General features: G+C 42.1%; 2 protein-coding genes across 3 annotated transcripts; both read right to left on the bottom strand.

Annotated features, from left to right (window-relative positions):
* Positions 1–24,098: 24,098 nt before the first annotated feature.
* LOC147429035 (uncharacterized) lies at positions 24,099–29,502 on the bottom strand. Its single transcript, XM_086494906.1, has 3 exons — positions 28,933–29,502; positions 28,805–28,842; positions 24,099–24,500 (listed from the first exon to the last, which is right to left on the bottom strand). Exons 1-3 carry the CDS (start codon positions 29,099–29,101, stop codon positions 24,216–24,218), a joined length of 492 nt encoding a protein of 163 aa, XP_086351032.1. The 5' UTR covers positions 29,102–29,502; the 3' UTR covers positions 24,099–24,215.
* A 2,829-nt stretch (positions 29,503–32,331) lies between these two features.
* Positions 32,332–47,344, bottom strand: LOC147429034 (uncharacterized). Of its 2 annotated transcripts, XR_015185791.1 has the most exons (6): positions 47,158–47,344; positions 46,675–46,826; positions 46,472–46,591; positions 45,627–45,708; positions 34,202–35,520; positions 32,332–32,584 (listed from the first exon to the last, which is right to left on the bottom strand). XR_015185791.1 is itself a non-coding variant. In XM_086494905.1 (5 exons), exons 3-5 carry the CDS (start codon positions 46,495–46,497, stop codon positions 34,912–34,914), a joined length of 717 nt encoding a protein of 238 aa, XP_086351031.1. In that variant the 5' UTR covers positions 46,498–46,591; positions 46,675–46,826; positions 47,158–47,344; the 3' UTR covers positions 32,332–34,911. The 2 variants fall into 2 exon arrangements, 1 of the variants encoding a protein (XP_086351031.1); XM_086494905.1 differs by having other exon boundaries at positions 32,332–35,520.
* Between the last annotated feature and the right edge of the window lie 24,745 nt (positions 47,345–72,089).

Here is a 72,089-nt window from a genome sequence, read left to right as displayed (position 1 = left end):
CCACTCCTAGTGGTATACATATATGAAGACACTACAAATATCTTGTGGCTATTCTTGCCATTGGATTGAATAGAATTGGTTGTAGCACAACAAAAAGGTGATTTAGTCTTTATTCTCCTCCTCTAAAATGATGACAAGAGCCTTGGGTAGCTAAAGCTAAGAGGGTACTAGCTAAGACTAGCAAGTGGGGATGGGAGGTGGCCCAGTAGTTGGGGCTGATTTCATTGCTACCACTAGAGAGATCATTTTGCTAAGGTGGTTCTTGTGTGTGTTTGTAAAGCATCAAGCCTCAATAACAAAAGAGAGGACACGTAAGTAAAGTAAGGGTGGGTGGTGACCATATAGTAAAGCTTAGAGAGTTGTCATAATGGTGGACGAATGGAGGAATGGCCGTGGTGTGGTGGTGAGATCAAATTTACATATAGGGTCGATCAAGGCTAACATGAGGCATAGCTAGGTGCCAATGTGGGCTTGCTGAGTAGCTTTGATAGGAGCACCATTATACAACAACAAGAGGTGCTACCAACATATATGGTGTTATAATGTGTAAGGGGAAACCAAACATGGGTAAACCAAAATATCAAGGCAAATGGAAGTTTGCTAATAAATTAGTGTATTGATTATAAAATTGAATACCATGTGACATAGAGTGAATGAAAAGTAAAGTGCTAATTGAGATTAAGATTAGACTAGGCATGATTAAGGCCATTTCATTGCAAAGTAGGCTCTCAATGGAAAAAATATATATTTGGGTGAAAATTAAGGCTCAAATACTTATAAGAGACTCTTCATTAAAGCTTGGATATAGCTTGGATTGGCTAATGCAATGAGTGGGTAGCCCTGCAATATTTGGATAAGCATGACTCCCAAATAACAAGGATTAGGGTCAATGAAATCAAGACTTATTGAAATGTTTTAACTATAAAGCATGTGAAAGATTATGTATACCCACTTTTAATAGTTTGTGTAGACTTTGATTTCCTTAATGAAACCATGTTATGCAAATAGTATGGAATGCTACCATAGTTGTGCACACTTTTGAGAGCCAAGAACTAGTGCCAACACAAGCCACATAGAAAATAACACATTGCAAAGTATTGATTGTTAATATGTCTCACAAAAAGAGTTCTTTTTTTTGTGTAAAGCCTCTCTGGGTCTAGCATGTGATCCTAATAAAGACTTGAACGTAATTCTAGTATCACTCATGCATTGCAAAAGTTTTCTTGCACATCAATGAAGCACATGTTGAAGAGCTTACTTTTCTTTATTGGTTTTTTTTTTCCATGTGTATCACTCTCGTTTGACTAACACAAAATATTTAAAGATGCAAAGCTCATTTTTGCAAGATTTTTTATCACTTAGTAGATATACGTATAAGGAATGTGATCATGCAAATAAAGCCAAAATTTAATGGCTAAATTATAATAGATATTTCCTAGAAGAACATGAAAAACACCTCAGCGAAGTGAAGTTAATTTTTGGTAGAGTATATTAAATAGTATATTATATTTTTCTTCTGATTTTGAAAAATTATATAGTGCTTGTTCCCATAGGACAAAAATTCATTGAAAAGAAGCACCATAAGCCCATCTTTTACCTATTTCAATTAATTTCATGTTTTTAGTTCACCTATGGCGTAGGTCTGAGGGTTATGAATGTGCAAAGCTGGTATTTGTCACATTCTTTTTTCATCATCCAAGTGCTTTTCCTAGTCTCTAATCCTAGCTAAACATGAAAGCACGTATAGTGGAAAATTCACATTAGTGGCTCTTTGGGGCATGTTAAATGTCACACTCATGCCAATCTAAGGATAAGGGAAATAGGTGTGTCCTAGATGGTATAGATGCTGACTGCACTATGGGTTGAAACACACCATCCAAAGCCATAAGAAATTAGCAAGAAGACCAAGAACTAGAAGACACGGTCCATGGTACTATGCTGAATGGAGTGTTATTCTCTTTATTGTGCAGGGAAATTATCTCGATAGAATTTCTAATTTTCCTCTTAAAAATACTCTTAAGGAAAACCTCACTTTTTGTAGATGAGATAATGTGTCGTGCTCTCCACAATGGGTGCTCCTCAGTGCAATGTGCGTAACATCTCACTTCAACAAAATGGAAACATAGAAAACAAGGAATAATAGAGCAACAGCACATAGACATCAATAGTAGAACCTGAACATATGGGATTGGACTAACTCAAAGAAACCCGTACAGACTCTAGCATGGCAGAACACTCAGCTCCTGCTAGAAACTCATAGGTACAATAGGGTGTTGAGACTCAAATGTGTGGGGATGGTGCAGACGTGTTGTGTATAACTCCAGATGATAGACTCTAGACTACCGGCCACACAAAGTAGATGATATCGACAACCCCAAACAACTACGGATATATACAACCATAAAGAGCCACCAACAGCTCATAAATATCCAATCCAGCTAAGACTATCTCCAAATTGTGTCATGGTGGTCTGGCCCCGTGTCGGCTATAGACCACTAGCCGTATACTTGCCATGTGTCACTGCCCAGGCAAAATTTTGTTCGATGTGAATTTAGCTCAACTGAAACAAATTGTATGTCCAGTGTATGTGACAATGTAGCCCTACTACATGTTGCCTACCACAAAACCACTCATCGTCTCGGTGAGAGAGAACATTGAAAGATCAAACACTAGAACTAGCAGAGACCATTGAAACTAGCAGAGAATACTAGAATGAGGGGGAAGAATTCAATTGACTAGTGCTCTCTGTGGAGAAGAAATGACGAAATGTAGGTATTTTCCATATATGATAAAGAAGTAGGCAACTTGCCACATTGAATAGTCTGACCGAAAGCAAGAAGTGAAGAATGCTCCAAATTTAGCCCATTTTTTGTGAGGTGACCATTCAACTTGAAAGTTGTTGTAAAAGCTTCAATTTTTTACTGAAAACTAGGAGATTTTCAAGTTTGCCTTGGTAAGGATGAGAGGAAGGTGTAAGGGCTGAGGTGGTGGAGTAGGGTGGGTAGGTATGGCGAGGGAAGAGGGGAGAGTGTGGTGGTTAGGGGTGACGTTTGGTGTGGTGGGTAGGGGCGAGAGGGCTTGGTGAGGGACAAGGGAGAGAGAGAGAGAGGGTGGGTAGGGGCGAGGGGTAGGGGTAGTAAGTGGGTAGGGGAGAGGTCGGGGGGGGGGGGGACGAGGTCTAGGGGGTTGAGGGTGGGTAGGGATGAGGGTAGGGTAGGTAGAGGCGAGGGAGAGAGAGGGGGTGGGTAGGGGCAAGTGAGGTGAGGGGTAGGGGACTAGGTATGTGGTGATGAGGTTGACAATGGCATGCTGCCATGTGACCAGCAGAAGCAAAACTTTGTTGGAAAATACTTGAGTATCCAATAGGGGTTGAATGCCCTAAAGGTGCCCATAGCACGCTTGAAGATGTAGAAGATGCTAATGCTACCAATAGCACGCTTGAAGATGTTGAAGATGCTAATGCTACCAATAGCACGCTTGAAGATGTTGAAGATGCTAATGCTACCAATAAAGAAAAACCAGACAAGGATACAAGGGAAGAAGAAGAACGCCACCTTCTCAGTTCCAAAGCACTGTAGGTTGAAGAGGCTAACTAGAATGGGAATAGAGATAAGGACAACATATTCTTCTTGTAACCACCCTTTTGGAAGCTCATCAAAGGTGAGTTCACCATTTACAGAGGAGAGCTTTGGCTTGGTGGGAGAGTCAAACACCATGGAGGCTGAGGTGAAGGCTTTCACAACCTCTGTGACCTCCGTACTGGCGACTAGCTCGGGTGGCACACTTGCTACTAGCTCACAGGACTTACTAGGTTCAGTTACAGTAGAAACATTGGAGGAGAATGTATCTTTAGGTATAGATTGAATAGAGACCCCATAACAAGGCATAGACTTGGTAGCGTCCAACCACTCTAGCATCTCTTCATTTGACCCGTTAGGTGGAGTAGGTTATTCTTGTTCAGGGCTGGTTTCCATTGACAGAGAACTTTGCTGCACTATAGGATCCATGCCTCCTCCTAGGCAAATGGGTTGCATTGGGGAACCAAGAGTAGGTATCCACATGGCATCCTTTCGTCAACCATGAAGCGCTTTAGTGTGGCGCAACCATCATCAATTGATGAGAAAAGGAAATCCGCCCTCAACCTGGGGAAGATAAACCACAACAAAATCAAAATTAAAGGTGAAGTCTTGTACCTGCATAGGCACCTTGTCCACTATGCCCACTAGGTAGACTTTCCTTTGGTCGGACAATGTAACACTGAAGGAAGCAAGGTGGGTAGGTTGTAGACCTAAAGCCAACATAATGATCTAGGGCATGAAGTTGATGCTAGATCCACCATCCACTATCACTCCTGAGAATTGCCACCCCAAGACGGACACGGTGAGACGAGGTCTTCTATAATCAGTGAGGGGAGCAATGGGATGGGATATCATATAGGACTTTGATGGATACATTTGTCTGCCACTAGGACCTGCTCTGGGGTAAAGTGACTGAATAACTTCAAGGGTGTCACTTCTAAAACTTGCATCTAGTCACAGCATGTCATAGAGTGACACTTGTTGGAAGGTGTTCTTCAAGATTGTCTCTGTCACAAGATTTTCTTTTTCTACAAGTGGTTTCTCAAGAACCTTAATTTGTTGTAGGATGGAGGGATAAATTGAATGAGTAAATCAAGTACTAGAAGATATGCTATAAGCATATGTTAGTATGAATCAAATAGATTGAAAAGACCATCTGCCGATTTTGAAATTTGTTTACATAGTACAAAGAATGTTTCCACCATGTTTATCCCATTTATTCTAATGTATGGTTATCAACTTCGTTCTCCAATAGCAGTTTGATTAGCCAATGAGCGCATACATTTGGCTAACGATTTCATTTTGATACGTTGAAGATTGCTAAGAGTAATGTTAACCAAGCTCATCAATGTTATAAAAAGTTTGCAGATGAGAAACACTGCTAGGTCTCCTTCAGAGAGGAAGAATGGCTCTTTCTCAAGGTTCTAGATCATTCAGATAGTATAAAAGCTGGACCCACACCTAAATAATTGTGGTATGTTTCAGATTCTTAAGAAGATTGGTGAATGTTCTTATAAACTCGACCTACCAGCACATTCCAAAGTTCACCTTGTCTTTCACGTTAGCCATCTATGAAAACGGTTAGGCCAAGCAAATGATGTCATTGATTCATACATTTTTGTTAACATGATTGAGCCACCTACTCAACCTCATGAGCTAGAAAGGATTTTGGACTACCATAAGTACGAACACATAATCATGTTCTTCAACAAGTTTACATTAGGTGAAAAGACAGATTCAAGAAAACATTAGTGTGATGAAGAAGCAATTTTCTACTTTTGTTTTTTTTACGTTTTTGAGGATGGAAACTCTTCACCAAGAGGGGAGTAATGCCATGACAAGGGTAGGATCAGGGATGTTGGGCGAAAGGGGGGTCCTTAGGTCTGAGAAATTCAGGGAGAAGTCTAGGTTTAATTTCCTGCCTTTTGACCTCTCTAGATCCATTCGGTACCAATTTGGGATGTGATTTTGTGTGCATCAAAGAGGATGGGGTAAAGGTCTCCCTAAAGAATATGCATGGATCTAAGCAAAGTTATGTCAATCTCTCCTCTATCTCCACATGGCGTTGCAATCTAATGTTCTTTATCTCTCTTGCGAGTAAAGCCTAGGTATTCAATAGCCCAATGATGTTTGTCACCGGTAGGTTCACAGACTCTCTGCTTGCTATAATCTGATCTCAGTGGTGTTGGCAATGTGGGAGGGTTAGACCTCTAAAATTTATGTTGCTCCATTATTGTAGTCGTCCCCCTTATGGCTTAGCTTGTAGGGAAAGAGCTCCATAAAGAATATGCATGGATCTAAGTAGAGTTATGTCAATATCTCCTCTGTCTCCATGTGGTGTTGCACTCCAATGTTTATTATCTCTCTCAAGCAAAGCCTTGGTATTTGATAGCTTGGTGCTCTTCGTCACCTTCACGTTCACACACTCTGCTTGTTATAATCTACCCTCGGTTGTTGTGTTGGCGATGTGGGAGGGTTAGACCTCTAGAAAGAAATTTATGATGAGCCATTGTTGTAGTCGTTCCCTCTATGGCATGAGCTTATAGGGAAATCTCTCTATGTTTTTGTATCTCTAAAGTGTCCTAGTAAATGTCGGTCTGCTAAGTCAAGGAGTTCAAGGAGTTTTGGTAGGCGACATGGATCTCCAAAGAGGATATGGTATCTCTTTGTGATAGTAGCATATGCGTTTGCATTTGCAAACAAAATGATCTTCAAGCTCCATCTCCTCTCAACATAGTCTATATCTCCATAATTTCCTAGGTATCCAAGCTTCTCTATAACCAGGGTTGTCACTGTATGATCGTACAAAAAAGAGAAAGTATGGTACGGTTTTGTACAGAAAAATACATTGTATTTCAAAGTATATCGTACGGTTTAGATAAATGCAGTGTGTTGTTTCTAAAAAAACTCTTTAAAACCATAAAAGACATCTACAAATTACCTCATGACTTAGGAATATACCTTTCTCTAAGGTTAAAGGGCCTAACAATGTATGAAAAACCCAAGGAGTGGGCACAAAGACCAAAGACTCAAGGTACAAGCCACAAAAACAAAACTTAAAGGCTTGACTGCATTTGTATATGTATGGCTGTATGATTGTATATAATACGACTGTACAACATGGACATTTGTACAGCGTACAAAAACTTCCATGCTACCCACATCTATGTCATGGTGGTGTGAGGATGGTTTGAGCTACAACATGTGAGGAATCCCTCCATATATCTAGGTCTCTGTATGAATCCATCCTTTGAGATGCTCAAGTGGATCCAATAGTATAGCATCTTTAATTGTAGTGGCCAACTAGGTGATATCCATGTCTCATGTATATAGGTGCCAAAAAAAACCGACCCCAATACTCTATTCCTTGCTAGGTGAGGCAGATATGTGCAGCATCCCAGGCATAGTGGAAGGGTGATAGATGATCCAAGTCCATCACATGATACGTGGAGCACTTTTTCACCTATGCATACCATGAGTTTCTATCTCATATCTACGCAAGCTGTCTAGATGCCTCTCTATGTGAGGCGGTCGGGGCTATATCAATGAAGCTATATATGAGACTAAATATAGTCTATGGAAGTGCCTCTAGTAACAGAGATGGTGCAAAAAACTCGACCATAATGATGTCACAAAGTATTGAGGGTTTGTTATGTATTATCATCGACATCACAATGATCTAGGCTCTCTCTATCTGAGTTCACCAGAGGATGGCTAGGCCTAGTAGCCACATTGTTGCTACATATAGCAATGCTACAATGGCCAAAGTATCAAATAATTGCACCCCTTCATACACGGATCTTGCAGGTGTCTCTAACATGTATATCCCTCTTGTTGCTACTCTCTCATGACAAAGCGAATTGCCACTCCCAAATAGGGCCCACAGAGAGAGAGAGAGAGAGAGAGAGAGAGAGAGAGAGAGAGAGAGAGAGAGAGAGAGCTTAAATATTCACATTCTTGGGATACATACGAGGCACACTTCATATGGTTCCACCCACTTTACATCATTTTAATCCCCATCCACAATCCACAACATGTTGTCTTTACTGCTATGTGTACCATCACATTATGGACTATGTGGAAGGCTCATTATGCTCACATTCTAGGGTCACCACCTTTCCCAACATCGACCACCTTGACAACTACTTGGAATGAGCTACTACATACTTACTCTTTGTAGCAAGTGGAATGAGCTACTGCATACTTACTCTTTGTAGCAAGTGGGATACCACAACAGGCTCTTGGCAAGACAACGGAGCGACATAGATTTTATTTCCTTCCGACATAGATCAGTATCCTCTATCGATGTTGTGAGGTACCCCCCAGTCATGGGCATCTGGATTTCCCTAGCTCAGTAGCCCAATTGATCAACATACCTCTGGTCTGGGTGATATCTGCTAAGTGGTCTGCCCCTCTGTCTGCCTAGTAGGTGGTCTAAAGAATTCTGTAATCTACCTTTGAGATTGTCTCTCTGCTTATCTTCGCAACAGGCTCTCATTGTGTCTGCATAGCTCGAGTAAAGATAACCCAAGACATCTACGATCTTGATATCTCATGACCCTAGATAGTGGTCCAAAACTCTCTTTGAAGAGACAATGAAATTTCCCCCATATCTCGTAGTACACCGGATAGTGACGTATGTAATGCAGCTCTGTCTCAGGCTCAAAATTGCATAGCTAGCATATCCTAGCCTCTACAGGTATCCCCCTTAATCTACCAGTCTAGACTTCTAGCTGATGTGAAGAGGTGCATAACTTACCAATAGTGCACAATATGCCTCAAGATAAATGTGTATCCATGTAGTCACAAACCCGTCCATCAATTGGAGAAGATGCTCTCTATAGATATCCATCTTTGTGCCCAACTCTCATGTCGGTTGAATCCAGGTCCTCCTAGTGTCAAGCTGAGACAGGTTTTGACGAATGATCCTAGTGATCTTTGTGTGTGTAATAGATAGAGAGGGTGCATGCAAAGAGTAGTGGAAAGAAGGCAATCAATCCATATTGAAACCGTGTAACTGAAACCATGATGTCATATGTCCATACCTACAAGTAGCATGCCCTACAGTGCTAGCTATTAGGAAGACTCAAGAGCTAAATGAGTTGTGTTTGAGGGGAGGAGGTCCCATAAACTGTGCATAATGGAGACTACTTTGATGAGTGCCTCGACCACGAGTGGAGATGCAGTCATCTCTGCTTTGATAACCTCATGTGGTATTGAGGCCTTAGCTCTAATCATCCGAGAGATCATAGAAACCAAAGGCATCTCCACTCATTAGTGCTACCATATTCGTTGTGGTGGTCCACTAAGGGTCCCCATATATGGACTCCATAAAGCATAGCTGATTTCACTAAAGTATCAAAGAGTCATAGCTTTGTTTGAGTTTCTTGGAATTGAACATGAAAAAACATCCTCTCTAATCTGCCCAGGGTAGCATAAGCTCTAGTTAATTCCTCTCAGCAACTCTACTCAATGAAAATAGTGGCTCATTGAAGACTATCCCAAGGTAAGTGTATGCATCTATATACTCCACTAACTCTTGGCAATAAGAAAATGTGGGTTATGATCTCCTAATCCAGTATGGTGTGGTATTAAATACCATAACCTTCATTTTTCCAAGGTTGACAGACAATCCACTATCATGGACAAACGCATGTAAAGCATCTAAGTGATGTTGCAACCCCTCTAGGGAATCAGAAATCAACACAATATCATCATCACATAACAACAGAATCCATGTCCCATGCAATTGAGCTCCTCTATCACCCCCCCTCTCAATGTAATGAGAAAACTCATCCACATACATGTCAAAGAGAATCGAAGATAGCGGGCATCCATGCTTCACCCCAATAGTGGAGTGAACATCATATAACCCCTCCGAGGTGCAAACATGTCCTCTCATTGACCTGTAGAGTGCCATAATCCCTCAAATCATCTTTGTGGGTACCCTCATCTCTTGTAATCTATGCATCAACCTATCTCTAGGCATTGTGTCAAAAATCCACAAAGCTACAATAAATATTCATCCCATGCGATCTACCCTCCTTGCAAAAATCCACAAAGCTACAAAAAATCCTCATCCCATGTGATCTACCCTTCTCAATAATAGCTCTAAGCCTCAAAACGTGATCAAGATTAGAAAACACCCTCCAAAAACTTGCTTGTCCCACTACTCTCATGCCAGCTCTCTTTGACTATCTACTCAATTGCTACTCAAGAATGGATGCATACAACCGTACCAATGTGTGCCCAATCATAATAGTATGATAGTCCCCAAGCTCCATAGGGTCCCCTACCTTGAATAAAGGCAATATACTAGACAAGATCCAAGTGTCACGTAGACTCTCACACATTGCATAGTTGCACATCATTGCTAGAATCTCTACAAGTATATCCCTAGAATGCATAAAATGCTCTACTACTAAGCCCTCATGAACATAAGCTCTCCATTAGGAAGGGAATGGGGTCTAAGGGGGCCTCTTTATTTTCCATGGGATTAAAAAGGAGATTATGGAAGGGGCAAATGGGTGGATGCCATGTGGACTGAAATGGTGGCTATGGCAGGGCCTAAAAGTAAGTGGTCAAACTTGTACTTTTTTATAAAATACAAAGAGAAAATCTCTTATAAATTCAAAAAAATGAACTTTTCTCTAAATAGTTGAGTAAAAACCAATCCTTTCTCTCTCTACTGGCTGCCAGCTTCTCCCCCCTCTCTCCTAAAAGGGGTCCCCTCCAAAAACATGTTGATCGTTCCCTCCCTCTCTCTCTATTGTACCATCTCTCACTTCTCTTCACTTCACCTTGTTTCTCTTTCCTTCCTTTCAGTTTTCCCTCCCAAAAGCTCTGCAGAGCAGAAGTTTGAACCTCCTTTCCCTCCTCAAGCTTACTGCATTCTCCTCAGACTGAAGTTCTCCATTACTCCATGGGCTTCACTAAACACCTCTAGCTAAAGCTGAAGTCTACAGCATATCCTTCTTCTACATCATCCCTCTTTCTTAACCTTGCTCCTTCTTCATTAAGCTCTCTAGAGAGGATCTACTTCCCTCTCAAGCTTTGCAACATTTATTCCACATTAAGACAACAAGCAAGTGGAACAGTATAGAACTAAGTGGCATCCTTCACCTTTGTGTACCATCAAGATTCTTGCTCTTTATACAGCTGAGAACATGGATGTGCAATGTCTAATCATAAGTGTTTGTGTGCAGGTTGTGCCACTATTTCCCATGGCACCATCAGGTACTCGACGACCTAGGAGTGTCATTAACTCCATTTCATGCAGCAATGTATAAGACAATGGATATTAGGTGACGATGGAGTTAAAACGAATGATGTGGGTGACAATGCAGCCCAGCTCAAGAGGTGCACACAAGGTCTCAAGGAGACACATGGCTTCTCGAGCACACCATTGGAAGGGAAGAATCATGGAGTTCAAGCAAACACAAGACGGCAAGAGGCTTGCGAAGGTGCAACATGTGTATGTTGCTTCACAACAACTGAAGCTAGAGACAGCAGTGGCTCCATCGAGGTTTATTGCAAATTGTAATATTTACTCCTTTTGCAAGTTTTTCGGTTATCTATTTAGTATTTCTGCCTTGTGTGTTGCTTTTGATGACTGTAGGATTTTATTGTTTTTGTTCATGTTTACAGATGTTTTTCCATCCGATTTTGTAAAATGGGAGCCAATAGAGTCCTTCACTGGAACTTTTGAGGCCATCCACACTGAGCTTGGCAAATTGCTCTATGTTGGTTGTCAGTCCTCTGAGCTTGCCTCACGTGACATTTTTTTTTATGATCATACTTATGTCACACCTAGGTGAAATGGATATGGTAATCTATCTCTGGTTCACTCGCCAACCTTGGAGAGTTTGAAATGGCCTAAGCCAGACAGTGCCTTGATCGCAGCAACCAAAAGGAGAATCGAGGTGGATGTGCAAGCAACAATGAAGTGCACCTATGGTTCCCATAAAGCCACGGTAACATGGTTTATGTCTCTTCATGTGTTTGTGTTTATATTTCGACTTCATAGTGTTCACAGGACACCAACAATGTAGACTTGCAAAGGGGGAAGTGCGATCAACGGGTTTCTTGCAGCTGGATGGGAAACTAAGGTGGTCAACCACCAGGGAGATAGAATCAAGTGCTCTATAGTTTCTGACAAGGTGGTGTTCAGATACCATATTGCAAAGTAAAGCTTGTCGATGGTCTTTCCCTATAGAAGATGAAAGCTGACGATGGGAGAATGGGAGGCAATAGACTCTGAGGTTGCTGCTAGAGAATCAGTTGACCTGCAAATACATCTCCACGACGATGCAATGCACCACATTACAGTGAACAATGACTGGCATCTTAGTCACCTTCGTGAGTATCTTAATCTCAGATATACCTTGCCCAAACAACATCTCTTTGTAATCAATGAAAATATTGTTCGCTCCAGGAAAGAGAAGAGCGTTCTGTGTGAGAACATTCCGTTTCTGTAATGTATTTTTGTAAAAGCTTGTAATGACATGGATTTTGTCCACATTAATATATACGGTGTTTTGAATCTTGTTTCTGCGCATATTTGTTTATTCTAAGCTTGTTCAAGTTTTCGATTGAAACATGCAATTTATTTGTTGTGGAGCACAAATGTTTTCAATGTTGGTGTCTTTCAATGCTTTGTCGCGTGATTTTGTTTAAAATAAAATTTTTCAGTTATTTTGACATTAATTAAGTGCTTTTAAAAAAGTGACTTTGGGTATATAAGTGACTTTCTAGTTTTTAAACTTCATTTCTCACATTCACAAAACTCTAGCTCTAAGCTCTCTTCGCATCTTCTTCGCGAACGAACCCATGGCAACGTCTACTGATGCACTTCTCACAGAATTAGAAAAGGTAGGACTTGCAGATCGAGCACATGAACTACTCAGTGTGTTCGAGGGGACAATTGACATGCAGGCCACTGCCAACCTTCATGCAGAGGCATTCAGAAGCTTTCTTGACTACATGGTGCAGCACATGGAGGAATATGCCATAATCTTTGAGGGATCCGACATGGCGTGGTTGCCAATGAATTTCTTGAAGCGTCTCTATGCGGCTGACAAAAACTTTCGGGTTTCGCTTGTTGAGGTTTATTAAAGGCCTCATGGAATGGACTTCAAGACAGAGGATGAGGATGATCTCATGGATTTGGGCATGGGGTGCATAGGCACCCAATTTATTTCATGGGAAATGGTTCTAACATTACTTGTGCTTGAGGGCATGGACAATGGAAATCCAAAGGAAAAGGTCAACCAAAGACCTCCTGTGACCATTGTGGAGGAATCAAATGAAGTTATCGAAGAGATAGATGAGCAGGCCGAAGCATCTATGGCACTCGTACTCATGCAAGATCCCAGTGCCACTGAGGAGGAAGATCGAATAATAGAGGGAGATGAGGTGTTGGAAGAGATCCCGGACCTCCAAATTCTCACTTTGCATCCAGTGGTGGTGGATGATCGTCAATTTCTATTCCTTGACGACATTGCCAAAACGTTAGGACTCAGAGAAGATGAGTCACTTGCAGTGCTTGCTATCTATGCGGGCATGAAGGATCCTAGTGGGAAGGAAGAGAAAGTCAATTTTCAAATTGATTTCGAAGACCAAGATCTCCCAGCAAGCCTCTCCTTCCTCCCCAGTGAAAACGAACAACAGTTGGTACAAGCAGTAGCAAGTACACTGGTAGAAATAAAATCATGTGCCTCTTTCTACGAAAGCGTACCAGAGAGCACATTTCATCCACACAAACCACTGATTGCAATTGGTAGGGATGATCAATCTAGCATCGATCTTACAAAGAAAAATCTTGAAGAGAGGGATGAAGAAACTGAGGTAAATAAATCTAAACCTGGTAGAATTTCTAGTATTCCTTACTACAAGTATTAATATCAATTAAAATGCTTTGCAGACGGCTTATCATGTTGATAAGTTCGCAATGCGTACTAGAGGTTCGCGCAACGTCTCCACGGGTAGAGATAGTTCTCTTTGGCATTACCTGAGCCATTTGGGGCCATCGATTCTTAGAGTTGCTCACACTGAGTTCTCCAAGAATGGTTCTGCAGAGCTGCTAAAGTGTAAAGCATTAAGTGGCATACTCGTTGAAGATTCTCTCACCTTAAATGCTCACAAATGTATATTGGTGGACCGAGAGGCAGCATTGTATGCCTACACCCAGGCACGGTCCTCTCCCACTGCACCTTGAGCCTAGGTCAAGGTTTGACAAACCCAGAGGAAATTGTAAAATCCCTTGGTGAAGTCAGCCATTCGCCCATTACCCAAAGATGTAATTCGTAGAAAAACCAATCGACCATGATGTAATATTAGAATCACAATAAAGAATAAATGTTTTTGTCAATGATTTTTGTCACCATTCAGTACTTGTTTTTTTATTCATATTGTTCAATAATTTCCATTTTCGCCCGCCGAGGCACACACGTGCCCAGAACCTCAAACATGCAGCCACCAGACGGCTGGGAGTAGCGTCTCGGAGATAATTTTGCGAAACGGGGCGACAGGGGGGACGTATGGTGTCCAGAAGGGCATGTGACGCATCGGCGGCGGCGGGTGGGGTTGGAGGGTGCCACTGACAGAATTGCTCCCTGTGCGCCGTGGCGCACAAGGGCTTTTTTTGCACCCTCCGACCCCGCCTGACGCCGCCGATGCATCACATGCCCTTCTTGACCCCGTACACCCCCCTGTCGCCTCGTTTCGCAAAATTATCTCCGAGACGCTCCCCTCGGTCGTCGGATGGCTGCATGTTCGAGGTTTTGTGCACGTGTGTGCCTCAGCGGCGGACGAAAATGGATTCATGGTGATTACCTTAAATTTAACATATCCAACAATTCAAATACATATAAAAAAAAATGTACAAATTAAAATTGAACAATTTCTCGGAATGGGAGAAATTTGCCACTTGATATTATAGAAAAAGATTACAAATCTCATGAAGAGAGAGTACATGGAATAAACTACATCTTATGAAGGCATCCTTCATTTCTTAAATTTAGTGCTAAGGCTAAATCCGTATTTTTTAAAGTTACACGCTTTGCATGCGCCATACAGGAGATGCCATCTTGAAAAAGCTGCACCAAAATGTCTTCAACGACATCCTGTAAAGGCCAGTAAAGTTGCGCCTTGTATTCTTGTAATGGAATCACTATATTCATCTATCATCTCTCTCACCACCTGAGAGAAGGCCGCTTTGGGTATAATTGGCTCGCTGCTCTTTTGGTATTTCCTGATCTCACGCAGAGCCACTGTGTCTAGCCTCCATCTCCGCTTTTTCTGTGTTGTTGGTGATGGTGGAGGAGTCGCCTGCCTAGCCCATTGAGGAGAATCATCTTTGTATTTTTTTCCTCCTCTCCTCTTGGGTTTGCTGCTCTTCTGGTGTCACCTTGTCCCTTTTTCTTTTTGCACATTGCTTGGCTCTCTGAGGGATTTTTAAAGACTTTGAGCTCCCAACCTTTGCTTGTTGGGTGGCTTGAGCTCTATCTTGTGCTGCCTTCTTCTCTGCCTCAGCGCGTTCTTGTAAGTTGGCCAAATGAGCTCTCTCGGCCTCAGCTCTGCCTTTCCTCTTGCTCTCTCTGTCTTCTCTGCTCTTCTTGTACTCTAAGGGCTTTCTTTTCAGCTGCCTCTTTCTTTTCCCTCTCCCTTTGTCTTTTCCTCCTCTTGGCCTCTTTTGCTTTAGATACCGGGTCACCTGGTATTACCTTGATTACTCTTTCTTTGATTCGCGGTGGAAACTTTCGCGGCATAGTATGTGGGGTGACATGAGCACCAATGGTTGTGGCAGGAGGCGATGGCGGTGGATTTTGAAGCAGACCTCGATATTCATCTTTTGTTTCTTGCGTTGCTCTGCGAAGAGGTGAAATTGGTGGGCGATCTGGAAGAGAGTTGTGAGTGGCATGGGTTAAATCGTCGAGACCTCCAAATATGCGTCGCATGTTGCTTTGATCATCTGGATTTGATGGTTGGGGAGGCTCTTGGGTGTTTGGAGTAGGTTGGGGCACTGGGTTATCCACTTGTGGTTGAGGATGTGGATTTGAAGCCGTGGATTGTACATGGATTTCTCGTTGCGCATTTTCTGCGGTGTGAGTGGTTGTGGTGGTATTGTTGTACGTAGTGTCAGCCTGCTCATGTGAATCGTCCATGTGGTGCAAGATGTGAGTGCGTGTGCGTTTGTGCTCGATGAATCTTCTAGAATGTGCAAACAAGAATTGAACTTCAAGTTGTGAGTTTTGACTTATAAAGTACTATTTTTTTAAAAAAAAACTTTAAAACTCTATAATACCATTAAAATCCAAAATAACTCCAAAATTGTCGAAATTTGTTACATGAAACCACTGATTGGGGCGTCAACAAATCACGTGGCATTACAATGTAAGCTCAATATGGGAATGGTTAGTGTCAGAAATTTATTGATTTTCCACCCAACGTCTACCATTTCATTGCCTTGTCGCCAACCACCGTCGAAATCGATCTTTTGCACTAGAAGCATGATATGATTGCAATCGCCTCACGCTAACCACTTTCTCTATTCTGCATTTCAAGCTTCTTTGCACTCTAGTCTTCTTCCTTTCTCTTCCCACTAAAACTCTGTAGAACCAATTGAACATTTCGTACAAGGCATTGCTCTTTTTCCTCCCACCTCCATGCCTTGTATTTTTAAAATACACTGCTTTTGCTTGATAGTGTGAGCGCTCCATTCCTTGGCTACTCCAGATGCCCAATGAGTCGAATGTGTCGAGAAAAAATGAGCTATGAGCAAAAAGAATATGCTGCAAAAATATAAACCTTTAGTTCAAACACTGATTTTTTTTTAATCCAAAGACAAAGTGTTCAACCCACCATGTAATGTGTTATGTGTGTCTCCCCCCAGGCATTCACCATTTGCGCTGTGAAACTATTGATTACAAACTTTAAAGAGGATATCTCAACAGAAGTTAGATTTGCTTTTTCAAGCAAATGAATCTATAGACTGCCACACACGAGCACGCTTAATTCCTAGGGCTGCTTCGTTACCTCTGTAGGTGGTAATGTCACACACCTTTTTCCACAATTGAAACTCATTGTGACTTTGAGAGTTAGAATAGTCTAAAATCATATGCTTAGCTTTACTACCATCCATACATATTTTATTAGGACGATCTTGTGTACTTCCAGATGCCTTCCTATCCTTTGATAGCTCTACTGCACCGCCATGAAGTCCAACGCTTGATAGAATAGATTCAAGTTCTCTGATACACTCTTCCCTTCTTTCTACAGGCTCCATATTCCAAGAATAATTAATATGGAGCATCGGCAACTTGTCAAGAATTCGTAGACGGACATGAAGAGTGCACACATGCACATTTATCAGAGGAATCGGTAGAATAGGATCTCAATTTGGATCATCCATGTCTCGATTAGGGGGTACACTCTGGTTACAACTGAGGATACCTTGAAACCATTGTTGGAGTGCTTTACCCATTGTTTGTGTAGTGGTGACACCTTTTGCAGATTGACTGCAGCTTTGTCACCCTTACCCTTACCCTTACCTTTCGCAGAGTTGACTGTAGCTTTGCCACCCTTACCCTTACCCTTATCCTCAGTTCCTAATGAGACTTTACTGTGTCAGCACTAAATGCATGTAAAGAGGGTCATTGCACCTTGCTTGCATCCTAACATACACTTGAGAGTTTTCAAGTCTCCTGCCAAATGCCACTCCACTTGGAACATACCCAGACATGAAACCTGCAATCATTGTCCTTGTTGTTGTTGCCAAATGACGTCAACGATTGGCGTGTGATTAAAATACCATTTGAGAGACTCATGTGTCTCATGTGGGAGATGAAAAGCTATCAGCCACCAAATATTCTTCTCGGATTGAACACCTAAACAGGTGTTTCCCTTCTCGCTGGCATTTAGCTCAACATCAACGCCCACCAAGGCTCTGTTCATAAGCGTAACGCTTATCCTTTTGAGCCGTTGACCTTTGACAATCTAGCACTCATCAAGCTCCATCACAAATATAACTTTGCCATCACACTCTTGCTATGTCAACCCATAAAATCTGACTCCTGGAGCTTTAACAAGTCAACATAGACATTATCGAACTTGTTGTAACAAAAAGATTTGTTCTCTTCTAGTGGCAGGACATCCTCCACATATTGAAATCCACCCAACAATCTTGCAACATCATTATTGGCGCACCTTTTTGCGACGCTAACACTGTAAGACGTTGGCAGCAACCTAAACAAACCTTTTTCTCTGTGACCTAGTGTGACAAGCCTATACAAAGCTTCGTAGGCCTTGAAACTTATTCCTGCGCTATCACACACCTCCATCGTCCCCTGAGGTGAAACAAAGTTCTTCAGCTCACTGAAATACTTCTGGCGCAAAACTTTAGCAATGCCAGTACTGGATGGCTTATCCAATAGCTCCACCAACTCCTTTGGTTTGATGATATGCTACAGCAGAGTATGTCCGATCGTTTTAGCATTGGACTCGATTCCCATCATCGTCCGAGCCAAGTTCCTACATATTGAAATAATATTACAGCAACCTACAAAAAATGTACGAAATTAGAAGCTTGCATTTGTATTCCTACCGAGTTTAACGGATACGTTTCTTTCGAGCTCCACCGCTTGAAGATAGCATAGACATGGCATGTCTCTTGCACTTCCGAATGTGATAGCCCAATGGAATGTGTGTGAGATGATCGATTCGTCGGCGCATATTACGTGAAGTGTGTTGTAGATGAACATAATTGTTTGAACGACGCTCTTGCTCCATTTTTTGATGCTCTACCTTTATAATAAGCTTTGACATCTCGTCATTAAGTTGCTTCGTCTTCTCATTGGCTTCCTCTCTGACTTGCTGAATGTCTTTCACGTACTTCTCTTACAATGAAGAATAGGTAGCACAGAGATGTTTTTTTGCTTCCCTTTCATTAAAAATAGCTGAGTGTAATCTCCAGCAGTAGCCAAACAATTCGTCTCTCCCATCTCCAATAAATCGCAGTAGCTCAGTGACATTACGGAAAGACGGTGATGCATTGGTCATTGGATCACAAGGGTAAATATGGCCATCAACCCATAAGTTGATTGCCTTGCATCCATGGTTCCGTAGTAGCTGGTCTCCAGCAGTGGGATTAGATGTGTCAAGTCGTACAGTTGCAAACTCTTGCACTAAATCAACGTTTAATCAATATCGTTTTGATTTGTTAGTAATGTCTTGCAGTGGTGGGGGATTGAATGACATTGTGTTAGTTAATCAAGCAAATTAGTGAGAATGTGTAATGGTGACTGCTACAAGCAGGTGAAGGTGGCTATGGAGAAAAGAAGTGGAGAGTACTTAAAGTTAAGAGAAAAAGATTATGTGTGGAGGGAAGAAAGAGAGGGAGTGCAACTCAATCTCCTTTGAGTTCGAATTGTTGATCATGATTGTAGAGAGAGAAATGCTGCAACATACAGAGGTAATTGAGTTTTCCATTGCACTCAGTTGGAGCTGGAGTGGGAGAAGCATGAGAGAGAGAGAGAGAGAGAGAGGGCAGATCTGCAACCTTGGAGGATCTACACTTTTTCAGAAAGAGACAGCCAAGAATGTTCCTTAATGATTGGAAGAGGAAGTGACATGAGAGAAAAGGGGGGAAAGAGAGAGAGAGAGAGAGAGAGAGAAAGAGTTGGCTCACGTTTTAGAGAGAGAATGTGAAAAATCTGCTTTTTTGGCATGAGACTAAAAAGTGCCTCCTTTAATGAGTTCTAGGTGAGAGAGAGTGTTTTATATGTTAGAGAGAGAAGAGGGGTGGAAAAAAGACATTTGAAAATTCATTTACCCCCCTCTCTTTTGGGTTACTAAATAAACTATTCAAAATATGGAAATGGATTTTTTAAAAATCTCAGCATAGGCCCTTTTTCCCTCTCTTTTAGGCTTGGTCAAACTTGGCTTAAGATTTAAGCATTCCCTTAAACTGCCAAATAAAGAGGCCCTCCTATACCCCATTCACTTCCTAATGCCAGTCCTCATCCTTCCATTGGCTTTCCTTACCATCTTTACAATAAAGAAAGCACAGTATGTGGGCATGGCTCTAGGAGGTCTGGAAGCGGTGGATGTCCAAGAATCGTGTAGAATCTCCATGCCTCCCCTATATCCTGGCTCAAGAATATCTGTTTAGATCATGATCTAACTAAGCCAAGATAAACCACTTCTTCCATCACACTAGGGACCTGAATTCAATCAATGACTATCGATAAGTGATGACTCCAAAGAGTACCTCTCTATGGAGCCATGCTCTCATTTCTCTTTACTGTTGATTTCTTGTGCGGACATTAAAGTCCCCCAAGAGAATGATGTCACCATCCTTGGAAAACTCCCATATGTCCTTGTCTAATACAGAGAAAGGGGATTACATGCGGCATACAATGATGTGCTGGGGGCAAAGTAACAGAGAGCAATGTACAAGAAATTGTATATCTCAGCCCTCAATCTTATCCACATGTACCTGGTTTGATCATCTCTCCAAAAAACATGCACATGCGGTTGTGACTCCTCTATGAATAGGACTCCTACTTGTCATGATCCTCTACCCCTAGATGCCTCCCACATATAACCACTCACATGTGGCATAAGTTGTGCTCGACACTTGTCTACCACCTATATCCACTCACATGTGGCATAAACTGTCCTGGTGTCTTGTGTGTCTCTAAGTAAAAGATGATTTCTCACCTCGCAAATTTGTCATCAAATGCACACCAATATCACCACCCTTCCATGTCAATAAAAAGCAACCCTTTTTTCCCCTTTTCATTTTAATATCCGGCATTACCTCGTGCATGTGAGCAATTTGCGAGAGCGTGAGGTCATCTCCAAGAAAGATCCCCCTTTTCTTAAGAGTTGGTCTCTTCTTCAAAAAGTCCTTCGCTTCCATGGAGGGAAAATCAAGGAAACGTGCCCTTCCTTTAAGGTTTCCCCTTTTCTTTCTCTTTTCTTATTACCCACTCTCCAAGCCATCGTATGTGTCAACTCATTAACCCCTATCATAGTCATGAGTTCTTTTACCTCTTCATCAACACTATCTTGGTCTTTCAGCCCACAAATCGTCACATGTAAGGCACGAACACACCTTCTTTGCTCCTCTTATAGTGTCAAGTTACTGATGGTGGGTGTGGGGGTTGTTTCCTTATGGGGATCTTGATCCATTTCTCAACCTCATCCGCCTTCTGTTGGGTCTTTGTAATAACATCCACCCAAAAAGTCCTCATTTCTTTGTGTTGCTCCTTCCCTTCTTTGATGACCTACACTTGTTGTTTAATCATGTTGAGTTCTTTCCCTCTTTGTGTGTGTTTCGTGGTCGCATCTTTGCAAGCTCCTTCTTGAGTAACGCGATCTCCTCATCTTGGGCCATCACCTCGATCCTCATGTGTGTTTATAGTGCTTTCTTGGACCAACATGCATTCTTTGAGTGTCTTTATTGTGCCTAGAAGGTTGAGATTAATCTTGTTAATGATCTCGTGCATTTCTTCTTTGCATTTTTGAATGGCATCCTCCAGAGGGTCATCCTTGTTATTTTGGAGAGAGGGAGAAATTTCTTGAGAGAGAGAGATTCACACTATGTATGCATTATGCATACATGCTTATTCCGCATTTGTCAACAATCTCTACCGTTCTGGACCACATTACGCATATAGGTGTTCTCACATCATGCATACATGTTTATTAACTCCTATCTACAATCTTTGCAATTCTGAAAATTTATGCATCATTTTTGAAGTTTTACACTTTAGTGCAATTCTTGTTTCTATTTCTTGTAAAATTTCCTTTTCTTGAATTCCCCAAAATTATTGCAGACAAGGAGGGGCTAAGGGACGCTACACAAAAGGGGGCAGAGAGAGAGAGAGAGAGAGAGAGAGAGAGAGAGAGAGAGCTATCCAAGAGTTAATAACAAGGGAAAAGAGAAGTTTTGACTATTTTATCCTTAAACTTCCTATATCTAAAGCACGTTGCAAGGGGGAGTGCCACATGGCGCAATTAGAGGGATTGGAGGTGAGAGTGGAGGGCAAGGCAAAGAAAGAGAGGGTCTCATCAATTTGAATTCATAAGTGCCAAATCTATGATGGAAAAGAGGGACAGTTCTCTCTTCCCGTTCCCTCTTCTCTCTCTCTCTCTCTCTCTCTCTCTCTCTCTCTCTCTCTCTCTCTCTGTGTGTGTGTGTGTGTGTGTGTGTGTGTGTGTGTGTGTGTGTAGCTTTCTCCTCCTTACCCATGCATGACTTGCAGCTCTATCTGTCTTTGCACTTGACCATTTATGGGAGCTACCGTCCATCTTCTGTACATCACCCAACCAGTCTTGGTTGTGTCAAAAACCCTAACCTCAGTTGACTTGGTTGGATTTGTTGTAAGCTAGGCATTAGTAAAAGGACAAATTGGTGAAGTGCCCACACATCGAAGTACACTTGGCTAGGTTGGTAGAAGTAGCCGAGGTGAGGAGCACAATGGGCGTCCTTGGAGCAAATGCAGAGCCCTCCCAACGCACAGCCAAGAGCATTGTAAAGGGGGGCCAACTAAAACTAACCAAGAGCCCAAGGGCGAAGTCTTTTCAATCGGTGGAGAAAAGGGAGTGGGGTCCAATTGATGTTTCGTTGAGAAAAAGCAGTGCAACTGCAAATACTTGCCACCATGCATTTGGAGCCACCAAGGCCTAAAATTGATAACCATAATAGAAATTTCAATTGATATGTGAATTTTAAAGCCCTCTTAATCTACATAATTTTCCATGTATAACGTAATTTCAGGGTGTAAACATGAAAATTGATAAGCAATTTCAAGCTTCTAGCATTTGAGGGGGGGGTTTTGAAGCACTTGTTTTGATAGGTAAAGTAAAAATGATCTTAAGAGCCCAAGAGAGAAGTCCTTTTAGTCATTGGAGAAGAGGGAGTGGGGATCCAATTGCTATTTCACTAAGAGAACGCACTACAACTGCAGATACTTGCCACCATGCATTTGCAACCATGAGGGCTTAAAATTGATAGCCATAGTAGAAGTTTCATTTGACATGCAATTATCAAAACCCTCTTTTATATGTTGTGTAAAGTGACCAATCTACATAATTTTCCGTGTATAGCATAAATTTCTAGGTGTAAACATGAAAAAAAATGGGCAATTTCGAACTTCTAGCATTTTAGGGGGTTTTTTTGAAGCTCTTGTTTTGATAGGTAAAGTAAATATGATCACAAGAGCCCAAGAGCTAAGTCCTTTCAGTTGTTGGAGAAGAGGGAGTGGGGGTCCAATTGCTATTTCACTAAGAGAAAGTGGTGCAACTACAAATACTTGCCACTAGACATTTGCAACCACTAGGGCCTAATAAGGTTGATAGCCGTAGTAGAAATTTCAATTAACGCAATTTACAAAGCCCTCTTTTATATGTTGTGTAAAGTGAACAATCTACATAGTTTTCCATTTCTAACGTAAAGTTCAAGGTATATAAACATGAAAACTGATGGGCAATTTTGAGCTTCTAACATTTGTAGGGGTTTTTTGGAAGCACCTGTTTTGACATGTAAAATAAAAATGGTCGTTTCATGTTCTAGCTGCTTTCTGAAGCAGATGACATTTGGTATGCTTGTTGGCCAAGGCATTGCACTACCTCTCCCACTTCATCTCTCTTGCTCTTTGATGCTTTCGCTTCATCGCTCACTCACTTCACCATGCATGTTGACCCCTGTCGTCCGAAGGACAGGTCACACTCTGTAACCCCAAGGAGAAGAAAAGGTTAAGGGAAAGGAAAGACAGTACACATTGCATGCATTCTACATGGAGAGTAGTAAGGCTCTACTTTTCATTGTCGTGGTACTCTTCATTTTCCACTCTATTACCTTGCACTTTGTGCTTTTGAGGTGTGTATGAAGGATTAGTATTTGACCTCATATCCTTTGACTAAATAGGCGTTGAAATGGGCGTGGGCCAAAGGAACGTAATTCATTTAAAACATCTTAAACGCTCCCACACACTACCTTTTCACATGGAACAAGGACTAAAAAGGGGTTTAAGTTGTGAATATAGGCCTTTATTCTTGTTGTGAAACTTTTGCATTTTTGCAATAGTTTGGATAGTTTGAGAGTAGTTTCATAAAGTTTCTCTTGCTATTGGTTGAAAGGAAAAGTACTATTCCTATAGTTGGGTCTTGTGAGGAATTCTTGTGTGTGTGGGAATGCAAAATCAAAGGAGAATATTACATAGCTTTGATAATTTTCTTCCGAAAAGAGGAAAAAGGGAGGCAATACACGCTTCCCGACTTTCTCTTGCATTGCAAGAGGCAGAGAGGCTAGTGAGACCAAGACAGAAACTCGCATCATACTAAGCGCTTTACTTTGGTTGCAGGTAAAGGCATGATGATAGTGCAAGATAATACTGAAAAAAATTAAAGTCAGCGCTCTTCCTTGTAGAGACCTGAAGACACACCATAGACACAGACATGACACAAATGCTTGGCAGAGGCCTGAGAGCACCAGCCTCAGCCGGCTACAATACAACCCAACAAACAAACAATCTTCTTCACTTAACATTCCAGAGCAGCTTCACTTAACATTGTGGAAGGCTCAACAAGCTCCATTGAGCCAAACCACTATACTAATGTTACATGGTCTGCCTATAGACGACACCCAAGACAATTACATGACATCGGTTTGAACGAACAGAAGCCAAAAGGCCGGTTGGGAGAGCCACATGTGATTGCATAACAGCATGCTGTTGGTATGCAAAACCTTCGGCGCCCACCACAGCATGTGCACAGCGCACACACACGAAAACTCCCTAGCGTCCGCCGGCTGGTATTGAAAAATTGGTTCGCCAATCCAGGGTGAGGAATTATCTCCCAATCTGTAACATTATTGAGAAGACCCAATTGATCTGCTTCACTCAATGCACCTCTTTCCTGCATGAAATCATTCAACATGGAAAGAATAAATAGTAAATAAAAAAAGATGGCTTTTTGTTCCATCGTGCTATGACATATTAAGCTCTTCTTTGCAGCACATAAAATCTAGCCCTTCATAGCCAAATCAGCAGCAACAACCACATTTCAGACAAAAGAAGGCAAGATGGAGATTCCAAAAATACCATGAGAGTTCAAAAAGGGTATTTTATTTGACAAAAATTGTTGTATGCTTACAAGATTACATATACAAAAGGGGTTTTTCATTGCAATTTGGGATTTTTAAGGCTTACATCATTACCTCATGGTACATTGTATGAAAGTAAAGGGGCTACCCTTTGAGAGCATGTTTTAGAAATAATCCCTTAAGCAGAAATTAGCCTTTTATACCACAGCTCTAGAAGTCACAACCAGAAACATGAGAACAAGCACCTAATTAGCAGTTTATTGGCCCCTTATAGTCACAATGCTTATTGGCCCCTTTCATTATCCTCTAGGGTTTTGCACTCATGTTCTCACCATTGTACCAAAGAGGACCAACCCAACACAAGTAAATACTAGCACACAAAGAGGCAGTAACAAGTAAAAAAGAAGCAAGCAACTCACACAAAAAAAAAACAATAACACAAAGGACAAGAGGGAAAGCGCGTGGGGGGGTGTGCGGCCATTCACGCATCTTAACATTCATAAACCAAAGGGATGAAAGGAGGGGGGGAAGCAAAAGGACTCATGCTCACATTCACAAGGCAGAGGCCAAAAGAAATTCACACAATCACAAACACACATCTCACAAGAAGACGGACACAAACAAGAAAAATAAAGGAACACGAAACGAGCGAATTTTGGAGAGAGAGAGAGAGAGAGAGAGAGAGAGAGAGAGAGAGAGAGAGAAGCCAAACTTGAGATTGCGCCAATTAACTATGACCAGTTCAATACAAAGTGATACCCTCAAGGGCCCTTCTATACTTCCCATAGAAAGTTGCACAACCAAGCCCAAATATATTGTGTCAAATACAAAAAATGAATAGGCTAACAACTAGACACATTCACATGAGTTGCATAACACCCCCTCTGTAGCTCATAGTGTACTAAAGTTGGTGAAATAGTCAAAGCAAAAATGACCATGGACACTCCAGCACTCTACAGCTAGTGGATACACCTTGGAGAATGCAACTATCGACCATTCTTCTAACAATCTCTCACTAATGTCTACATTGGCGAACAAATCAAGGCTTGTGCAATGTGGACACCTTCAAAACCAAGACTCCACTTTCACAAGCACTGAACACATCATCTTTCCTTTATCCTCAAGCATAGAACACATCTTAATTGTTTCCTTCATCAGATAGTGAGAACCATGAACACATCATATCCAAGCCATCCACCAATGCATAGTGCTCAAGGAATGTTACGTGCACATCTAACCCTATGTAAATGTGGACATGCCAACTCCTACTTCTAGGGTTTAGGATAGCCTAGGTAGTGTTTTGGCACCTTTGTGAGCCTGTACGCAAGACCTACATGTCCAAGCACTTTAGAGTAGTTGCATACCCTCTAATTGCACATGAGCATAGCCAATGTCTACTACATGTAGGCAATGGGGAGTGTTCTTATACATTTGTATTAGAACCCAACCTGGGTATTTGTCTACTTGTGAAGCACCTCTACCCAACCTGGGTAATTGTCTACTTATTACGAATCATGAGTTTTAATTGGCATTGTCCGACCCAACTTTAATCACATATATAAGAGACCCTAGGGGTCACTTCTCAGGCATAAGTCACTACCCTCAATACCCGTGGTACCTCAACACCTCAGACGTTTTGGCACCAGATCGGCCAACACCCCATCAACATCGGTGTTCTCAGATCTCAGTCATAATCTCGCCATATCATCGAGATCCAACCATCAGTACCAATGTTTTCAGTTTTCAGCCAAGCCAGCAGATCAGCCAGCATTTTTAGATAAGCCCTCAGATCAGCCAGAGTTTTTCAATTTTCAACCAACATTGATGACAGTAGTTCAGCCCATAGCCTCGTCGCATCTGTTGTTAGTCTTCTCTCTCTCTCTCTCTCTCTCTCTCTCTCTCTCTCTCTCTCTCTCTCTCTCTCTCTCAACCTTCACTCAAAGTATCATTCTCTCTTCTATCTCTGGTCTCTGCACATCTCTCATGAAGTTAAAGGAACTCTCTCAAGAAGTACGAGGAACCTGGAGTACGCACTGAGCACTCATCCTGAGAATTCACCATCAATCACTTCAGCTGCACATTACAAGGAACTTGGATGGAGCAAAGGTTGCCCCCTCTACCTCACATGCCGAAATTCGCAAGAGCACAATGACCTCAAGTATCAAACAATACATAAAGCAACATTCTGTAGTATCTCATATGCTCCAAGGGACTGAATATGTCCCTCAAGATTACCTACATCCATCTTATCAAATCTCTATGCGGAATCCCTAAACAAGATGCAGTTCTCTTGCATCTTCTTTAGGAAAGAGCCACATTGACAAGGTTGGAGGACGAATTCGATCATTTTTCACGATGAACACCACACGAAAGTACCAAGAATTGAAAGACTTTGAACTCACCGAGGCATCATCCAGTGGGCACTCGATTATACATGAGACCAAGTCAACCCAAAAATTTATGTTCTTGCGTCGAGGACTAGTCCATGTCTCCTCTACAAACAGAAGCTCTCTATAGAGAGCACTGACAACCTCTCTGATCTCTCGCAGCTCCTACACTAATGAGCTATCAAAGAAGCCCGCCTATGAAAAGAATATATATCTATCAACATAATATGGCAGAAGGGGGAGCCCTTTACACATGTCGCAATCTGCGACCTGAAGGCTAAAGTCCAAAACAAAAACAAGCCTCTTTTAGCGCGATAAAGAGGGATAGAGGGGGGGGGAGAGAGAGAGAGGCCGTCTGAACTCACGAATTATAAGAGGGAATAAAGCACTCATAAAACTATAAAAGCAAGGGACACAAGAGAAGAAAAAACAAAAGAAAAATAAAGCCTTCTCTCCTCAAGCTGCATTTGATCTCGCTGACCTTGGTCGAATTGGTCTCAATCCAAGTACTATCTGTCTCACTCTCCTGCATCCTCTCAACCAAGAAATAGCCAAACCAAGCTAGCTAGTGAAGCTAACATCAAGAGACAAAACTCAAACAGTCAGAGAGCCTACCAACATGCATCATAGAGGTTTACAAAATATTGCACTTCTCTCTAGTAGCCACCAGAAATGCCTCCATCAACAACATTGCGTATGACGCTGCTTTCTCTCAGTGCAAGGCAAACCCTGTTACTAGGAGATACAGGCACCATGCCACCAACTAAGATCAGATAGCCCAAAGAGTGAGGCAATGTGGATACAAAATTTCGACAACCAGATCCCACGGAAGGCTGGAGATGAAATTCTGCAAGCTCACAATGGATTGCTAATGCATACTGATACATTTTTCTCATCAGTATGTTCCAAAAACACATATATACACTTCAACACATATGGCTCAAGAGTGCTTTGCAATCTACTCCCTGCAAAATTGATATCACTTCCAAGACCCCAGAAAACATGGACAATGGCTCAACATGTCCAAACAGTAAAGTTAAGTACCACCATTAAAGACTCAAGAGTATTGTGTCCTCCAGCACTTACTAGCCTCCATGAATAGCTGAAAGGCCTTGACAAACAGCAAAAAACTTAGCTGTTGTGCTTTCTTCGAAGGATGGCCCCTTCCAAGCTCGCAAAATTGTCTTGCCAGTAAGCGGCCCTTCATCCTCCGCACATGCGCTGCTATATCATCTTCTGTTCAAACCCCAGAGCCCTACCTATGCCAAAGTGTGGCAATCTATGGCTCTACAAAACCTTCTATACAGATTTTTGACGACGGTACCTCAAAAAGAAGCTGTAGTAAATATCTCAAGAGCAAGCTTCGAGGTCAAATAAAAAGACAGACAATGAAATATCGAACGAAAACAAAAGCTCATGGAAAGAGTCACCGTTGAGGCTCCGTAACAAGCACTGTTACAGAGTGAGGGTGAGTAGCTATTTTGTGTATAGTGTGTGTGTGTGTGTGTGTGTGTGTGTGTGTGTGTGTGTGTGTGAGAGAGAGAGAGAGGATATGTGGGTGAAAGAAGGGGGGATGCGAGGAGAGACAGAGAGACGCTCTGTGAGCCCTAATTGTATGTAGAAAGATATTAGACTCCCTACTCTAGAGCAAGCAACTTTAGCTTACACGACATCCATCAACAGTAGCAAGCAAAAACCAAAAGAAAATGAAGAGGGCGGAGAGAGAGTACTTGGCCTCCTGAGAGCGCGGGCTGCGCGAGCTTGCTATCTGCGCAAAATACCAGAAAACATGTGTAAATGTACTACATGAAAACAAACACCAACATTGCAACGTCGGGCTTGCTATTCACAGACGCACCTGCGACAATGTAGCTCACTCTGCAGACCAACATGAGCAGTAGAAGGGGGAGCAGTAGCAGAGAAGCAGACATGGTTAAACACCCTGAGCTAGAACCGCCCTGTAGATAACACATCTGACTCGTCTTGCATTGCTGTCTCTGAAGATGATTGTGATAATGATCAAACATTTTCAGCACTGGACGTGGGTCCTCTCGCCATCGCCACGAAGATTAGTGAGCGAGCAGAGAGAGAGAGAGAGAGAGAGAGAGAGAGAGAGAGAGAGACAAATTGGTCAGAACCCAACAACTGTGTGACAAAATTGAATGTGTTGTGTGTCTGTGTGTGTGTGAGAGAGAGAGAGAGAGAGAGAGAGAGAGTGAGGCGGAGGTTTTAGCTCAGGACTCGACTGGTGCGCGGGCGGCCAGTGAACTGCAATGGAAAGCCAGCATTCCACCTAGGGCCCGGGAATACTGTGCAAGTGAGCGGCCACCGGCTGTGGAAAGCAAAAGAGAGCGAGCTCCATTCCACATAAAGCTAGAACCGTTCAGACTCTCATCAGCCTGGTCGTTGGCTCAATCAGACAAGCTCTCCTTTTTTGCATGGTGCTGCTGCTGCTGTTGGTAGCGGGTTCGGTAAGGTGACAAGAATGATGAGTCATGCTCATTAACTGCATTTCCTCGGCATATAAATGCATCATATATCTACTTGAGAATATACACATTGTATAAGAGCAGATTCTCACGGACAGGTTAATAACCACCATTTTGCATCGTCCGCAAGGATTCGCACGGGTGCCACCATGTTGAATGAAGACTGACCATCCCCCACTCTGCCGAAAACGGTAGAGTGGCCCTCACCTAGCATTGGCCCATGCTTCAACTTTCCCTAGGAGCGCTTATTGCAGCTTTTGACGACAAGAATGGCTTTTAACACATCCGCTATTGGTTGGAGACTATAGACATGATCATCACATGTACTACTATTGTTGCGTGCGAATGCAAAAACACTGCTTGGAATGCGTTGATGCCGCAATTGGACAGGGGTAAAGAAGGCAAGGGTGGCACTCCCACGTGCGAACGTGCCCTTATACACTATTACATTAGATTTAGAGTGCATTCGCAGAGAAGCGGGACAAGTTCCCTTTCATCAGCACTTTTGTCTCTCTTGCGAAACTTAGTAGGAGTAGGCTTTGAGGCAAGCGGAAAATGCTTGTTCTTTTTGTTGAACAATGCCACCCAAAGTCTAACTCTGCCAATATTGACAAAATTAAGCTAAAGAGACAGCATTGAGGAAGGTTTAAACAACAAGAAACGTGACAACATGAAAATGTTGCATGCCCTTTCGTGTGAAACGTACCTTAGCACATTGTAGGAGGGAGGTAGTGACGGTGTTCTCAGGAGGCATAGTTATAAATTATTTTTGCTCATATATAACCATGCCTCCCTCTTGGTCGTGCAAGGCAATTGAGCCAGCATAGTAGACCTTTGTAATGCGTTTTGCTACTATGTGAAGGGTTGCCTTAGGCAATGGTCACACGAGGCACAGTACTAGTTATATGCCTTTATTCTAGTCACATGCAGAAGTTAGGTGGGCATAGTTATATTATGTCAAGCCCTTTGTAATTATGTCGTTTTCTGCATAGCAGTGAAAGGAGCTAACTCTAAGATGATAAATAACATGATTCTTGCAACATGATGTTGTGCACGCGTCCTCATCTTGTAGCTCATGCTAGCCTCCGTGTTCCCTTTTATTGGCCCACACTAGTGTCCACCAGCAAATGCTAGCTACACAACATGCTTTGCTCCCTTCTTTTACCTCCATGTGGCTATTGAAACCAACAGTTGCTACATGTGTGTGACCAAGTTGACAACTCTGTTGTCGGCTCATTGTTCAATAGTGCATAGTTATCAATTACTAATAACTATGCCTAGCATGACCACCCCTTCAATTATTTGTTAATGTCAAATAACTAAGCCTTCCTTTTCATAACTAAGCCTCTTTTTGGCATAGTTTTTTTTTTTTTAACAGAGTGATAATGATTAATAGAAAATAAAAAAGGAGGTACAAAGGTCCCACATTTAGGGGGTGGGATAGCCCCAAAAGGTTCTACAAAAGGAGATCCCTCATGCTGAGTCTCATAGGGGAGTAGAGCCTAGAGACCTTGGTTTTCCATTGTTGCTATCTATTCTCCTTCTGGATATCAATGTTATTAACAGTAGGATCAGGGGCTTCATTGATAAACTTACACAACTGGGAGGCAGAGGACAACCGGTCATGCCTTAAAATACATAGGGGAGGAGGAGTTGAAGTCTGTAGGTTAACAGCTACTCTTTGTGACCATACATGCCATAGGATGAACCCCCTCCAGACATTCCATAGTAGTATATCCAAACCTTTACAATTGCCAAGCAGCACATCTTCAAGACTAAGGTTCCATTTGCCCAGCTTCATACACAATGCACTGAGCTCTTTAATCAGAAAGGAATTACAGGGACATTTGTAGAAGAGATGTTTACAGTCCTCAACTGCATTGAGGCACCTTTGACACTTCCCATCTCCTTTGCCAATCCTAAGGGCTTTTGCTCCAGTCCATAGTCCCTGGTGAAGAAGCATCCAGAGAAGAGTGCTATGCTTTCCAGCAGCAGCAGGATAAGCCCATGTACATTTGAATTTGTAGGCCCACTGTTTGGAGCTCCATTGGAGGTTGCATTGCTTGTTGAGTTTCCTCTTCAACTTCTCATCGAGACCACCTTCTTGATTGAAGTGATTGAACATAAGATTTGCAACTGTTGCAAGTTTTCCCTTGTTGGTTCCTCTACCAGGAGTAGAAAAGGTAGCTTGAACTTCCTGCAACCTTACTAGGCACCAGTCAGCTTCACCTGATGTAATCCCAAACTCATCCTGGAGCATCTGATTATTTTTATACATAATGTCCCTCTAAGCCTTGATGCCTTTTTTGAATAGCTTATGAGCTCTTCTTGAGAGAAGAAATTTAGATTTTACTGCAAAAAAGCCAAACCAAGGTGAATCTTCCAGAAAAAAGAGTGATTAGAACTTATATACTTTGGTGGTCTCCATCCAACTTTGATATGGTTCCAAGCTTCCCACAGTCTGCTGATGAGTTTGGTTCCTGAGGGTTTGAATTTCATGGGGGAGACAATGATGTCTCTAAGAGATAGGTTGGACCAGGCTTTGTACACCAGGAGGGGAAAAGAGGACACTTTCCTCTTAACCAACAATGCCCAGTAATCCTCGCAATCTATGGACCTGAGGATCCATTTTCCTACCATTCTGGTAGACAGGTATGTGAGGTTCAGAATTCCAAGGCCGCCTTCCTCCTTGGGTGTACAACAAGTGTCCCATGATAGCTTTGGTATGGCTAGATGATCCAGGTCTCCCCCCCACAGGAAGCTCCTTGCCATGGAAAAGACTTTGTTAAGCTGATATTTGGCTGGTGACCAACACGACAAGAAATAGATTAGAAGAGGGTAGAATGTAGTGATTCAACACAAACGCTCTTGAGGATATAGATTTCTGATAGGAGTTCCATCTGTAGAATTTTTGTCTGAACTTCGACAACACCCTGTCCCACCTCTGAGCAAATGTGACCTTAAACCCCATAGGTATACCTAGAAGTCTGAAGACCTGACCATCTTGAATGGGCTTGCAACCTGCATCAGTTATAAACTGAGAGACAGTACTTGTTGAACTTTTAAAACCTGTTTTAGCATGATTTATTTGGGAGCCACTGGCAGTACAGAAGGTGTCCAAACATTCCCAAAACTCTTTCATATAATGCTCTTCATTAGTAATCAGTGAGTTAGTGTCATCTGCAAACTATTGCAGACAGAGATCTTTCTGAGCTCCTGGAATACTGAGGCCTTTCAACTTACCTTTGCAAAGAGGGTCTTGTACCAACCAGCCTAAAGCGTCTGAACAGATTGCATAGAGAAGAGGGGCAATGGGGCATCCCTGCCTTATGGATTTAGTCAAAGCAAAAGAGTCAGTCAATTCACCGTTAATTGACAATCTAGCATAGGCATTTCCAAAAAGGACAATAACAAATTTGATGAAAGATTTCCCAAATCCAATATCATGTAGAGACTGGAAAATAAAGTTCCATTCCATCCTATCGTAGGCTTTGTCAAAATCTATCTTGAAGAAGACAAAGTCTTGACCAGATTCTTGAGCATAGTCCATAGCTTCCCACAATGTGATGATAGCATCTAATATGAACCTCCCTGTGATGAAGCCCTTTTGTTCAGGTAAGATGATCTTGTGCATAATGGGACTGATTCTTCTAGTTAGGGCCAAGGCAAAGACCTTATAGACAAAATTCAGACAAGAAATGGGTCTCCAGTTACCTAGGTCCTCTTTAGCCCCCCTCTTATGTATTAGCCTAATGACACTAGTGTTGGCTGAGGTCGGAAGAGCTCCTAGTCTTAAAGCTTCCTGCCAGATCAGCATGAGAAAAGGAGTGATGAAGTCCTTGAAGACATGGAAAAATTTGTTAGGAATGCCATCCAGCCCAGGGGATTTCCCTTTCTTAAGAGAGTCAATAGAATCCTTCAAGTCCCCTTCTGTGAGAGGCAGGTCCAGCAATCTAGCAAGATCAGGTGTGACCATTTTTTTCCTTGCCATAGCAATCTTCGCTCTTGTGAAGTGTGACCTACCCCTCTTCAAGGGGGAGAAGAGAAAATGTCTTGAGAGTATTCCTTAGCCACAGTGAGATTATCCTGATGAGAAATAGCCATAAAACCAATTTTATCCTTGAGTAGAGGAACAAAGTCTTTGATCTTCTTCTTTCTAAGAAGGGCATACATTTGATCATTAGGTTGGTCTATTTTACCAACCCAATAATCTCCGGTCTAAAGAAGAGAGTCCTTAGCTGCTAGGAGCTCCTCCTGCCTCAACCTTCGTTTAAGCTCTAAGAGGGGGGGGGGGGGGGGGGGGGGACTATTGGTATGGTCAGATCCCTCAAGGTCTGCTATTTGATTCTTAATCATCATCCTTCTGTGGGCCCTAACCTCTCTAGACTTCCTTTTGTAAGATGTCATGAGAGATTGAGTCTCCTTAACAGCCCGATCCCAAGATTTAAAGGCAGATTTGTTTTGCTGAAAGCACTTCAAAAATATATCTTTGATCTTTTCCTGAATGCATATTAGAGCCAGCAGAGACTGATCCAAATGAGGCCAACCAGCCCTAAACATGCATTCTTCTTTATGAAGGTCAAAAATGACAGGAGAGTGATCTAAGAGAAGGATAGAGGCATCTTTTTCACAACTCACCTGCCAATGGTCCCGTAGGAGACTGGCATTCATGTAAAGTCTATCTAGTCTAGCTGCTATGAAACAAGGTCCTTCCTATTTGTTAATCCATGTGAAACCAGTATCACCAGAGATGTCCACAAGTTGCAGTCTGTTGAGCATAGACTCCCATTTCAAATTCTCTTGACCCTGTATACAATGTCCTAGTCTGTTCCACTTGTCATCAATAGACTCCACGATGTTGAAATCTCCTGCTAAAATACAAGGGTTGGGAAGGTTGGAGATTTCTTCCCATATAGCAGTCCTTTCAGAAATTGAGTTAGCAACATAAATGGAAACAATAGTGTAGTTAAAAGGTGCATTTAGAGAGAGAGCAACCCAGTTTTCATTTGAACCTTTATGAACATTTCCAACAAGGTCCTTGTATTTTTCTGCAATTGCCACGGCAGCACCTCCTTTTCCATGTCGATGATCAGTAACAAGCCAAGTGAAGCCAACACCCTATCTATTAAGGTAATCATCAAGGTTTGACCTTAGGTGTTGAGTTCTTGTAAAAAAATCAAATCAGGCTTTAGGTTAGTTTCCACAAGCCAGTTCTTGATAACCTGAGATCTTAAAGGGTCTGTAAGCCCTTTACAATTCAAAGTGAATCCTTTGATTTTAGGACATCTCATTTTTTACTGCTTTTGGAGGGTTTAGCCATAGAGACTGAGAGTCTTGTGGGGTCAATGCTATTTTCTTTCTTCCTTTTGTCTTTGATGAGAGGGGAGAGATTCCTCTTCAGCTGCTGTCATTGCTGTATCTTCAGAAAGGGAAGGAGAGTTCACCATTTTTAGAATATGTTTCTGATCTTCAACTTCCAGCTCTTTGACAAAGGGGTCTTGGGTATCCGTTTCTGGTTGAATAGGGGCTTGTGAATTGGGTACGGTATCTCCTTCACTATCAGAGGAGGATTCTTGTGAAGCTGCACCTCTCGCCATGTCATTGGGGCTGGGAGGAGGGGTCTGGTTTTCTTCTACAGACTTAGACGGGTTGAGTCTGACTTGAGCCTGGGAGTTGGGACCCGGACCTTGAGTCTCACCTTGGTTAGTAGGAGGGGTAGATTCCTTTTCTTGATCTTGGACAGGGTCATCCTCATCAATATCCAAGCTGAAAGGATTATAAACTCTCTGAAGATAAGCAAACTGATTTTGCTTTTTGACAACAGCTTGCTTGTTCTTCTTGGCACCTCTGGTAGCATTCTTTCTTTGTACTTGCTGGAAGTGTTTGTCAGAATCACCTGGAGCTTCTTTCTTACGTTCTTTAGGAGCTAGATCAGGGCAGTTATTAATCAAGTGCCCCTGCTTCATGCAATGAAAACAGGTATTAGGAAGATTCCTGTAGAGTACACTTTGGTTATGTAGCAATCTGCCTGTGGAATTACTAATGGGGATCTCATAAATGAGGTCCTGATTCAAGCTCTATAAGAAGCTAGGGGTCCCATTTTGGATTAATCCCCCCTCGAACTTTTTGACCTAGAACTTCACCTAAGTTGGCACCTAATCTCTCAAGCCAAGGGTAAAACTCCACTAGAAGATCATGAAAGTCTACCCAGACTGGGATTTTTGAGGGTTTGCTATTTCTAGGATTGAAGCCTTCAAACCATTTGAACACAGATAGGGGGGTGTTTTTAATCAGCCATTGACCTTGACTAATGACCTGAAGGGCATCACTAGCTCTGTTAAAAAAAAGCAAAAAATAATTATTAGGGAGATATTGCACATTCAATGGTCTGATATTACGAGGTCCCCAATGTTGATGCATCCACTGCTTCAGAACTACAGCAAGGGGCCTTATGCCATGACAAAGCCCTATGACGACTCTTTCTTGCAGCTGACTGTACCAATTTTGTAGCTCAAAAATTTCTATAACCAGCCCAGTGACTTGTCTAGCATTTCCTTCAACTGGAGAATCACCAGAAAAGGATTGGACAAGAGAGGGGCATATGATATTACGTGAGACAGAAGTTTGCTGGCAGTGGAAGAAGATGCTTGCTGAAAAGCAGGAGCTTGGACAATGGAGGGGCCTGCTTCATTGCCTATGCTCTGAGGTTTGATTTGAGCTTGATGAGCAGCAGGGGCCCGATTATGATTGGGGCCTGCCTCATTGTTGACGAAAGGAACTCCATTTTGAGAGGGGTCAATGTGCTGCCACACGTTGGTGACTTGCATTCCAGCCAGATTGTGAGGAAGTTGATGAACACCAGGAGGTAAACCTGTCTGCAAAATGTGCTGAGGTCGAAAGGAATGTCCAGCAGTCACCATGGCAAATGAAGGGTGAGGAATGGGACTAGAAATCTGATGCGAGGGTAAGTGATTGAAGTCAATGTACCTCTGGGGTTTAGGGGCCACCTGCAGATGCAAAGGATCTATGTTCTGTTGCATGGGGGGCATCCCTTGACCAGGCCTGTGTGCAATAGCCAGGCTTGGTTGCTACTATAAGGGAGGTCTAGGGAGCGCAACCAGCCCATCGCGTAGGGCGTCATGGAGGGCCATCACTCACCCCCGAAGGGGGAGTGCATGAGAGAGGGTCAAGGCACAATGAAAGCTGTGTGCAATACGCAGAGGGAAAGGGTATTGAGGGTGACGCGATAGAATAGTATAGCATCAGATCATGGGTGTCGCCATCGCCAACGCTACCTCTCTGTTCAGAGAGACGTGCTATGCTTAGGACTGCTCCTTTTTGGCATAGTTGCAAAACCATGCACAAAACCAAGCCTTTTGGCACTTTGTGTGTGGTCATGCGTAAAAGCAAAAGACAAAAATGCTTACATTATATAAAAAGGATGAGAACTATGTCTCACGTGACCATAGTTGGTTGGTTGTTATTGTTGTGGCTTACTAATGAAGGGTCTCAATTTGTCAATGCACGCAAGAGTGCTTGGATATTGCTTCATATAACCTTGTTGCAAGAGTTGTCCATTGCAGCACCAAGACAAAGTCAGTGTGGTGGTAAAAAGACGGAGCTAACTTTCATTGTGCTCACTCACAACCTCTGTCTATCATGAAAGCCTCAATTTTCCCTCTCGTTACAACGGTGACGTTACAATTCTTTGTCACTCCCTTACTAAGCCTTTGTTATCTATTATGAATACGTGAACATTGTATGACCATGCCCTCAAGGAGGAAGAGATTGAGAGTTTGACACTTACATGCACATACATTGCAAAGTTTCAACATTGTTATATACTGTCAATACAATGTTCTATTGTGAATTTGTTTAGAATGTTACCCCCAACAATTCTTTAATGCGCCCCTTCCCTCTCAAAAAACCTATTCAATGCACAAACCTTTCTAGTTAATAAGGTATTCATGCTCCAAAGTTAACCCTTGCCTGCTACAAGCCTACATCAACCAGCCTTGCCTTGCTCTACCTCACTCTCTTAGAGACTAGTCACCTCCTCCATATCAAAATAAGCACATATCAAATGTTCTCTCGCTAGCTAATGTGTCAAGGTTGTTTGTAATCTCAGAAGGTTCTTTCTAATTCCATCAAGACAAGAACTTGCTTTTCTTATTGCAATGTTTTCACTCATAGTAGGAATATGCTCTAAATATAGCACTACAATTGCCTAGTACAAGGTTAAAAAGAGAGAGGGATGGATAGGAAATACTTTCATGGTCAACCAAGCTCTTATTTGGACACACCCTCTCGGTTGGATGTAGAGAGGAGAAATCTATTTGATTTCAATTATTTTTTGTCTTCAAGGTTTAGGATGAAACCCCATTAGGGCAATGCCGCATGAAGAGCTTAGTTGAATTGGTTTTGCAAAATGTCAGCACATCAACTCTAGCATGGTTGCAAAATGTACTACAATGTTACAACTAAGCCTTTTTTTCTTTTTATGCAAAACTTACAATCATGAGTTGATTATATTAGCAACCCAACAGAATTACAATTACTAGTCATGTTCGTGCTGAGCCATGACCTCTTCGAGCAACATTAGTACATCAGCTAATAGGGGGGCCACCCTACGGCAAAAGTATATCACTTGGTTGGTTAAGGATTAGACTCTTACCTATGCAGTTCCGATATTGATGTAGTCACAACCTTGTTCCACTCTTCAGAGTTTCTCCATTTCCCAATGGCAACAATTGCTTCCTTGCTTTGAATGATCTCCATGAACCTTGTTGTTTTGAGGACGTTCTTGAAGAGTCGACAGTTCCTGGCCTTCCAAATGTGTCTAAAGTAACATAACCTGACAATTTGTGTACTGATTAGAAGCGGTTGGCTTATGATCACCTTCTGACTCAAGAAGAGATCGTTCTTGCAGAACCCAATCTTCCATGTTATTTGAACCCACTTGCATGCCTTTCCTGCCAGGCCACAGATCCTCGGGCAATCCTTGATGAAAAGGTGGGGAAGGTTCTCACTTGCTCATCTGCATTGCAAGCATCTATCTGGACCAATACCTCTAGCTAGGACTTTCACCCCAGTCGGCAAGGCCCCCCAAAGTACCTTCCATACAAAGACCTTCATCCTAAGTGGCCATTGTGAGCACCAAATGTTCTTTACAATTGTCACCCATCTGCCTCCAGCTATTGCTTGCCCCATTGCATGTTCAAGGGGGAGAACCAATCCAGCGAGGCCATGAGGATGTTGTACACCTCCTTGGTGTGTAGTTTACAAAAAAGTGTCTATCTATGGGCCACTTCCATGCTTTCCAATCAAACCTAAACTCGCAGGTTAGTAGGCAACAACTGTCAACCCGTTCTAAGACTCTATTACTACCAATCTTTTAGTCCCATTGAGATTGAGTTGGGAGGCTAGTTGATATGATCCTTTCTAGTCACTACTACTGTAGTCTCAAAACTAGCCCAGTCGTTGGAGTCCTTTGTTGTTCATCTTTCTGGCTTCCTTCCTCCAAGTAGGGTTCAACTTGAGGCTTCCCGCCTTAGAAAGCCAAGGGGACCAGTGAGATATTGAGTTGTGAAAGTATCTAGTTACATCTCCCCATTCCAAGGCCTTCGCTGCTATGTTGCACTTTCGAGCAGTTAAGCCCCCAAGCTTCAAGTTAGACCACCGAGGGGTAAGCAACTTGTTGTGCAGATCTAGCCCTTTCCATTGGCCACCTTACGAGCACAGTTTGGAATTATCAATCATGGCCTTTGTCATAATAGCCCAGGCTTGATCTTGCTTCGTGATTGCGACCACAAACTTGGCACACTGGGCCTACGCGCGAGTACTAGGGTTTATAATTTCGAGACCGCCTTGCCCCACCGGTCTCGCTATTGCCTCTCAGCTTGCCACTGCCAAGGCAGCGAGTCTTTATTGTTGTTTTTCCAGAGGAATCTTTTCACCGGCTTTAAGAACTCCTTCTAGTTTCATTCGTCTATCTTAAGCAGTGGGCCATTAAATGTTATATATGGGAGGATAAACGAATTGATCACTTTCAATCTGCTCGCGAAAGGGAGAAGCACATACTCCCACCTACGCAACTTGCTCCTTATCTTATCCAACACCCATGAGAATCTTCGCTTGTGGGTTATATCCACCCCCAGAGGGGCTCCCAGGTGCCTAAACACCGTCCCTTTGGACACACTCTCCCTGGACCACATTGCCGGATTGAACGATTCATCTTCTGAGAGGGAGATCAATCTAGACTTTTCAATATTGTATCTCGACCTTGATGCAATTTGCACAATCTCTAGAGCCTTCCTGATCACCTGAGAACAAGCTTTGAGGAAGAGTAGTGAATCATCTACAAATAGCTTCGTCAATATTTGGTCGTTATTGGGGAGGGATAGCCCTCAAATCTCCCCTCTTGAAGCATTGTCTTCGAGCATTGTCACAAGGGGATGAGATCCAATGGCAAACAGAAGAGGAGCTAGTGGGCAGCCTTGCTTAATTGATCTTTTTACCTCAAAAGCCCCCACAATCCGCTCATTAAATAAGAGCTTAGATTGGCTACTAGCACCCAATGTGCTAACCAATCGACACATCCGCGGCTCAAAGCCCAATGATTTCATGACCTCTTCAATGAAGGACCATGTGATCCTATCATATGCTTTATCTAAATCCAATTGTAGTAATTCACAGCTTTTCTTAAAAGTTACAACTAAGCCTCTCATCATAACTAGTCAAACAAGTATGAAAATTTTAAGCTTGAGTGGGATGTATTTTGTTGGAGATGTATCATTAATGGATGGTAGCAAGTAGGAGGAATTGTGTGCTTAAAGTGAACTTTTTATGTTTTAGTTCATTTCAACTATTCTATCCCTTTTGGGTTTTGGACTTTGGGCCACCATAGGCTTTGTTCAAACCGCATGGAAGACACATGCGAGCCTCATAGCCAATCATCTATACTATCCACACTAGTGAGTATTCGAGCTTCATACTAAGCGAACATGCTTGCATAGGGAGTTAGGAAATAATAAGCGTTAGGTATGGTTGTTGGCTCATTGACTATTTGTTGTGCGTAGCAAAGATCATAGCACTCATCTGTGTTTGGTGCAAAAAAGAGGGTGGAAACACTTGGTTTTCAAGGAAGGAGTTTCAAGGGACTTTCTAGTAGTCCCAAAATAAGAAAGGCTTCTTTTTCCACCAGATGGTTTTGGCCAATAGGGATGCATATCCTCTCCTTTACTTCTCCCAATGCCTAATTTGAACCCTTATCGCACATGCATTCACATGTAGTCATTTGTCAATTGCTAGTGAAAGGTTCCCATCCAATAGGTCCAGGGGAAAAAACAACAAATTTGTTATTTTTGAGACAAAGGACGGCTCTTGATGAGTGCTTTAAGGATTCTATGAAGCATGTACCCCTAGGGATTTCATCAATTATCAATCTCTTCTTTGGAATGGAACCAAATCTGAATACTTATGGCTTAAATGGAGCAAATAAATAAATATATTTTTGGCCTCCCAAACGGCATAGCCTTAGTGTTGCCTCACATTTTTTGAGTCGGCCAAAATTCTAAATTTACAAATCTCTCTTCAGAAATAGTTCAGTTGGTGAATGGGCAAGGGTCTTCACTATTATGACAAAGTGAAGGTTCACTTTGCAATTGTTTTTTTTTTTTTTTTTTTAATAGCAAAACTCACAATTGTGAGTGAATTATATTGAAGAGCCCAAAAAATTACAAGGTCTTGTCATGCTCTTGTTGAGCCATGACATCATCCAGGAACTTCAATTACAACGGCTATCAGGGCAGCCACCCCCACCAACCCGCCCTCTCCTCCTCGAAACACAAGGTCCATAATCTTGTCCTTATGAGATCTTTTATTTATCGATGGCCAAGACTTTTCCCCGTCCTAGGCATTCAATCTGCTGACAACAAGGCACACGTAGTCCTAGACCAATCCTCCGAGTGTTGCTTGCGCCCTAGCGTCCATATTAGCACCTTGCTTTCTTGAGTGATTTCTGCGAAGCTTGCCACCTCATAACCTCCTTCAAACACGCGGCGGTTCCTTGTCTGCCATACATTATGTAAGAAGAAGTATCCGACGATTTGAGGGGCAGAATTTCTCCTTTTTCCCCTAGCGCTCAACCGGCATTTTGGAAATTGAAGGTGGCACGATATTAAGCTGAGACACATTTTCCCGGAACACTAACGGCATGGTATTAACTTGAGAGAAAGGAGATCATGCTTGTTATTTTTTAATATTAGGGATGATGGCCACGTAATATATTTCATCTTTTCTCTACTTGACCGTGAGCCACTGACACAAACAGTCCTTTGAGGACTAAGGCTTAAATAGGCTAGAAGTGCATTTTACAAAGACTCTCTCTCTTTTCAGGTTGACAGCGACGGCATGGTACACCCTACAGAAGGAAAGCAAATTAGTAACCAAGATACACTCAAATATCCCCCTCCAAATGAGGATGGACAGCCACCTGTCATGGCTGAAAACGATATTCAGCAGCATGAGAATGCTGAAAATGAGTTGCCTCCTGATATAGAACCTGTGCCTGAGAATGTAGATCATTGGGTACGCAGGTCTACTCGTGTCAGAAGGTTGATACAGCGCTTTGACCCCTCTTTGCATCATGTTATGTTGACAGATGAGGGTGAGCCTCTTACATATAAAGAGGCAAAATCGTGTGAGTTAAGCAGTAAGTGGGAGCTTGCGATGCAAGAGGAAATCAAATCTTTGCATGCAAACAATACTTGGGATCTTGTGCCATTGCCTAAAGGAAGAAAGGCTCTTCCTAACAAATGGGTTTACAAGGTCAAATGTGTTGATGGAAAGCCCAAGTTTAAAGCAAGGTTAGTTGCCAAAGGGTATGCACAAAAAGAGGGGATTGACTTTCAAGAGATCTTTTCTCCTGTTGTAAAGCTTATGACATTGCGTGTCCTTTTTGCTCTCGCTGCAGTGCTTGACTTAGAATTGAATCAAATGGATGTAAAAACGGCTTTTCTTCATGGTGACATTGATGAAGATATCTACATGAAGCAACCTGAGGGTTTTGTAGTTTCTGATAGAAAGGAACTTGTATGCAAACTAAGAAGGGCACTGTATGATTTGAGGCAGTCATCACATCAGTGGTACAAAAAGTTTGATACTTTTATGCTGTCTCAAGGCTTTAAACGCAGCCATTCAGACCATTGTTTGTATACAAAGAAGGATAATGATGAAAGTCCTATAATCCTTGTGCTATATGTAGATGATAAGTTGATTGTTGGGAAGCATAAGTCTACCATTGATGCTCTTAAACGTAGCTGAATTCAGCTTTTGCAATGAAGGATTTAGGTGATGCTGAGCACATCTTGGGCATGAGAATCAAGAGAGATAGAAAGCTGAAATTGCTCTTCTTATCTCAAGAAAAGTACATTGCTAAAGTACTTGACAGGTTTAACATGGCTGAAGCTAAGTCACTTGGAGTACCTTTACCTCCACACACAAAACTTAGCAAAGCCGATTGCCCAAAGGATGACGTGGCAGTGAATGCTATAAAGGGAATCCCTTATGCATCACCTTGTGGTTCTCTTATGTATGCTATGGTTGCCACTCGTCCTGACATTGCCCATGCGGTGGGAGTTGTTAGTAGATACATGTCCAATCCCGGCAAAGCACATTGGAAAGCTGTGAAATGCATTCTAAGATACTTGTCAGGTACACAATCTAGGTGTATATGTTATGGCAAAAGTGACCTGAAGTTGCAGGGCTATTGTGATGCAGATATGGCAGGTGACTTGGATACCAGGAAGTCCACTAGTGGCTATGTGTTTGCTATTGCTGGTGGTGCTGTCTCTTGGTGTTCACGACTGCAAAAAATTGTGGCATTGAGTACTACTGAGGCTGAATATATTTCAACCACTGAGGCTTCTAAAGAGGCCATATGGTTGGGCATACTTGTCAAAGAGCTTGGTATGCTTGCTAGTACTCCTGTCTTGGGATGTGATAGCCAGAGTGCTATCTATTTGGCCAAGAATGCCATGTTTCATGCACGGACAAAGCACATTGATGTGCGATACCACTTCATACAACAGGTATTGGAGGATGGTCTAGTCACCTTGACTAAGTTTCACTCACAGGATAACCCTGCAGATGTTCTCACCAAGAGTCTTGCTAAGGCTCAACATGAGCATTGCATACAGCTGGTGGGAGTTGGTTAACTTAAAGGCGTCCTTTATGCCTTTAAGTGGGAGGTTGTTGGGTTAAAAGCCTAAATAACCCCTTTTTTGTACATTTTTATACTTTGTTCAGGTTCAATATGAACCTGGACACATTTTTTAAAGGTCACTTATAATAAAAGTGGGAAAACCCAAAACACACTTATTGAGTTTTTCCCAAAAACGTGAGCTCTCTCTCTCTCTCCCTCATCGTTCTGCTAGCGCTTCCTCTCCTGCTGGCTTTCGCCACCCCTCTCTGCACACACACTGAACTTCCTCGCGTGCTCTTTCACTTGCACACACCGCCACGCGCTCAACAGGATGAAGGAGCCATAGTTGAGCATTTTGCTCTAGTGGTGGCACCGCAATTGCAGACACGGATTTAAGAGATTTGGACTACACATGGACAGAACTTAAGAAAGCTCTCAAGAAAGAGTATTTTATCGAAGACACGGAATGTGTAACAAAGAGAAGTTCAATGAAATGGGTACAGCAGCATAACAGTCCGCACTGGAATTGTTGAGGGTGTTCGAAAGAAAATTTAATCAACTGTCTACAACCGAGCAAAAGCATTGAACTTGGAGAAAGTGGAGTTATTTGTACAGATTGCAGATCAGACTATACCAAAGAGCTTGGTAGATCTTCTTGAGGATCAGGAAGGTGAGTTGGGCTTGAAGTCAAACTAGAAGGAAGTGATTAAAGCAATCAACATAATAGACAGAAGAGGCTTGACAAATTGGAAGGAGTAAGTACAAGTGCTGATATAATTGAAGAAGATGTACCTATGCAAGCGGAAGAGGAAGATTTGAAGATGATATAGCGAGTTTTGGATGAGCCGGCCCTGCTGCAGCAGGTCATTGGCAGGAGGAGGGCCTCACATCTGAGTTCCTAACAGACTTTTGGGAGCGCTCCTGCCTGATCCAACCTCACAGGCCCATCACTTCGTTTTAGCTGTCTTCAGCTAGCAGGATAATTGTGAAACAGGAGAGCCGGCCTACACTCCACCAACCTGCCACAGAGCTTACACCTCATGAGTGGAGCAATGAGAGCTCTGTTGGGAGCTCATCTGGAGCCTGACTCTTTGGTTCATTTGGAAAACCTGCTTCCGCATCTTCAAGGCCGACCCCATTCCATTGGTGGAGACTGTAAGAGATATATGGCTGGAGCTGAGGATAGTTCAAGCTTCAGGGCAGCTCCGACCATATGCGGGAGCACCGCGAGCATTCCTACGACTTTGGCGTCCAGAGCCTTTCTTCACCATGGTCCATGGGCTCCTAGACGGCACTACCGGCCACCTGTGTGGTTGTTTCCTCCTTTCATCTCCTGATTTAGCCATCATTGTACATCTCTCATTTTTTCATTGGGAGAGTCTCCCCTCATGCTGATGTAGCCCCCTCTTGTCAGGGAAGTTTGTAGCCCTTTGGGCAGTTTCATTAACTAATAGAAGGATCTTTTTCTTAGAAAAAAAGAAACGCCTTACCAAGGTCAACCTGCTAACCTGACTCTAAAAAAAGGGGCAACCAATGGGTTAATGCCAGGGGAAAACAAAGCTTGGGATGGTGTAGAGAGAAGAAACAACTGTTAGCTTGAAGGGTGAAGCAGCAGCATGCAACCTGTGGAAAGCTGTAAGAGGTGATGCAAAAAGCAAGAGGCACGACAGAGATAGGTCACAGGTTGCACCAGCACAAAGCGTTGAACAAAGATAGAGCACAAGGTCAGGGTTGCAACTACTAGAATAAACTACTGTAATGTTGCAGCTGATTAAAACCATTAGAAATAATAATACTTACTAATCAGTAGCATTTCAATAAATGTGTCTTATCTCAAATACTTTATGCTATAGAGATTACCTCCTCATCAGCCCCAGGATAGCCAAAAATTCCAAACGCCTGCCGATAACCTCGCTCATAAATAAAGGAGATTGCTGGATTTCTGGCCAATCAGAGCACATTAAACAAAATTGCTAAGAATTAAAATCTAAGGCCTGTCGGATGATACATGGTGAAATAGCCCCAATGTACATGCCTGTCATCTATGAGAAAAAGAAAGCCTATTACAAGAAAATTGATGGCATGCTGTATAAAAAGCTTTTGTAGAAAGCTCAAAAGTACCTTTTTTAATGAACAAAAGATGAGCTTGTGTGAGGCAATAGAGCTGGTGTGAGTACATATAAGGTTTTACAGCATTTAAAACCATGTTTATAATGCACACTCTGAGAATCCATCTTGCTCAATGTAACATGAACAAGGGCACATATTTTCCCACTGTGGTACAAACGAGCCTCCTACGGATAGAGGCAGACATCATAAGTTGCACATCTGAAGTGTAGTGTATGGCAGATAGTTCACACATACAGTTGCAATTGAAAAATTATCATCCTTCCTTTAGTTGAACCATCTCTAATTTACAAGGCGTACCAGGTGCAACAGGTGAGTATTAATTATAATTCTAATGTTACTGTAAGGCATGCAATGAAGACCAGTTAGCGACACCAAAAAGTACATTGGAGTGATGATTTTCTGCCGTTATGCTCTTCTATCATGCCTTGGTTAACGTTTTTGGAGGTTCTTGATTCTTAATATTGTGCTAGAAGGTGTATGCAGTTGAGCCCACAGTTATGCTTCCCAGGTTCCTAGCAAGTTTCTATTTCCTCCTGAAACAATATTAGACAGAATGCCAAAACAGAATATATTACCTGAACATCTCTGTGGAAGGTTGCATAACTTCTTCATAATCCTTCAGGCCAGCTGTGATGGTCAGGTCCAAATACGTGCCATTGCTGGCATACACTTTATTGCAAGTGTCACATTGAAACCTTACAAACTCAAAAATGTATTAGGAACCAAACGTGCAGAATGGCACAAGAAAAACCATGTGAATATGCTGACTATGACATACTTTTTGGTGCTCTTTTGGCCATCTGGTTGGAGAGGCTTGAAACATATGGGACATGCCAGCAGAGCTAAACCCTTCCCATCTCCTTCTTCAACTTTTTTCACATCCTGAGAGAAACAAAATCATAGTCTGGAGTGTCTCTTTTCTGATGGAGCCTGCAGGGATTATGAGACAGAAATCACATCTTCTTTACAATTTTTTCGTCGATGGCAAAGTGTACTGCCTTAGATTGCTACTATCAGAAATAAAAAAAGCACTACAGGTAGCTGAGACGTGAGCAAAGTTGGTCTATACCTCAACCTGTTATAACTATGCATCCTATTTGAACCCACCATTGGACATACTAATTGTAAAGAGTCTCTCATATACAAGCCGGCTTCAGGTGAGCCTTCTCTACTATTAACCACATTTTCACTCCATGCAGCCTAATTAATAAAGCAATAGCACAGAAGACAAATTCACCGGTAATGTTTCAAGGTATTTTACGTTTCAGGGTTTCTTAGGTTTAGGGATGAAACGTGTCGTTCGTCCTTCACCTAAGAAACACACAATAAGGAATTGCACAAGAGGGGTTGCACATCCCTCGACCAATTTTAGGAGCGATCACCGGCAAATTGGGAAGGCTGCACAGATTGTACAATTCAACAATCAACATCATTATCATCGAAATTTGTGGGAAATGGAAAAATTGGACAAATTAAACAAATTTGTAACTATAGACAAATTGGTGCAACTTGTCCAAGAGATCAAATTAGAAACGTATCAATTTATGGAGCAGATAGGATTAGACAATTTTTTTAGCAGGAGTAAAAGAGAGAGCAAGAGGAGCAGTGGAAAGAAGAGAGAGACAGAAATGAAATGAAATGATATATTAACGTCTTAAAAAGGCCAAAATGACCTATGAGACCAATCCGTTACAAACTGGTGAATCTGATACCGTGTCTAGGTACAAAAAAGAGATACTAAAATGAATCTAGAAGTACTACTAGCTGGAACTGTCTAGGGTATGTGTGACCACTGATACAATGGGTGCCCAATACAAGAGGGTGATATAATGAGTGATGAATCCATCCTCATCTATACTCTCGATGTCGAGATAAGATGGCTCGAATCCTCGGTTAAAGTCTCCTTCGATGTTGTGAGACTCCTGCAATGGTGGCTGCTCCTCAGTCTGTCAAGTGTCAGGTGTGAAAAAATTAGTAACCTGTCTCTGGGATTGTCTCTCTCCAAATCTCCTTGTGAGTGCGCGAATGCGGTGCGTGTGCGGAGAGTGAGAAGGAGTAAACAAAATGTGGGTGGAGCTCTCAAATCTCAGTGTATGAGCAAAATGTGAGAATAAGTGAGCTCTTTATTCTTTGTATATATAAAGAATAAGGAGATAAATGTCTGCGGCCGGACACTGGCCGACGGACACGTGCAAAGCACGGTGAAGTACACCGCCTTTACCTAACATATATGCATCCTCATCAGGAACCACTTGACTATGCATCACCATGTCAGCTGTCACACACTATTGATGTGTCAAAGCCCTGAAGAATAAAGCCAACTTGCAGATTTCAGCCATATGAAAATGCAGTTTCAGCAAGCCACTAACGCTAGGAGAATTCTGCCATTTCAGCGTTTTTCTAGCATGGAAAGCACTACCATTCCAGCGTTTTTTCAGCATTGATAGACCTGCAATATCCGCGTTTTCAACAATACAACAGTTCAGCGTTTTCATCTTCTACATGAACTCCGGCAAAGCCGTTCATTTTCAGCCATAAGGACAGCAGTAAAACAGTCATTTTCAGCCACCAAGACAACCCCGAATTCAGCGATTAGAAGATCACAGATTTCAGCCATCAAGTCATCGTCGTCATCATCGGCATAGTCCAATTGCATCAGTCCATTGCATACGCATTGTACACCTTTGTGCAATCAAAGTTAGACCACTCTCGCCGACGAGAGTGGGGCCTTCGGAGGAGGGTTTTACAACCTCTCGAGTGTCGTATCTCTTCTCTCTCCTTCTCTCAGTCTCATTCACTTGCACGCACAATATCCACTCACTTTGTTCGTGATCATAGCACTCTCCATAAGTCGGAAGGTTCTCTCCTTCCCTAAGAACTAAAAGGAACCTTGAGCAATAAAGATCACTAATCTTGAGAAAATACAACATTCATTCCGTTGCACCTTACATTGGTATCAGAGCTTTGGAAGTGTTCTGCATTACTCAAGGAAAGAACCACAAGAAGTTGCAATCACACGAACCCAAGTTTACTTGGGCGTGGCGATTCCTAATCGTGTTTTGTTGAAGAGTGACAAGAATCCCAAGAAAGAAGGGCTTGTCCAGCCTCCCCTTGTGTCTCTTTTCACTCATTGAGAGCGGACCGTGCACTTAGCAATTGGCCAATCAACATGAGGTGGGAAAATGCAACCTTGGTGTGAGTGCAAGGCAGCCAAGGGGTGCGCCCGCAAAAAGGAGTAGAACTTGGGTGAAGAGAAGATCCTTCTCCAACGCGATTTGCAAGCAAAAGAACACCTCAAGAACCCAAGAACCAAGACCCTCAAGAACCCAAGTTCCTCGTGAACTTAAGAACCAAAGATCATAGTGCATGGTCGTCACCCGAAGCAGAATGGATACTTCGCATACAGGTGATGAGCATGAGAGAGGCGGCGAAGATTTTTCCCCATCAGGAGACTTTTTCGACCCTGCCCCTTCGCCATCTACACCACGAGTTGTTCTAACTCCTATGGAGATGATGGTCAAGTCAATGATGGACATGATGCTGGCACAACAAAAAGCGACTCACATCACTTTGGAAGCGAATTGCGTTGCGCTGGCACAACAAGAAACCAATGGCCTTGCTTTCGAACGCGAGAGCGATGAACGAAAGGAACGAAAAGCAGAAAGGGACGCCGAGCGTGAAGCTCAAAGGCAGCTACGCACTCAAGAATTTATTTCCCACGTGCTAGCCTCGAAGACCGAACCACCCAAAGATCGTGGGAGTTCATCAAGTGGCGCAAGCCACGATGCGGATTCCAACCATCCAGTCACAGAGAAGTTGACTTTCAGTAAGTATGACGGTAAGATGGATGCTATAGTTATTCATTCTTGGTTGCATCAATTTAATGCTTATTTCGTGACAACTAAGAAGACAGGAAATAGCAAAGTTTTGACGACAGCTATGTACCTTGCCGGTGATGTCATCAATTGGTACCACGCATGGCAAGAGGCACACCTAGCCGCGCACCTAGAGACAACCGACGGATTCACGCCCCTTTCCTTCGATTGGGCTGATTTCCAAGACAAACTCAAGGCGCAGTTTATGCCACCTCAGTACCTCGCATGATTGGAGGACGATTGGCGCGCTCTCAAGCAAAATGGTATGCCGGTTATGTCTTTTTCTAATCGTGTTTTGCAGCTAGGTACCCAACTACGCATGTCGGATGATGAGCGCAAAGAGGCTTTTCTCTTTGGATTGGACAAGTATATCAAGTACGATGTCGAGGTACTCGATCCAATCGATCTCAACAAAGCGGTAGCGATTGCTCTCGCACAGGAGATGAAGCACAACAAGGGAAAGCCTAAGGAGAACAAGACTTCCACAAGTACCTCACAGATTTCTCAGAACCCTCAGAACGGTAAGAATGGTAAGAATGATAACTCTTCTAACCAATCTTCCAACAATCTCTCATCAAAGAATTCTTCCAATGAATCTAAGGGTAAGGCTAACACAATTGCTAAACCTAAGCTTACTCCATATGAAAAGGTAGCACAAGTAATTGTAGGAGGATACATCACGTCAGAAGAACAAAGCACTTATTCTAAGGAAGGTCGTTGTTTTCATTGTCACATTAAGGGTCACATAAAACGAACATGTCCTAAGCTTGAATCAAATGAATCTAAAGAACCCACAGCACCCACTTCCTCTGTCAATGCAATGAATGATAACACGATTGTGCCCATAGTTTCTCAGGACCCTCCCATTGATGATTCACTCATTAAATGTTATGGTTGTACATCGGGGCACTGTTTTGTCATATTGTTTGACCCAGGTAGTATGCATGATGTGATCAGTTCATCTCTTGTCGAGAGAGCCCGCCTCGAAGTTAGTCCGAGATCTCCTATCGAGGTCTCTGGCTTTCGTCCTCGTATGGACGCTCTCATCACGGAGGAGTGCCTTGATGTGTTGTTTGCAATTCAACAGACTACCTTCACTAGAAGATTTGTTGTTTCTCCTCTCTCATGATAGTGATATGATTTTGGGCATTCGATGGTTTCGTGATAATAATGCTCATGAAATTTTAGGCTAACACTATAACTCTCAATACTGACAGTGATTCTCCTTTTGTCATTCATGGAGAGGACATTACTCCTTCTCCATCTCTCATTGCTAATATGCGGGACAAGGTTGAAAGGATTCGGGATAAGGAGCCTCTCTTAGTCTCTTTTTCTCCACAGCATGACACACAGGATTTGCATGATTATGAGAAGCATGATGATTTGAATGATAATGATTTACATGATGGTTTGAATGACAATGACAAGCATGATGATTTGCATGATCAAGATGTGATTTCTCACAAGCCTGATGAGTTGCATGAAGAAGATGTGATTGTTCACAAGGATGATGTGTTAGTTGGTGCTTTTTCTAGTGAAGATAACCTCGTTGTAGATTCGATCAATCACCAAGAATCGATCTTGGCTTTCGAGTCGAGGTCCACAGATCCCCCACAAGAAGATTCGATAGATCCCGAAGAGGCGATCTTGGCTCTCGAGCCTTGGTCCAGAGAGCCCTTACAGGAAGTATTATGTGTTCGCATGATTGATACGCACGCATTGTTCGAGTGTTTCATTCGTGACGGTTTCCTATATTTTAGTCAACATCATTATGTGATCCCTTTTCCTAGGCATGACATATTGCATGTTGAGCACCTTTCTCTCATGGATGAGCACGAATGTATGCGGATTTTTCATGAAAAGCTGAAAAGTATGTATGTCAGGAAGTCGCATTCCATGTCTCTTCCTTGGCATGACACAGTTGTAGAAAGAGCACATGATAGTATGAGCACCAAGCATGGGCATTTCCATTGTGAATTGCCACAGTTGATTGCTCTAGATCTTAAGAGAAAGATTCGAGCGCATTGTTTGCATGTGTTTGATGAACGGGTTGTCACTCCATCTATTTGTTCATCTACATTGCATAACCAGTCTTTAGAGAAGACAAGATTTTTTTCCTTCCTTTACATGGAATGGGTATGTTCATGGTTTTGTGTTGGAGATGGTTTCAGGAATTTTCAGCCATGGAGATTCTTGACGACGAAAGCTGACGAGGAGGGCAGGACTTCCTGAATTCTTACCTCCAAGGAATAGGTCAGTCTTGAAGAAACTAATTTTCCATGTTCTTTCGACCCACTTGCATATTTTTCCTACGAGGCCTTTAATAGTTGGGTAGTCCATGAATAGGTGGGCCAGATCGTCACTAGCCATCCTACACCCCAAGCATCTATCTGACCCAATCCCTCTCTCCTGAATCTTCACCCCCGTCGGTAGAGCACCCCAAATTCCCTTCCATAGAAAAACCTTCATGTGCTGCAGAACCTTTGGCTTCCATATGTTCTCCATTACTTGCTCCCACCTTTCCTCCGGCCATTGCTTTTTCCATAGCTTGTTAAGGGGACTAGACCAATTCTTCTTATGCATCATTGTCTGATAAATGCTTTTAGGATGGGGTTTCCATAAGAGACTGCTTCCGGGCCATTTCCAGGCATTCCAGTCAACCTTCGAATCACAGATTGGCATCACTAAATTGTCAAGCTCTTTCATCACTTTGTGGACAAGCAAGACCTCCAAGCTATTGAGTTGGTACTGGGTAACCATATGGTCAATGGTTTTCCAGCTCTTGTTGCCACTGTCCCAGAAGTCCCCAAGTCGCTTCAGACTCTTATTATTCAGTTTCTTGGATGTCTCAATCCAATAGGGAGTTTGTGGCGAATCTACAACTTTGGACAGCCAGTCTGACTTCTTCCCCCCACTTTAAGACTCCTGCTGCTCTATTGCATTTTCTTATCAATTCACCTGAACTGCCCCCCAGTCTTAAGGTAGACCACGCCGGGGCTAATAGTTTGTCATGAACCTCCACCCCTCCGATCCACTTTCCACCATTCGAGCCAAGTTTAGCTGCTTCTATCATATCTCTGACCATGACAACCCAAACTTGATCCTGTTTTGCCAAGGAAACAACAAACTTGGTGCAACAAGCTTCTGCATGGGCCACAGGGTTGAGAATTCCGAGCCTCCTTGATTCACGGGCCGAGCAATTGATTCCCACCGGGCCCATTGCCATGGCCTGGAGGATTTCGTGTTGTTTTTCCATAAAAACCTTTTTACTGGTTTTAAGAACTCTTTCCAATGACACTTAGCCATCTTGAGAAGCGGGCTAGTGAAGGCAATATATGGAATCATAAAGGCATTCATCACTTTAATCCGACTTGGGAATGGGTGAAGAGCATACTTCCACCTACTCATTTTTGTTTTGATTTTTTCTAGCACCCACTCAAATCTTTGCTTGTGAGTTATGTCCACCCCCAAGGGGGCTCCCAGATGCCTGAATATATTCCCTTTTGTGACAATATCCCCCGACCAGACAGAAGGGTCAAATGAGTCAATTTTCGATAAGGAGATCAGCCTTGACTTCTCTATATTACACTGGGACCCTGAAGCTACTGAGAATATTTGTACAATCTCCAGAGCTTTTCTGATGACCTAGGGGCACGCCTTCAAGAAGAGAAGAGAATAGTCTGCAAAGAGTTTTGCTAGGAGTTGGCTATTTCCTGGCAAAGCAAGGCCTTGCAACTCCCCTCGCTCCGCACTAGCTTCGAGCGCCGTGATTAAAGGATGTGATCCTATGGCGAACAGTAGGGGGGCCAGGGGGCATCCCTGCTTAATAGACCTTTTGACCTCAAAAGATCCCACAATTCTACCGTTGAATAGGAGCTTAGACTGGCTTCCAACCCCCAGTACGCGTACCAACCGACATAGGCGAGGCCCAAATCCCAGAGCTTCCATGACGGCTTCTATATATGTCCATGTTATTGTGTCATAATCCTTGTCCGGGTCCAACTGCAGCAGAATGCACTCCTGCTTTGTGATAGTTGTGTATTCGATGCCCACCACTGCTGCCAAGATGTTATCGTATATGGACCTTCCTTTTATGAACCCATGTTGATGGGGAGAGATGATCTTGGTTAGTAAGGGGGCTAGTCTGAGGGCTACTGCTTTAGCTATAATTTTGTAAGTCACCGACATCATCGTTATAGGGCGCCAAAGTTTCAGTTGAGAACAGCATATCTGTTTTGGGATGGGTTTGATAAGCCCTCTCTTTACACTTACCTCCAGCGACCCTTCAACCATGGCTTTATTGGCCAACCTAGTGATTGGTCCCTTGAGATCATCCCAAAATTCTCTATAGAATTCCACCGTCATCCCATCCCAGCCAGGGGACTTTTGCTTGCCAAGGGCTTGCAATGCTAGTGAACATTCGTCTTCGGAGAATGCCCGTTCCAAGAAATTAGCTTCTGAGTGGGGGATTTCCTTCTTAACACTATGCAATAAGGTCCCTCTGGCTTCTTCCACTTCTTGGGACTGGATCTCTGGCCGTCCAATGATTTGACTGAGATAGTTCAACATCAGACCAGCCATCTCATCCTGGTTATGAACTGCTGTCCCTTTCTCATCATAGAGCGAGTGGACGTGGCCCCGGCTCTTCGTGATTTTTAAAGCCCTAAAAAAATGAGTTTGATTGGAGGCTTCAGGTTGCATGAAAGTCTCCCTCGAGATAAGCCTTGCCTTTCTGATATCTTCTAACTGCTCATTAGCAAGGTTAGCTTTGGCTTCGAGCCATCGTTTGTGCTCCTCCTCCGTAGCATGCCCATTGGCTTTTATGGAGGTAAGCAATTGTACCTCCGCTTTAAGATGCAGAAGGTGTACCTCCCTAGCTTTCTTGAATCGGGGGCCCGAGGTTCTGATTGCTTTCTGGATGCTCCGAGCAAAGGGGTCCCACGCATTGTGTTTGTTGAGGTCGACATCTTTTTTGAGGTTACCCAATGCCTTCTTGGTTAGATTCTTGAGAAGTTGGTCTTTGAATAGGTGTGCCCTTGTTACTAACAGTTTTTCTCACCTCTTGGGGTTTGCTCCTCCCCTTTATTCTTCTTAAAATGTATGTGTAGAGGAATGTGATCCGAAAGGATTTTTGTTGGGACTACCTTCATCTCCATCAACGACGGTATCCAGTCAGCTTGGTGTGAGCAATAGCATCTGTCCAGCCTGGAGGCAGTACGGGCAGACTGGAGGCTTTTGTAGGTGAAACTAGGCGTGCTGTTCCATGGGCCGACTTCCCATAAGTCGATCATCGCCCACTTTTCGCACAAACTTTTCCATTTGGACCTTTCCGAGCTAGCCAACATACTGGAAGATCCTATTCTATCCCTACTCTTTTCTACCATATTGAAGTCACCAACCAACAGCCACTCCCCTTCAATAGGAGTATCCCTAAGATGCATCCATAGTTTAGCTCTTTCTTTTGCATTGCCATACACAATGGTGAAGGGATGTCCTTCCAACATTTCGTAGGAGAAAGAATTAGTTCCTCACTTATCATACTCTTGTTGCTAGCATACATAATAGCATAGTAATGAAGAAGAAGGAGATGGCAAGCTTAAGCATTGAAGCATGGCTCTTGGTTGGATTTGCACTCCATAGCCAAGAGTGTTGGTGTAGGCTCTCAACCTCTACTTGCTTCGAGAAGGAGAGGGAGCTCTTGCACTTTGCATAGTACACAATGAGAGTGCTTGTGAGTGTGTGTGGGTGAGTATACCCCCTAATCACCCCCCTAGCTTGCTTGGGTCGACCCCCCCTTGTAGCTCATGCTTGAAGCTCATTGGACCCCTCCAGGCCTAGCCAATCACAAGCAGAAGCCATTACAAGCAACAGGGATAGCCTTGGGACAAGTGTCCCCCTTTCCCCTTTGAGAGAGAGGACTTGATAAATGCAAAAACAATTAGATAATTCAAGTAATTTATCATTGGACCCCTTTGAAGCCTAGCCAATAGGCTTCAAGCAACACATGAAGGTAACATGGGTAGGGACCTGACATGTGTCCTTGCTGCCTCTTCAACCTGGGGCTTCCCTTGTGAGTGTGAGTGTGTGTTCTCTCTCTAATCCCTAGGAAAAGGGCTCGCCCCCCCTCTTGTAGGAATGCTTTTGACTTTAGGAGCTCAAGCACCTTAGTCATCAAGCATGACAAAGCACTTGGACTAGGGGGTATTCCCACAAGCATCTCAGGCAAGCATGTCAAGGCACCTCAAGCACCTTAATCAAGCGGCAAGTCAAGCACCTCAAGCATGGAGTAAGTCAAGCACCTCAAGCAGGACAAACACCTCAAGCACGACAAGCACCTCAAGCAGGACAAACACCTCGAGCTTGGGCCGGGTTCCCACCTCAAGCTCAACCCTAGCTTACCTAAGGTCAAAGGACTTTTACACACATTATTGGAGGTCTTCAATGAAGCTAACCCTAAGGTCTTATGCTCCATTGGTTAGCCTTGCTCTTGATAGACCATCTCCCATTTGGGCCCCTTTACTATTGGCCCCGTGTTGAGATAGATCTATAAGCACATATCTATATCTTAACACTTGTTCCCGTTTATTCTCTCACATTAAGTGATCAATTTAATATGAGAAAATCATTTGGGTTGGTTAGATATTAGATTTTATGACAGAGAGAGAGAGAGAGAGAGAGATGCCGTGCATTGCCAGCTGCTAGCTGGAACGTGCACTGTCGTGATCGTGACGCGTGTAATGGCATTGCAGCAGGGCTTGCGATTGGGTTGTGGAGGAGAGAGAAACAATTTTTTTTCTTCTTGTGCATCGACCCCGTAGGCACAAGCGAGCTTGCCTTGCAACTGTGCTTTACCGAGAGAGAGAGAGAGAGAGAGAGAGAGAGAGAGAGAGAGAGAGAGAGAGAGAGAGAGAGAGAGAGAGAGAGAGAGAGAGAGAGGAGTGGTACTTCGCAAGGACGGATGGGCACAAGGTCGTCAGCCAGTAGGGAGGATGAGGCTCTTCCTCGCGAGCAAGGAGGCTGGAGTCACCTTGTCATGCACAGAAAGCGGTGAGAGATAGGGAGAATATTATGCATCCAGACGGTTGCCCGCAAAGGCGGATTGGGGGATCGGGGGGACAAGCAAGTGCAATGGGCGAGCAGGAGGAAGACACCATCCAGGAGAGGAGGCGGGGGATTGAGGAGTCCATGGCAACGCGTTTTGGGGGGGGGGGGGTTAGATAGGCATTAAAATTTTGTTTAAAGGCCAGTCCCAAACTCCTCGAAGCAAATTTTTTGACAATTAACATCCTATGCAATGCATCATCTAAATCTCAAAAACATTCAAAGCCTTGAAATTACTATCTTCAGATTATGAAGAAAAATCCATAGCTGACGTTACATGTATAACCCACCACTAAACATCATTAATCAACTAATGTACAACTCCTTTTTCTGTTCAATTGTAAGACCAAAAAGTTCGCATAAAAAACGAGATTATAATCTTGCTCTAGGCATGAGTATCCCATTGCAAAGCTCACTAGCAAGCCTCCAAGTAGCATGCTCCTGCCCTCTATAAGCATTGACCAACAAACAAAGGCACACAAGTAACAAAGGCTTTCCCTTGCAGATAACTTTCTCCTTAGAGCACGAAGCCGTTGCATGCTCTGCCAGACAAGAATCACAAGTTGAGGCACGTAGCCTGGGTAGTAGCTATCGGCTAGCGGCAATGATTAATGAGGCGATTAATGTTGGCTTCAGTCACTACATTAATATGCTTTGCAGACAACCACAATGACGTGGACCAGCGGCAAAGGGGCCAACCATGGTAATTTCACGCACCTTACGCAAACATTACTCCAGAGAGAGAGAGAGAGAGAGAGAGAGAGAGAGAGAGAGAGAGAGAGAGAGAGAGACCGAATCCCAGATGCACAAGTGAATAAAAACTGCATATGTACTACAAACATAAGATAAGATGCACACTCCTCCGCCACGCCAACGCTGCTAATTTCCCCTTTACTGATGACGAAGCACATCATGATGTCTAACTGCAGGTCGTAGTAGTGAGCAAACCTTCTCATGTCGGCCTTGAAGAGGTAGGGGCATCAAGGATAAAGGAATCTGGTGATAGAGGGAGACCGCTTCAAAGAATGGAGAGAGAGAGAGAGAGAGAGAGAGAGAGAGAGAGAGAGAGAGAGAGAGAGAGAGAGAGAGAGAGAGAGAGAGAGAGAGAGAGAGAGAGAGATTTTTGGAGCCCTTCAAAAGGACTCTTGTACACTCCAGTCACGATCCTGAGGAAAGAAGCAAAATCAGATGCTGACCACTTCTGTGTCTTTTTCAAGAAGCACAGAACCTCTACACAATATTGGGTCGCCCGCCATCCCCATGAATGAAGGGCAGTTTACTAGTGAATGCCTAGCTTCAGCCGCGCAGACAAGACAATCTTGAGCCATATGTATGTCGTTATGCAAGTGGGCGCCGCAGGGCATCCAATGGAACCGACATATTTGACTGCAATGCTCTAGCACTTTCCTAGTGCCATTCACATCATCTGGCTGTAGTGATGAACATCGTGATGAGCAGCTAGCCTATCGATCAACATCTTCCAAGTGCATCATCAGATCAACATGGCCTTGGTTGGAAGTGAGTCATGATAACCACAACGTGTGCACGACTCATTCATACCCTTTGTCCTATCATCGTTATTCTATGAAATCCAACCTTCGTTATTAGAGTTCATGATTATTCCGATATCCTCTGGCTTAATAAATGTCCACTACCTCTATTAACCAACAATAACAAGTGAAAGGATCACGATGGCTTTCTAAAACACCAAGGTGAAAATTCACTCCGACTTACATAAGGCTATTGAGAAGAATTGCATAATAAGCGTTTTGTTTTACGAGAGAGAAAAATAGAAAGAGACATTAGTATTAAAAAACAAGTGGTATCACAATAAAATATTATGTTTGGTAAAAAAAGTGCAACAATGAACTATTTACATTAAAATATATTTTAAAAGCATTAAAAAAATTGTTTGACACGATACGCAATGCCCTCTGTAGAGAGAGAGGTATTCAAATGTCAATACCCACGCCTAAAAGAAATAATGAAAAAAAGTTTATTATCACAAGTTTGCCATGTGGCAATAATCACAAGCTTTTTCCAATGGTCGAGATTTGCACCCAAAATCCAACCCTTTACTAAGGACTACTTATGTAGTCCAATAAGAAAGTGATAAAATCATTAAGTTGAGTTTAACTAGAACTAGTATGTGACCCGCACGCTGCTGCGGTCAAGAAAAGCATGGTCATTGAATCTCTCTCTCTCTCTCTCTCTCTCTCTCTCTCATTGAAACTGTATCCTTGGAATCACTTTAGGAAGATAACAATGCCTCTCTCTCTCTCTCTCTCTCACACACACACACACACACACACACACACACACACACACACACACACACACACACACACACACACACACACACACAACACACGCACCAATGTCCCTTTTTGGTTTGTTCCTATGTTGTTTAAAATTATGTTCTCTCTCTCTCTCTCTCACACACACACACACACACACACACACACAGTCTGTCTCTCTCTCTCTCTCTCTCTCTCTCTCTCACACACACACACACACACACACACACACACACAGTCTGTCCGAGTTGTGGCTACAACTGCTCCCACCTAAGCCATTTGCTCTTTACTCTCTTGCTACCAGACCAAACTCTTAGTTGCTCAAGGAAACCCATGCACACCTATTGCCTTGAGGACCCATCTTCCACTACCAAGCACTTCCCACCAATGGACAGCTCTTGTCCCTTGTTGGCATCTACATGATCATTAGTAGCTATCCTGATCAAGGTCTTGGTCTTGGTTCCGCGATGACCAACCTCACTCTTTCCCTTTATTTGTCTACTTGCTAGTGGCAGCTCTCTCTCTCTCTCTCTCTCTCTCTCTCTCTCTCTCTCTCTCTTACACACACACACACACAAACAATTTTGACTACTATAGTGTGCACATTATAAAAAAAAGGTGATTTGTATAGTCTATATGGTCTCTCTCTCTCTCTCTCTCTCTCTCTCTCTCTCTCTCTCACACACACACACACACACACACACACACACACACATAGGCTGACAACAGTTTGTCAGGCATACAATTTTAACTATTACAGGTCATTGAAAATTGATGGAATCAAATAGAATTTGAACTACTTCACTCAATTTTCAAAGGCTCTTCAATGTGTCTATGGTAAGGAGGACGACCCAATAGGGACTCAACAACTCGATTGGCGTTGATCTAACATGCCATGCAAATCAACCAAAATACAACGCGTGAAGGTCCTCTCCTTCCTCTAATTTTTCGAAGTCCATTATAAAGAGTATAGATAATGAACTATTGTATAATAGAAAAAATCTATTGTATACCCCAATGGTCAAGAACAACCTAGGTTTAGTATAATCCCACCTACAAATTTTATCAACTATATCTAATGCACCTTGGAGGCCCTTGGCAAGTGACATAAGGAAAGGGGGGAGGAGACCAAGGCAAAGAGAGAAAGAGAGTGGATTGGGTGCCAAGAAAGGGTCTCTCTCTCTCTCTCTCTCTCTCTCTCTCTCTCTCTCTCTCTCCATCCAGAGGAAGGGCCACACACCCGTAAGATTAAATTTGAATGTTAGAACACCCACAACAATTGCAAAAAAATACTTAGGTTTAGTATAATCCCATCTAATTTTTTTGATATTTATCTCTAATTACGGATGGCTTTTACTAAGCAAGAGGAAGCGGCTTGCCGAGAAGAAGAACTTGATAGAAATATAGTGTACTTGCAAAAATGTTCAAGTATGTTTTGAATCATAGTGTGCATATGTTGTATTGGTCGGAGACCCCTGGGCAAAAGATATGCCGATGTCTGCATGTATTCTTTTTGAGTTAACTCAAATCGAGCTCTTACGAGCAATTTTTTTTAATAAGAAAAAAACTACAAAGATTAGAGAGCATAAATTAAGGTTTAGAGGATCTAAAAAGTGCAGAGAAGTTTAGTGCAAAAACCTTCAAATGTAGTAAATTTTCCTCTAAAATGTTTGGAAAAAGGTATGGTATAGCCAAATGCTTGAAAAATCCTCAATTTAGTGTAATCCCATCTGCAGACTATAGATTTGAAAGTGAAGAAACCTACAAAGTATAGAGAAATTGAGTGTAAAATCCTTCAAATATAATCAAGTTTCCCCTAAAATTTCTCATATGCAAGTTTTCTTCGTTTTTAAGAGAAAGCACTATGCCTCAACTCGATTTAGTGTAACCCCCTTACAAAATTTTTGAGATTTGCATCAAAACTTTTAATTTTCCTTTAAACGCTTGAGAAAACCTAGATTTAATGCGATCCACTTACAAATTCTGAGATTCATCTTTGAATTCCAAGTCAACCCAAAGGCGAGAGTACTGACAAAGCTCAAAGAAATCTAGCATAAAAACCTTCAAAATAGCCGATAATTGTCAAAGTTTCCTCCTGTCATCCACATTTGCCATTTGTTGAGATCTGCTCCTACCTTGGGCTTGCACATCTTCTGCCTTGGATTGTTTGGATTGAACTTTTCAAATTGCGTCAACTCTCAATTTTGTCAATTCTCAATTTCGTAGATGTTGATGTCGATTTTTTATTTTTAATTCTTGATTGTGGATTTTATCGATTGTTGCTTTGTCGATTCTTGATTGTAAAACCAATGCTTATTCTCTCTCCCCTCTCTCTCTAGTGCTGGTGTGAGAGTTCTCTCTCTCTCTCTCTCTCTCTCTCTCTCTCTCTTTTATAGACACACACACACACACTCACTCACTCACACAGGCTGTAGTGAATGATGCTCTCCCTCTCATTCACTTACACATTCTCTCTCTCTCTCTCTCTCACACACACACACACACACACACACACACAAAATAGCTTGAGTTCTTTCTTCTGACTCACAAGGGACAAAAAGAAGCAGGGCTGATAAGAATTTTTGGTGCACCTCTCTACATCTCTATTAAACCGCCCATTACGTGATCACACAAACAGCTATCGCAGTAATAGCAGGTGTTTGGGCGCTCTGTTAAAGGCAAGATACGAGTTGCCAAGACCAACCCATACTCCCGTGTGCGCGGAGTACAGTTAAAATAACCTCTTAATTGATGACCATAACTTCGATACAAATAGATCTTTTGGGATGGAAGGAATTGGGCTAGCAGGTATAACCGCTCTGAAAAACTTGGCTTCATTGAATGTTCTACGTAATAATACTGTGGCCCTAGGCCCATAGCCTCTGTAACCATAGCCAATTTGATATTGTTCCTAAAATGCTCATGACCCCAAAGGGTTACACGAGTCACTCGACTTTTGTATGACCACCATTTAGTCTGGGATACTGAGGTTCCTAATTGTGGGAATAGATATAGTTCATAACGGAGTAATGTTGCTCTCCGTGTAGAGTCACCTGATTGATAAAGGTGTGCTTTTTCTATGGAAAAAACTAGTTCTTGATTGTAGGCCATTTTTTTAGCACTCCTGATATGCAAACATGCGGATATGTATATTACTTTTGTACAGTTACTCCTTACTGCTACCTTGGATTGGTTTATATTTTAGTGTCTTCTGGCTTTTATAGACTCACTTTTTGACTTTGAATCAGAATTGGAAGTCAGAATTAATCACAAAAATGTGTTGTTAATATGCAGTATATTGTACACTGTTTAGTTCCTTGCTGGTATACTATACCCCAGTTACTGGATGCTTGACTTAAGCCGAGTATAATGGTTTGTGGATTCTTGGGATGTGTGAGATAAACTTGAGCCTGGTTCAGAAAAGCTCGATAGTCGATTCGAACTGGGTATCGACTGCATTGGGGTTTCTAGTTGGTATTCAGTATGTGACTAGATATTTATTTGATTTGACCTTGCTTTAAGGTAAATAAACATCTCTATATACTGTACCCAGTTGCTGGGTGCATGACATATGCCGAGGATTAGGGTGTGTGGATTTTTTATTGGGATGTGTGACTAAACCTGAGCCAGGTTAAAAAATCTGGATTGTCGATTTGAACCGGGTATCGACGGCATTGGTGTGTCTAGTTGGTATACATTATAAGACTAGATATTTTATGATGTGACCTTGCTTTAAGGTAAATAGCATCTCTCTCTCCATTTACACTCTGTAGCGCATTTTTACTGCCTCTCTGTTGTGTCGGGCTGCCTGCAACACGTTTGTGCATGCGCTAGGGTTGAGGTGGCATGTGAGTGTAGTTGCAAATACTGATGTAAGGTCAGACCGGATCTTCAGCTGGGACTATCCTTGAGTATCTGGCCCGTATGGGTGGCGTCTAACTCTGTAGCTGGACCGTGACAGTGGCGGATCTGCTCTCGATTTGCTTCAGCAAAGTATAAATGCCCCCTAAAATTGTGAGTACTCTTACTCACTTGGCATCGTGTTGTACTCACTTGTGTGCATTCTATACTGTGTGGGTGAGTAGATACTTTCTACTGTGTGCTCAATCATGCCGAAAAAGAACGTGAAGGAGACTGTGGACGCTTCGTCGTCTCCCAATCTACAGGTTTTATAAAAAATTCTTTGTCTTGCATTTGGGAATCTCTGTGTAGCTTCGCTGTAACTGTTTTTTGAAATTTTTTTTAAAAAAACTAGGTATTCTGTTTCCCGATATTAAACCTAAAGCTAATATGTCATTCTGAAGCTTTGTTTATAAAAAGATGTGAATGGTTTTTTTTAAAAAAACCAATAATATAGAGTTATGAGAAATGGAAACTTGTTCCGGATACTTTACTTACAGGTCTTTGGGAGTTAATGTATGTGTGGGTACATCTCTGCTATGTGACAGTTTGGAATTTATATAAATCTATGACTAAGGATGGTCGTTGTCGTAAAATAAACAAAAAATTAAGTTGTAACCTGGTTCTGGAAACTGAGTGAATGGCTCAGTTAAACTAAGTACTTCCTGGATTCTTGTGAATGATGGGAGTAGTATGCATGGTTGCCGTATACAATGCTGTAAAACTGGTTCTCTGATGAAAATTCGGTTTTTTTTAAAAAAGGGGGAAACTGCCAGGTAAGAGGCCGTTTTTGCTACTGAGGAAAGTGTACTGTATGGTACTTTTTAGAATGGAATTGTATATTGGGGCGATGATGTTATGATTCGGTAAAAAACTGCTCAATAGATGAAATGAACTCTTGTAAAATTTAAATAAACCAGAAATTCACAAAAAAAATGAGCTGTTGATTTGATATTTTGGTTTATGGCTTCACTAATTTACTGTTGTCCTTTGTGTAAAATGACAGTCACTTGATAAATTTACTCTCTTGTTTGGGTTCCTATTGCATTAGATCTGCGGTACACCTGTTTGAGGGCACTTAATACTGGTTTCTGTCAAGGCGTCCTGACTTCTCTTATTGCTCTTTTTCTTATTCGTGATAATGCTAAGAGTTGCTACACATCCGTTATTGAATATGAGTGGCAATACATACTTGGTTTGTATATGGAGCTAAAGTATGGCAGCACATACTGGATTTATTAAAGCTGGTTCCAAGATACGGTTTTTTTCACATAAGATGATGTTCTTTTTGATATTGTTCAGTGAATTACCTTTACTTCAATAGGCAAATTGAGTTCTATATGGCTTGGCTGGGTTGGAACCTCGGCTATTCTATAAAATTTGTTGGTCTTCATTTGCTGGTTTCAAAAAAAACACTAAAAAAATATATAGGAGCTGACTCTAACCTAGCATCTTGCAGTATATACAATGGTGCTTCTAGGAGTAGGTTATAAAGACCTCGGTTTTATGGAAAGTCGTATAAACTCCCTTTTATACTGATCTTTTCTGGTTTTTCTTATGTCGTATCTGTCTCCGACCAGGTCCGAGTCTGATTGAAGGATTGACTCACCTAGGGCTTTATATTTTTTAATTAAAACAACAGTTTATTTCTGGCTAGTGATACAATATAACAGACATGACATGATAAGCATTAATATTTCTTGAGAAATATAGTCTTTTTATAAAAAATATATATATATAAATCTTAACAGGGGGAGTGTACTCAGATTTATAAATGTGTAAAAATCTTTAAAGATCCTTTTTAAAGATATCTCAAGGTGTTTTTAAAAATCGGTCCTTATAGTAGGATCTGCTCTAAATGTTCTCAAACCACAAGGATGAGGTTGTCCTTAATTGAGCTGTGTTTTTGGCTTGAGATTAACTTTACCTACCGCAAATGAGTGAAATTCTCTCCTATCAGATCAAAAAGGAAGTTTTTCGTTTCTCCAAAAAACTTAGTGTAGCAAAAGATGTTTAAAAAAAAAAAGAGATATATATATATTAAATTGAGGAATAAACAGATACATAGCTACTTTATGGGTGTGCAAGTTCCTTTATCAGATTGGCAAAATTGCCAAAGAATGGTTTATTTCAAAACTAAACAATATACTTGTTAAGAACGATATGTTTTTTTAAGGTGACATGGATAACAACTGGGATGCCCTGCATCACCTGCGTACAGTCACGTGCTAAGGAATTGTTTTCTTGTGGCTATGGGTGCAGGTGAGGGCTACCTTCCTTGATTAAATTGTCCAGTTCTTAACAAATGGAGGATATCTTAATGTGACACAAATTATCCCAGACTTTGGATTTATGGATTCTTGAACTATATCTTGTTATCTTCATTACCTTGTACAAAATTTATTTTCAAGTGCAAATAAATTATTGTGCAATGCCACTGTACTTTTCTAGAATTTATGGTCTGTGAACAGCTAGTGTTCGTTTGCGTTTATGTATATAGATTTAAAACTGCTACACACACACACACACACACACACACACACACACACACACACACACACACACACACACACACACACACACACACACACACACACACACACACACACACACACACACACACACAAAAGATCGACGTCAAAGATCATTAACGACATAGAAGGTCCGTGCATACCTCCGAAGGGAGGTTCATTGAGCAACACATGGAGAAAAATTCTTTATGGCCTTCAAAATGTAAAGCAAAGCCACCCTTCAAATGAGTTTAAAAAATGAAAGTAGTTAGCGGTCAGTGTTATGGAATTGATATTATTTATTGCAGTGGACAGGTGGAAAATACTGGACCAAGCTAGGCCTATGCGAATGGAAATATATTTATTGTACATTTTATTATTCAAGTGCTCTATTATGAGCTTTGTCCATTTATGACCGACCGGCCAGTTTGTACTCAATTTGACCATTCAAGAAATCTATAAATGAAATACGTACAAGAGGGAAACGATCACTCTTGTACAGGGGGAGATTGCACCCAGTGCTTGCATTGTTCTTCTTTCCTCTTCCCTCTTCTCTCTTGTCGTACCGGCGTAGCACTCCGCTTTAAGAGGTGCGTCTGTACGTGCTCTTCTACTCTATCCCACTCTCTGCTTCTCTCATGTCAGATTTACTATGGTGTACGCATAAACGATTGTGCAAGTATGTAGATCTATTGTTTTACTGTCTGCAACGTGTTACTTTTATGTATTTTGCAGGCCTTTTGCACTCCCGTTTGTAGCAGTGGTATCAGAGCGTAGGCTACATTCCAAATATTAAAGATCTTGATAATCAACAGCTAAGTACTTCATTTTTGTTCAATGCTTTTTTTTCCTCTTCTACTTGCACATGCCTTTAATTGTTAAGACTGGTCAAAATTAGTGTTAATTGTAGAGAACAATTCATGGATCTTGTTTGAGTGGATAGTCCTTGAAAATTAGTGCAACTATTTTAATGGAGCTCTGGAGGTCTTAGATGTTTAAGGATATTTAAGCCATAATGATGTGAGATTGCAAAGTGGATTAAACTAAGTATGTAGAGATACATAAATTAAAGGAGGATGTATATACATGTGATCAGGTTCGAAGAACAGAAAGTGCAAATTATAGTAGTATTAGAAGAAGAAGGAATAGTAGAGAAGCTTTAATGTAGTAAGAATACTCCCATGGAAACCTTTGAGATCTAGGAGACTGAATCTTGAACTTAGACATACCATATACCAATTGTACGATCATCTTAGTGCAAAATCAAAGAGACTTTTGGGCGTCAAAGAGGCCTCAAATGCCTATCAAGTAGTATGAACCCAAGAGCTAGTAGTTGAGAAGGCAATGGAGTAACCTTCTTACCACGGTGGGAAATGTGTCCAAAGGAATTATTTATTTATTTGAAGTAAAGAGGCTTCTTCACATCCCGAATTACCTCTCTCCCACGTCATCCAATAGCATCATCAAGACAATATACTAGTACGCTCGCAAGAGTTCAACCAATTACAACGATGGATACTGCGACTATTTGCAAGGAGCACTTCCACGTAGGAGAGAGGGAAACTTTTGGATTTTTAGGCAGTGACGCTCTGGCCCGACAATCATTAGTTGCAGCAACAGAGTCTGTGGGACCGAGACCCTTGCGCGTGCAACACCAGGGCCAACATCCACCAGGCATGGCCTATGTGAGCCAATGGCAGGGCGGACACTGGCAACATGGCACCTTGTTCACCACCCATAGCGGCATTAACGTACAACAATTTCAATATCGCTTCAGCATGGCCACCAATAATGGCGACAAACCCTCCTCAACCACCCACTGTCTCTCACAGTTCTCGTTCTCGCATGCAATAGGAGGATCGCATTTTTATTTTATTTTTATTTCTAACTCATAGCTGACATGGCCATGCAACGTCGCCACAAGCTACCATTATTTTTTTTTTCTTCTTCTTCTCATCTACAACCCCCCACTTAAGTACATGCAGCCGTTAGTTTTATTCTCTCTCTCTCTTCAAATATGCCCAACGCTCTCTCTCTCTCTCTCTCTCTCTCTCTCTCTCTCTCTCTCTCTCTCTTTTGCCAACCTTTGGGCTTGCATGGCGTCAACCCACCCAGTAATCAATGGCGCCTGTAGTTCTAAGGTGGACAGTAGTGTAACACCCTCTATCTTTCTTTTCCATTGCAACCAACCCACTCTCTGTCTGTGTCTTTGAGGGATAGTCGAACGCCTTTTCTATCACTCGCTACCGTCACCTTCAACTCACGTCACCCCCAATTTTGAGCGGTTGAGCATGGGTGATGCCATGTAGTTGTCTCATTCTCACTCTCTTCGAGCTCTCTTCTCTCTCTTTCTCACACACATGCACTCGAGGCGTCATTGGCCAGTTTCTTTTTCTCTCATAGTTGTACACACATACACATACAAGACGCCGTCAGGCCATCATCCTCTGCAGTCCGACTCTTTCTCTTTCTCTACACCATGAACATTGGCGTTTGAACTGCATTATTACCCTTTCGAGTTTTGTCATTTTCTAAAACACTTTCGCTCTGTGCCGATTTGAAAGGCTTCTTGACAACCAGCTTGAGGCTGTGTTTCCTCCTCGAGTGCACCTTGCTCGGAGTACGATCAGACGAAGAGGAGCCCAACAGCCCCTCTGCATGGTACAGTGACGGAATGCCCAGCATATACCGATAAGCCATCTGAAGAAAAATGGGCGGAAAGAAATATACAAGAAGAGGAACATGAAGGAATCCACCCACCGGCCACCTCTCTCGAAAGCATCTTATCTCTCTCTCTCTCTCTCTCTCTCCCCTCATCTGCTACAGTGGCGCCGCCAGACAAATAAAAGAGCAGCAGGTATTTTCTGTGGGCGCTCCTCAACTGGTATGCCCTGCTTTCCTTGCATATGGCCGGACTTCTTTGGCCACGCTTGATCCTCCAAAAAGCAGCCTGCCACACCTACACACACACTATCTCCCTCTCACTCTCGTTTTCTCTCTGTTTCCCCTAGCCAAGTACGACTACTTCCACAGGCGGACATTCACGAAACTCTACAGGGACGGCTACAATACTTTCTCAGATGACGGCCGATGTAGAGCATTGACGATGATGATGATGACTTTAGTCCGACGAATTTAGAGTTTTCATTTAGTCTTTTACTTTAATTCATTTTAATTTTGTACCCAGACATTGTATTAGATCCATAACAATTGTATCAGTTTGTTCCCATCGGCCTATCGAAGACAAGTAATGTAACATTTCGTTTCATTTCGCTCTCTCTCTCTCTCTCGCTCTGTGTGTGTGTGTGTGTGTGTTTCCCCCCCACTACTTAAAGAGCCGGACATTGATGAAGTTCTTCAGTAATCACTGTAATAATTTCTCCGACAATGCGTTGTTGGGCATTGCCGATGATGATGCAGGCTTTTAATTCGTTAAGTTTTTCACTTTACTTCATTTTATTCGTGTCCCTCGGCATTGGAGTAGATTCCCAAGGATTGTATTTGATTGTTCTCATAGGAAACTTTGGCATTTTGAAGACTGTTAATATAACATTTCATTTCATTTTCTTTCTCTCTCTCTCTCTGTCCCCACCTCGTCTACGATTTGTGCACACACACCTACAACCAATGCAATCTATCAGCTCGCAACAGGTTATTACTAGGGCGACATCTCTTTTGATTAGCTTAGAGTGTTATTGCAATTGTTCTAAAATTGAGTTATATATATTGGCAATGAGAACACTGTAACTAAGAATGCTTCTCAGATTTTTCTTAATTTTATTTTTGTGGCTTTCTACACACACTCACTTGTCAATTTTGATGCTATACGCGCGCACGTGCGCACACACACACACACACATTTTGTTTGCATGTCTCGATAATACGTAAATTGGCATTCCTTGCTTGATGCATCTTTATTCTTCCATTGAAGCTAATTAGACCTTTACTTTGCCAATTTTGAATGACAAGGGTATACCTCGTGTCGTCCGCGTTATCTGACTATCAAGGCATTATTTAGCCTGCTTGAAATAATTTGTACAAGTTGTAGACTCCCATCATATCCACTACAAGTTTAACCGACAAGTTTACTTATGTGATTTTGCAAGGCATTTTTTTTAATGCACAAGAGCCCGACTCCATTCTCTTACATCATTTTATGTCTAACTAGAAATGCATGTCATCAATGAAGGCTTCTAGGATAGAGCCACTAAGACCTTTATAGTTTTTTTTATAATTCCCCCTCACTCTCTAATCGATACAAGGCTAATCCTAGTAATCAGTGTCATTTTGTCTCTTACATTGAGCTATACGATCAAATTGAATCTCATTCCTATGTTTTATGTTTGTTTGTGAGATTAATCTATGCTATTAAGTTAGAAGTGTAGAGTTTTTGTTCTCGCTAAGTTGTCTCTCAAATTTCAGTTTCAATAAGGTTATGGATCATTTTCTTATTTGTGTTCCAATTTAATTTATTTTTAACATCGCCTTTATCAAGTCCAGGTCCCAAGACTATACGTTCTCAATGTGAAATCAAACACTACTATTGAATTGAATTCCAGATAGACAGAAAAATGCTAGTTGCAGCACTTGTACCTCTCCCCATCTGCCAACAATGGTATATATATTTTCAAATACAGTATACCCTCTTGGTATGTACATCCAATACGTCATTCCTCTCTTCTTATTTTATTTCTTTGTATTGTGTTCTAAGCTGAATGCTCAAACACTGTTAAGGTCATGGCTTCTGATTGTATTGAAAGAAATATTTTATTGAGATGATTTGTCAATAAGCTATGCAGCTACTCATGTGAGCTAAGGTGCACTGGATAGTGACCAACAATTTGTAAGTACCTTGCTATACTCCAAAATGGTGTCACACACATAGTAAATACTTTTCCCATTTATGTCTTGTCTAGTCCATTGGTCTCACGAACACACAAATTCGCCGATTTAGGTAGTGTGTAGATACTCATCTTGGTGCAGATCCGCCGATCTAGGCAGCACATTAATAAATTGCAGATTCATGATTTTTAAACTTATATCAAATGCAAATTCGCCGATTTAGGCAACACGTCTTATTGGTGTAGATTCGCCGATTTAGGCAACACCAACCACGAAATCATGCTACAGTGGCTGGCCACCACTGCAACTGGTATGATTTTGTTACCCTGGTATAGAAAATAAAGGTATTTTGGAATTGGATTTTGGTATATGATGATTTTCTATCGTGACAGTGTTTATGAAAGTGAACTTGAGATTGCTGAGAATTGATCTATACAATGATGAGTGTGACCAATGATATCCTGATTCATCAGGGTATGACATATATTGCTTATTCTAGTGGTATAGGACACTAGAATAGGTAGTATGCGGATGACAGCAGGCATAAGCAATGTTCTCGAATTTTATGGATTTTTCTTTTACTATTTGATACATATTTCTAATCATTGTTTTTGACAAGTATTGTTTGCAGATTTTTATCTTCGCAACTGAGGACAGTTGCTTTCCAACGGAGAGGTATGTTATGGAATTGATATTATTTATTGCAGTTGACAGGTGGAAAAGACTGGACCAAGCTAGGCCTATGCGAATGGAAATATATTTATTGTACATTTTATTATTCAAGTGCTCTTTTATGAGCTTTGGCCATTTATGACCGACCGGCCAGTTTGTACTAAATTTGACCATTCAAGAAATCTATAAATGAAATAGGTGCAAGAGGGAAATGGTCACTCTTACACGGGGGAGATTGCACCCAGTGCTTGCATTGTTCTTCTTTCCTCTTCCCTCTTCTCTCTTGCCGTACCGACGTAGCACTCCGCTTTAGAAGGTGCGTCTGTACGTGCCCTTCTACTCTGTCTCGCTCTTTGCCTCTCTCATGTCAGATTTACTATGGCGTACGCGTACACGATTGTGCAAGTATGTAGATCTATTGTTTTACTATCTGCAACATGTTACTTTTATGTATTTTGCAGGCCTTTTGCGCTCCCATTTGTAGCAGTCAGCCTTAAAATTGAGGGTTGCAGTGAAATGGCCTCCCAAAAACTATAGGCTTAAGTATCATAAATTGGTCTTTTTGACTTTCCACTACCAAGACTCCCTTAGAAGTCTTTTCATTTTCTACCATCTAGTATATACCCCTTACTTCTGCATTTTCAATTAAATGTTTTTTTAAAGGTTCTCTTTGAAATGAAGCAGAATGTGACACATGGAGGGTCTCTCCTTCCTTGAAAATTTTAAGCTGCTTCATATATATTATAGATTATATAAGGTGAAGCTGTGTTTGGGAATGTCTCTTTTATTAAGCGATCGAGTGTCCTCCTCCCAAAAAAGTAAATAAAAAATACTATCAATTTCTTTGAAATTTTGTAGGATATTTTAACTAAGTTTTGATATCATTGCACTTGTTTCTCTTCTCTTTAACACGATTTGCTTATATGTGTGTGTGTGTGTGGAACTTACTAGAATTATACAAGGTGAAGCTTCACTTTATCATTCTAAAAGAATAGA

Source organism: Adiantum capillus-veneris, chromosome 22 (assembly GCF_014529385.1).
Source record: "Adiantum capillus-veneris isolate H3 chromosome 22, ASM1452938v2, whole genome shotgun sequence".
Classification (NCBI taxonomy): domain Eukaryota; kingdom Viridiplantae; phylum Streptophyta; class Polypodiopsida; order Polypodiales; family Pteridaceae; genus Adiantum; species Adiantum capillus-veneris.
The sequence above is the reverse complement of the archived record's forward strand: the minus strand, read 5'-3'. Positions and strand labels throughout refer to the sequence as shown.

Excerpts from the sequence above, each read along its gene's own strand:
- LOC147429035 (XM_086494906.1), bottom strand. The coding sequence starts at position 29,101 with ATGTTTGATCATTATCACAATCATCTTCAGAGACAGCAATGCAAGACG. Across the intron at positions 28,843-28,932 it reads AGTGAGCTACATTGTCGCAG|ATAGCAAGCTCGCGCAGCCC; the intron begins GTGCGTCTGTGA and ends TATTTTGCGCAG. Across the intron at positions 24,501-28,804 it reads CCGCGCTCTCAGGAGGCCAA|GAAAGAGGTGCATTGAGTGA; the intron begins GTACTCTCTCTC and ends GATTTCATGCAG.
- LOC147429034 (XM_086494905.1), bottom strand. The coding sequence starts at position 46,497 with ATGCAACCTTCCACAGAGATGTTCAG. Across the intron at positions 45,709-46,471 it reads CCTTCCACAGAGATGTTCAG|AAATCCAGCAATCTCCTTTA; the intron begins GTAATATATTCT and ends CTGATTGGCCAG. Across the intron at positions 35,521-45,626 it reads ATCCTGGGGCTGATGAGGAG|GGGCACTTGATTAATAACTG; the intron begins GTAATCTCTATA and ends TGCATGAAGCAG.